The sequence below is a fragment of the Salvia miltiorrhiza genome, chromosome 8, assembly GCF_028751815.1.
Source record: "Salvia miltiorrhiza cultivar Shanhuang (shh) chromosome 8, IMPLAD_Smil_shh, whole genome shotgun sequence".
NCBI lineage: Eukaryota > Viridiplantae > Streptophyta > Magnoliopsida > Lamiales > Lamiaceae > Salvia > Salvia miltiorrhiza.
This window is the reverse complement of record NC_080394.1, coordinates 39,484,362-39,539,729: the sequence shown is the minus strand read 5'-3', so window position 1 is coordinate 39,539,729 and position 55,368 is coordinate 39,484,362. Positions and strand designations below refer to the sequence as shown.

The window sequence follows — 55,368 nt, the reverse complement described above, 5'->3', positions numbered from 1 at the left end:
TAAATCAGTATATAATGTTGTATAAGTAGCTTATAATTACAGCATAGCGGAATTCAATTAATTGATAAAATTTTTGCTTCCTCCAAGATTCGAACCCATATAAAAAATCCGCCCTCTCTAAATAAATATCAACCATAAGATTTGAAAATATAATATTATGGATTCATTCCCATTTTTCATCACATTGATCCATTCTCATTTGATCTTCTCCCTATAAATATATGGAAGGGCTACCGTGAGAGCACCTCTTAAAATAAGAAATACGAACTAGGAAAAATGTATGAATTTTATGTAGAACACGTATGAATTCGCTGTATAAATATATGAATTGCAAAAAATAATTTTTGTTACATTTGAGGTTCGAACTCAGGACCATGAATTCATCCAAGAGGATGATGAATCAACCGTAGATCTTGATGATCTAAGGGTTGAAAATGATTCTTATTTTATATCTTAAGGAGTGTACATATATATATACATATTAGGGTTGGGTTCCGATAATAACTTCTCTTTAGGTAGTATGTATATCAAATCTGAACCACACATTTTGCACATGTGGCGCATTAAGAAAGTCACGCGTGGCGCATTAAGAAGGTGATGCGTGGCAGAGGGCTTCCAAGGCCTTACAAGGCAAAATCTGCGTATGGTTAAAATCGGAAATAAAAATTTTAAATATTAAAAAAAAAATTGTTATGTTATTTTCTTGATTTTTTTAATTTTTGAAGCTGGTGCATAATTTTGCACACAAAAAAGTATAAGATAGCACATAAAAATGGATAACATTGTGTACAAAATACATTGCATTTTAGAATCTATGCATGTATTTTTTTATTATTTTTTAAAGCTGACATGTTTTTCATATATAAGTTTAATTGCACACAAAAATGCATGCATGTTTTGCATAGTTTAGACCAGGGGTGTGAGGTCTTTTTTTTTTTTTTTAACATAACTTTCACACAAAAAATCATATGTATAAACACAAATATGCATAACATAATAGCACACAAAAATACAAGCATTTTATACATAGTTCATATAGAGGGTGGAGGGTTACCGATGAAAGGTACATGATTGGTCGCATAATGCAATGCATTTTTGTGTGAAATATTATGCATTTTTGTGTGAAAAGTTATGCATAAAAATGTCAAGTTTAAAAATAATACATAAAAAACAATCAAAGAAAAAATAAAATTCGACCAGGTGTGGGTGGTGGAGGGATGGTGGGGTCAACAGCGAGAAATACATGATCGGTTCCAAAATACAATACATTTTTTTGTATAATACTATGCATTTTTGTGTGAAAAATATATTTAAAAAAAAAACAAAAACAAAAAAATGTGATTTTATGAACACTTTTAATATAAAAAAATTATTTCGATTTTACCTATGCGCGTATTTTGTCTTGGAAGACCTTGAAAAGACCTCTATCATGTGTCACGTTCTTAGTGCGCCACATGGATAAAATGTATGGTCTAAAATTGGTACTACATTGTCACGACCGGTCTTAACTAAGGATAGGTAAGCCGGGAAACCGTGACTAGGGAAGGGAAATTAGGAGAGGGGACAGAAAAGGGGTGATAAATAATAATAAAGGAATTGAACTAAGATTGAGACATCATATGAGAAAAAAAAAACACACATAAATAGATAAGAGCGAGTAATCGGTCAAGAGTATCCGATTTAAGTGTTTATACAATAACTTGATTTGACAATCCAACATAATAGGATAATATGCATCATAACTGAGTGTTCGCAGCGGAAATAGAACGTGATACATGTATGAAGACATGTATCGCCAAGAGTTTATTTAGTAAATATGACAAAGCTCCGCACGACACCCCATCATCACTCATCACTGCTCAACCTGCACATTTAGAAATACATGCAGGGCTGAGTACAAAGTACTCAGTAGACATATGCCGAAAATCATATACATACATAATAAATGTAAATTGTCATGCCATTTCAATAGTATAACCAAGGGTTTTTACTTAAAAAGGCCCTAAGCATACTAAATTCATTTGTGATTCTAAAGTTCGTCTGATCAGACTAAGTTCTTTTGTAATCTATCATATCTGAATCTGTGTGCCGGAGAGGTGGCCACCTCTCACGGTCACTTGACCGGCCAACCCGCTAGATGACTCACGGTCACTGGTGTACACTAGCCAAGGCAGGATAGCTATCAACTGCTCAAGACCCGAATTCGATTACATGATAACTGGCAAAGCCATATCAGATAGATATCATACTGAAATTAAAACATTTTATGGCAAGACAATACTTGAATTAACTTCAATTCAAAGATTTTGTCATGAAATAACTTGCTTGAACGTAACAGTTAAATTCATTTGATATATATGAAAGTAATGCCTACCTGATTGCAGTGTTTTGCTACTTAAGACAATGATTCTCTTTCCTTAGCGTGATAGGTTACTCAGGCGCTTTTGTTTATTTGAACCTTTGATAACACGAAACATGTGTTCGAGTGAATAATAGAAAAGATAACAACAAATGCAGTGAATCACTATTCACTCATTTCTCTAACTACCCATATTTCCTTAAACGACTGTATCTAACTCATATACAATCGTTCTTCTTTTATCGAAATACTTCATGTACCTTTGAGGATGTAGGAAAGCCCATTTTATATTATTCCTTTATTTATCCATTATAAATAAAGAATAATTTATAAAATATTTTCCTTTTCCCCATTTAATAATGCCAATCAATATATATATATTGCTACTATTAAAAGAACTAATAAGTCATTAATAAATTCTAAATATTAATTCCTGATGAAAATTTCATTGTGAGATTTTAGGAACATTTGTAAAAATATTTTAAAATAATAAAAGGAGTTAACTATAAAAGAAATTTTCGAGAAGATCTAATAATTTTAATATTTTAACCATTTAATTAATAAATCTTTAATATTTCATTTATCAACTATTCCATCTAATATAATTTTACCAACAAGTTCTCATGAAATCTTTCTCAGAATATTTATATATCTCAATAGCTCATTTATAAACTAAAAGTGATATTTTATCAACAATAAAACTTTAAAATCCTTAATAAGAATTATTTAGAAACATTTCAATCTCAACAAAACTGTATAGATTCAACTTCAACTAATAAACTGCTTTTACTCCGAACTCGTATGGAGTCGAATTTTATATCAATAGAAACCTCTTTGAGTCTAGTTTAATTGAAAAAAAAGTATGTTGAAAAACTCCAAGTAGTTTAAGAGATATAGCGATTTTCCCATCGCCTACCAGATTCGGCAGTTTCTGCCAACTGAAAGTCCAGATTTTTGAAAAATAGCAAACGTTACCTGAATGAGTTCAAATTTTATATGTAGATAGCTAACACATATATCTTCATAGAATAAAAATTTGAGAGCTAAATATCAACATATGGTTACTGAAATAATTAACTTAATCATCTGCCTCACGACAGTTTTAGCAGATACGGGCAGTAGACTTCTCGAATTTTAAAAGGGTAGTAAACGAAGTTCAAATGATATGAAACTTTGTACGAATATTTACCACACTCCCATCTATACCCCAGAAATTTCTCATAATATAATAGAAACGGGAATGCATCGAAATAAGGGCGTCAACTTACCCTTGTCCAAGTGAGCACTAATGGAAGTTGTTCGCCGGGGTTTTTTTCTGGTCGTCGTTCCGCGATGGGGTTTAGCCGCGAAGGTCTACGACTTAGTTTTCCTCGTGCGAGATAGATCAGGCTACACAACGGTGGTTTCTCGATCCTTTTTCGTCGTAAGGATAGTGAGAAACGAAGGCCGTAAGTTGGCCGGTGGCTAAGTCGGGAATTCGACGTTGGCCTCCGAAGGATATTGTGGCCTTTGGTCGGGAAAATATAGAGAAGGTTTCGGCCTTTCGATTGTTGGGTTTGGTAGCCTAAAGATGGAGGAACGAGTACACGTTCTCGGTTCAGAGCCTAGTGGCCGGTCGACGAAGAAATGGCCCGGCGAAGGGAGCTCACTTGAGCTCTTGCAAGTAAAAAAAACAAATCTCCTAAACTCACTCTTGCTCGCTGCACTTCTTCCTTCTGCAGAACTCTCCTCAATTTATAGAGGAGTTTCTGCAGACAACAGAATCAAAATGGTGGAAATTTTGGTACCTGGAGTTGCAACTTTTGAAGATTTGATCGTTGAAATTTACATCCTTTGACAATTGTGATCTTACCGTGAAATTTCTTTCTCGGCGTGCTGAAGCTTTTGAAAATTGTGGATATTGGCGTGATTTTCTTCTCCTACAGGAGACTTTGGGGTGTGATGGAGTTCAGATATACTACAGGAAGAAATCTGCAATCTTTACAATCTCTTTCTGCAGTAATGGTGTATTGGAGGGGAAGGTGAATAGTATAGGGAATAGTGTAGGGAATAGTGTAGGAAATAGTGTAGGAATTGATGTGTTGGATGAAAAATCGAGACATACGTGTAGTGCCGTGATCTAGTTTCTCCTAGTTCCTGTAATAATTCTCCAATTCTCGTTTAATAAATACTCGTCGTATTTATATAAATTAAATCCTCAATCTTGAGATTTAATACGTGAAAGTCGGAATTAATTCGCGACTTAATACCTTAACTCATATAATGCGAAATAATAAAATTATTATGCATATGATCTCAAATTATAATTCTAGCAATTTGATTTAAATAACACGATTTATAAAATCGGTTATAAATCTAAATTTTCTAATAATATTGATTAAATCAATAAACTGGTAAAACAAAGTCTCAAACGTATAGTTAAACCAATAAATTTAATTATTGGTTTCATTCATGACTGAATATTAAATCGCAGCTCTGTATCTCTTATACAGACTTTTGCTGAAATAATATTATCTGAACAAAATAATCACCATAAATAATTAAAAGAATTTTATAACTAAAGCACATATTTAATCTAATATGTATTTAAAAGAGCGGGGCATCACATACATACTACTTAAAGTTTGGCACTCACAATCTTTTATATATTATGTATGAATTAAGAGAGAAAGGGAAATAGAACATAGTCACCTAAAGACATTTAGGACACCGCACCCCGTCCCTTTCTTCTTACTATTCCCAACTTTGTTTGCACTGCACCACACAAAAGCTAGTCAACCTAGCTTTGACATAAGTCTTTTTACAGAATTAGGAGCTCATTGTTGGTTCAGTATATCCTAAGTCGAGTGCCTTAAAAGCACTACTGCTGAGATGTTGACACATGGCTCTTTTAATTTCCATAATCAAGAAATATCAATTTGACCCCTCCAAAAATTATAAACACCATAATCCCCTCACAAATTCCGATAAAACAGAAAAACCCCATCATCTTTTCAATGCAAAAACAGATATTGGCCCAACATGCTTCCGTACAACTTCAAAATAATTCTTCAAATAAAATCAACAGTATACCTTTGTCGACTGGTCTTCTTCAGGAGTCAGTTTTGTTGCATTTTACGGCTCGTCTGCCCACCCGGCACGCACCAACCACACACTCGCAAGAGATGGTTGCAACCCTCCTCCTTCACTAAGTGCCGACTCAGTACTTTGTTAAAAAAATAGAAGAAAAATTTTTACTAAACCGGAATAGTTGGATAAAACAAAGCGTTTATAGAGGAATTATATAATAATTAATTTATTTTATAGAATACTCCCCAAGGGAGGAGACTACTTGTTTAGCTACACATAGTAGCTAATACTTGTGTACATAAAAATAAAAAGGAACTAAAACTAAAATGAAAAACTTTGAAAACAGAAAAATTACAAAGATAATTTCTAGAGAGAGGAAGTGGTGTGTGAAAATGTTGTGAATTTTCGGATGATCCTCTTCTCTCCAGCACTTGGGTTTATATAGAGGTTTGAACCCCTCTATAATTGCTTGGTTGTTGGCCTCGGATTCCATCTTCGTGGCCAGCTGCTTTGAATGTGACATCCACCTTCTTTTGTTGGCCATTATTGCCGACACTTGTTAGTGGCATCACATGGTGCTGGACCCTTGCTTTATCGTCTTGTGATAATGTTGGTAGGGGCCAGCTGCTTTTCCTTCCACTCACTTTTGTCCTAGAGCGTTTGGTGAGTGGACCTCCTGTTCTTCCACCCACTTTTGTCGTTTCTTTTGTGGGTGCGATCCCTGCTGTGAATCACATGATTCACTAAACTTTGTCGGCTACCTTACTTTTTTGGTGCCCTAGGTATCCTTCCCTTTGGAGTCTGATGCTTATCATGTTCATCAGACCGGAATCTTCTTTTATCCGGCTTTGGAAAGAATCCTTTGCCGAATTCTGGCTCCTTCTGCGATGAGCATTGATCGCAGACTTTCTCGATCCAATGGCCCAGATGAGCCATATTGCAAAACTTGCGACGAGTCTCCTGGCTCCCCGCAATCTTGTTCTCCCACAACATTAGCCGTTTCTTCTCGAAAGATTGTTCGGCAAAAGGAGTTGTTGTTCCTGTCATGGTATTAACTAGGAACGTTCCCAGATCCGAGCTTTGGTAGAACTTGAATCTAGACTTCATTTTGTCCATCTCTGTGAGACAGACCCATAGACCCCATGCTCGTCTAGTGGAGATTTGATCCTCCGTGAATGTTGAGACGATTGCGGCCTGGAAGTCGGGAACTTTGATCCTGTTAAGGGCTCCCGTATCAGGTCTCCGAAGCTTAATGAAGTGAAAAGCTTCGCGGATTCCTTTTCCGACTGGCTCTGGTGCTGCACTGAAACAGTATAATTCCAGAACATCTCCCCTTTTGAGGGACTCGTTGTTCTCCCATGTGTCGAACACCGTTTTCTGGATCCATTTTGGTAGGCCCTTGATTTCGGTGAAGGCTGGGGCGGTGGTATAAACTGAGGCCAAAGCCCCAAACTCATACCATTCCTTGACATCATTTGGATTGGCTCCTGGAGTCGTCCAAACCCTTGGATATTTTCCGGCAACATCAACCCGGCAATTTCCCGGATTAATGCCTTTCCTTGTGAGAAGTTTCTCCCACCTGTCCTGGTACATCTGCCAAGAAGGAGAAATTTCAAAAAAGTCAGTATGAACCTTAACTTGGCCTGTCATGGGCCTAAGATTGATCTCTCCCTCTTTTACCCCAGAGGTGGAGGGTTGACATGTTGATTCAGGGTGTGACCCCTTAACAACATCTTTTCCTCGAGAGTCTGGCTGTGAAACCATTGTCTCAGGACTTGTGCTAGGGGTACTTGAATCCCCTGCTACAGGTAATCCGCCCTGTACGGAAAGCATTGCTTTAGCCCGATTTTCACGGACAGCGCGCAAGAGCGGCTTGTTGGTTGCTTCCTGAAGATTGAAAATCTTCATGAAACATACATCGATTTGGTTAGATACTTGAGCTTCATCAGCCGCTTGTATCTTTCCTGCTTGTTTGGTATGTAGCACACACTTGTGCCACTCTTGTTGTAGCAGCTCTAGACTTTCAAAGAGCTGCCCCTGTATTGCCTCGATGGCCTCCACTTCAGGGAGCTCCATCCCTTGTAAGGAAATCTGCAAGAACATTCTGATCAGATTTCAAAATGACAATATCATAATCATAATATTGGCATTCTGCTTGCCATCTAATCAATCTAGCCTTTTCAGGTTTAGATTCAATCTTTTTAGTTAAGAAAGCTTTAACGTTAGTGTTATCCACTTTCAAAACAAATTTTTTAGCAAGTAAGAATAGCGGCCATTTTTTGAACGCCTTTCTGACTGCAAAAAATTCTTTCTCGTTTATGTGCCATCGCACAGCCTCGTTGTCGGAGAAAAGACCGCTACAGTATCTGCAAGGTTCTTCTCCATAAGGGGTGATCTTTGTGAGCACTGCTGCCCACCAGAAATCACTTGCGTCGGTGTAGAGGACCAAATCATCTTCGTCTTGTGGTATTGAAAGTTTTGGGAGATTTTTGCAGATCTCTTTCAACTTCTTCATACCCTCTCGATGTTCCTCCTTCCAAATGAATGGAACATCTTTCTTCAGTAGTGGACTGAAGACCTTTCTGTGTTCTGCAAGGTTTTTGATAAACATCCCTGCAAAATTGACAACCCCGAGAAAACTTTGGAGCTGCTTCTTCTCTTTGAGATCCTCCGGGAAACCCTGGACTTTTTCCACAATATGATCTTGTAGAATAATCCCGGATTCATCGATCTCGATCCCCAGAAACTCCATCTTCTGGGTGGCTATTACTGCCTTCTTTTCCGAAAGCACTAGTCCTTCTTGTTGACAAACATCCGCAAAGATCTCCAGATGCCTAACATGTTCATGAATGTTTTTTGATGCAATAAGGATGTCATCAATATAAACAAACATGAACGAAGAATAATCTTTAAAGAGATTATCCATCTTTCTTTGGAATATCTGAGGCGCGTTGGCTAACCCCATTGGCATGACATTCCAGACATAATGTCCTTGTGGAGTTGAGAAGGCTGTGAACTTCTTACTCCCTTCCTCCATGCGAATCTGGTAGAAACCTGATTTGCAATCGAACTTTGAGAATACCCTTGCACTTCTGATGCAGTTGATAAGGTGTTCTCTGCTTGGGATAAAATATCCATCGAACTCAAGAATGTCATTAATCCCTTTATAATTAATGACCAATCTTGGTTTTCCTCGCTTGATCTCCCCATGATTTCTCACCAGAAATCCAGGACTACTGTAGGGTGATCTCCCTTCTTCGATCAGTTTTAAATCAAGATGTTCCTTGATTATACTCATCATATCCTGTTGATCTTGAGGGTTCATCAGGATAGGTCTGAATCTTACGAACTCATGCTCCTTTACAGTTTTAACTTTCAAGGTTGCTCTGAGCTGGTTCTTGTCCCACCATGCCAAAGGATTCTCATGGTAACACTTCTGAATCCTTCTTTTGACGTCGGCAATGGACACCTGTTCTTCTTCCTTGATATCTTTGTGTGATATCAGAGATACTTTGAGGATTTGAGTTTCTTCCTCGGAGAGATCTGGGAATCCCTCAGTTCTGCATTTGAGCAGAACTTCTCCGAATCTCCTTTGATCCTTCATTTGGGGTCTCCGGAGTCTGCCATCATCACCACGCTTGCTGCGGAATTTGATTGGCATCGATCGATGAAAAGCTCCATTGAGCCTTTGCACAATGATTTTGTGGTCACAATTTGTTGTGAACACTAGCCTCCTGGCTTCATTGTCCTGTATGTATCTCTTGAAGCTTTGCAGAAAATTATTTCCGAATAATATATCTGCTCCGGTATCATGGAAATAAATTGGTGGAGTCTTGACTTTGTACCAAGATGTCTGTCCTGCTCCGCCGATCAATATTTTCGTTTGTTTTACTCCCTTTGAAAGAAGCAAAATCTTTTTGGAGAAATCCCTTCCTGCAATTCGAGGTAGCTCTTCTTCCACTTCGGTTGGAAAGACTCCTCGTTTTGCTGTACAGATTCCTGCTCCCGAATCCACATAAGCAGCAAAATATTCTGCTTTGTATTTCTCATATAACATCCCTATAGAGATGTATATCGAGAATGGGCTGGTCATTGGATCATCACTCTTTGGCGTCCAATAGTGATCTCCATTCCTCCTGATTTCCATGACCATGGTTTATATTTGTCAAGGAAATCTCATCCTAAAATCAGGACGTCCGCTTCTTGTCCGGCTTGGCCTTCGGTCTGTATTTCAAAACCTCCAACCTCCAGAGTTCCGATGTATCGGTTGTCACCTGGATTTGCCAAATAATACAACGAACTACAAGGAAACTGATTTTCCCTGCTTGTTGTATCAAATCTTGTGGAAACTTGTCTCCATCCTTCGGGACATTTGAGCTTGATTCTCATGTCCGGAACTGGTGTTTCCTGGATCGCCCTTCTCTCATATGATTGAGAGAAACTCCTTGTTATAGGCCCTGAAGTTAGCCTATTTCCTTGGAATGATAGCCTTGGTGCTCCAAGTCTGAGACTCTGGGTATGGTTGAGCACCTGCTTGTCTCCAATGTCGATGTCGATTTCTCCGATCTGAGGAATCTCCACTCGGTTTGGATTGACTGCCTTGGCTACCTCCTTGAATATTTCTGGAATTTCAATAAATTCTTTTCCCAGAAATAACTCCGTATGATGGGAATTTGATAAGGCATACGAGACTTGATAAGTCAGTGAGTATGGCCTATTCCCTCCCGTCATAAGCTTCTTCATTTTGTAGTCCTGATAGAGGGTCAGGGCTCGGCTGAAGGATGAGTCTTGTAGATTATAAGCGATCTGTGGGTAGAACTCGGTTATAATCCTCTTGGCATAGAGATTGCCCGAAAATGCTCCAAGAACTGAAGCTCTAGCATCTCTGATTCTTTTGTCACAAAGTGCGACATCAATCGGTTGGTCTGTCCCTGGGGAGAGGGATGATTTGATTACCAACTGAATTGCTCCAATATGAATCCATTTCATCGTGCTTGCGACTTCTGGCTTCATTTTCTTAAGATCCTGCATAATATCTTCGGCAGGAACTAGCTGGATCTCCACCTGATTACTTGTAATCTCAATTGGAAGCGCCATTTCTTGGTTTGTGACCCCAAAATAGACATGATGCTTCCTCTTGGCTGGAATCAAGCTATTTAAAACTCGATTTAATCTCCCATTGGAAAACCCTTGGTACGTCTGTACCTCTCCAGTTTCCCTGTTGAGTTTCTTCACGAGCTTCTTCACCACTTCTTCCTGTGGAATCAGAAAATGGCTAGTGAATCCATTCTGATCTTCCTTCTGGATGTGGTGGACCTCGTGTTCTTCTTTAGTCTGACTCGTCTCCGGTTGATCCATCGGTCATCTCCGAATCTTCAGAATTAAAGACTTCTTCCTGCTCATATATACTCTCATCAGAGGATATATCTTCGAACTGATATACGGGTATCAATTCCTGATGATAGATGGTGTCTTCGATATCCGGTGTGGATTCGAATCTCCTTATCATCTTTTTCTCGTTGTCTGGGCAATTGGTGGATATATGCCCTTTTGCACCGCATGTCCAGCAGTTGCAATCCTTGAAACTTTCATTTGTTTTGGCTTGGGTACGCCTGAAAGTTTTTCTCGCCGGGATTCTCTTTTGATTTGAGAATCGGTTTCTTGATGGTCCGCTCCGCTGGCCTGACTTGTAGGAGCGCGCCTTCTGTCTGGTCCACATAGTTCTTGGCTTCCAAGAACTTCTTCTGGACTTTCTTTCATAGGGTTGGTACCTATGTTTCTTTCGTCTTTTCCTTTGATACAGCAACTCAGCACCAATCTCTGTTGGAAGATCAATGTTGTCGCACATCAATGGAGATTTCTTGTTGAGTCTCGTCAATCTCTTGAGATTCCTTTGGTCCGCTGCCTTCTGGCACCATTCGGACAGCTTCTTGTGAACATAAGACATCCTCCTCGAAGCACTGTCAAGTGGATATCCTCCTGGTGAAACATACTCATTGATGAGCATTTCCCTCCATGGACTTGGAAACTTTGGAAAGAAAAGGTCCATGGCCTTCTGATCTTCCACCTCCCCCATATGGACATATAGGGTGTACAGACGCAGAAATTCATTGAGAGCTTTTGGCTCTAGCACCATCAACCTGAGATTGTAAAGTGCCTGTTGATATTTCTTGCGTTTTTCCTCTGCGGATCCTTCGAAAAAACCCATTCCCAAGAAATGGATTTTAACCTGTTTAGTAGTTTCTTTAATGGCGTCATATAAGGACGTGCTACTAAACATTTCTTCCCTTGCTGGAATCTCAATTTTGTCCCAGTACTGTTTTGCCATGCCTGCCAAACTGGCTTCGAAGACTCTGGCAAATTCCTTTTTGTCGTAATCAATTGTGGCAATCACGACTTTTAATGATGAAGCCCATTCGTCGATGAGACCCTCCCATTCTTTGAAACTGGCTTCGTCAAGGTTGAGAATCAATCCGTATGGATGGATTGGTTCTAGTGTGACCTTTCCTACAGGAGTATCCTGCATCTGAGGCCTCCGCCGCCTGGTTCTTTGGAACTGGCTTGCATCGTCTTGAGCTGACCCCTTCTTTGACGATTCTTCATCTTGAGGCTCAGTTTTGGGAACCTCATCTCCTTGGTTCATCTTTAGATCAACCATGTTGAGGTTAGCAAAAGATTCTGCTAACTCTTGTAGATCCTCTAATCCGATTCTGTCAAGGCTATTCATGATATTTGCCTCTCATGATTCGGATTATGTCCTTCGGCTGCAACTCTTTGGGTGTTGCATCGAATAGAGATGTAGACGTCGGGTCTTTGGACCATTGATTCCGAATTTTTCCGGAACATGGTTTTCGCCTTTCGATCTCCTCCATTCTTTTCTGGATATCACGCAAGAGGGTTAATATTTCCTCTTGTTTGAGTGATATTCTGCTTAGCTCCATCGGTAGATCGTACAGCTTGACGCCATAATATTCCACCGTCTTTTGGATCTCCCGCAAGTTGACGTTGTCGGAAGAACTTGGCTCGATCTTTTGGTAGTTTGGAAAAACTACTCCCGCCTTGTCTTTTGGTTCCATCAATCGTGCGACCAATGGGCCTCGTCTCTGTTTTGTTCAATGGCCGTTCTGGCTGCGGCCATTCTCATGAGATTCTCATGATAGAATTGGATACTCGCGATAATATCGCGAATAAGCTCGATATCTCCTCCTCGTCGTAGGTTGGTCACGAGGGCTCGATTGTTCCATTTGAGATCGCCTATCAGGCGACTGGTTTCTATCTCCAAATTTTGGAGAGAGTTCCTGTAGTGTACACATCTCGGACACTCGTCCGGATCCATAAACTCTAATTGGAGTCTCCTCCCACATGGGTTAATAATAAAATAAACTAAAAATTATATAATTCCCCTATAAAAACCCGCTCTGATACCATTTTCAACAAGGATCTTTTAACAGTTTTTGCTGCTTAATAGTACGTGGCATTGTCTCACAGTCCAGACCCAGATTACAAAGTAATCTATCGGGCACGAGGAAAGTTTCCAGCCGATATACCATTTAAGCTTAGAAATTAGGATATTCTGTGTCTTATAAAAAATTAAGGGGTTTAAAATGTAAATAAAGATTTTTGAGTGGGTCGAAATTAATATGGCTTAAAAATGGAAAAAAAATAAACTCCAAGTGTCACTATCCTAACGATAGTGCCTAGAAGGCACTCTGCCTAGGATAGTCAAAACCCTCATTGTTGCAGTAAGTCTGATAAGTCTGAGGAACCCATTTTGAATGTGGTAATTTTTGAAAAAAAATATTCAACAATTGATAATGAGAAGATCTTGTAATATTTTAAATCGATGAGTACATATTAAAATTAATTGTCATTGTTTTCTCAAATAGAAATAACTAACTCGCCAAATATTCATTTTAAATTATTTCTAATTTATTGGAATTGTTTAATCTATGTGAATATTGTCCATCATCATTACTATTATGATTTTTTTGATCAAATTGTACGAATTGCCTAATTTTTTTTTTACTTGTAGACTATCAACCTCGAACCCCGTATAAGTTCAGCCTCTAAGGGCACCCACTATAGTGTGATAGTAGATGATGTGTCATTGGTAGAACCATAGTTGGTGTCAAATTCACGAGTTATTAAGAATATATAATTGGGTAGCAATCTTGGTACCCTGGTAGCAGTCAAAAAGGGGGTCCCACTCTCTTTCTTTTTCATGCGCGTCCATACCAGTGCGAGCACGTGTATTGGACGTGTTTGTTGTGTACCCTAAGCTTTGTTTTCACTTGATCCCAACAGCTTTTAATTAAATATTTTGTTTTTGTTTTTTTGTGGAATTTATTGTTTAAATTATTACCTTTATCTTTTAATTTTTAGCTGGTTTTACGTTTTCTTTCCTTTGTTCTTACTTTATTTTGTTTCAATTTTTGTTGTAAACGGACAAAATTTTTAGGATCAAATTATTTTCCTATATATTTCCAACCAACTTCATATTCTCTTACAAAAAAATCGCTCTTTTACATAAATACATTCCATTTATTATATTCTGCTTCTCATATTACTTCATATTCTCCTATAAAAAAAATCAATTAATAGATCAAATTCTGCTTCTCAAAATTCTAGTTACATACCCTTTTTAAAATTATGACGATTCTTATCAAAATTGTTGAATTTAGTTATGTCTCCAATTTAAATTTAAGTACAGTGTTCTCTTGTATTTTAGAATTTGTTTTAGTTGTAACTGTTTGTGTGTTGTATAAATTTACCTTTCAACAAATATGTACTTGTTTCCAAATCAATTTATTTTTATCTTCTAACCGTTGCATTCTCGAATGGTCATTTTTCAAATATAATCGTTGCATTCTTCAACGGTCATATTCAATAAAAATGTAACTGTTGCATTTTCCAACGGTTATATTCAATAAAATGTAACTGTTGCATTCTCCAACCGTCAACTTTTAGTGATTATAAATACATCAATCATGATACTCATTTTCATCATCTACAAAATAAATTTCTCATTATCCAATATTTCAACTTTCATTTTAGTTGTGTGTTGTACCAACTTTTTTTAATATGCAAGTTTGATTTTATTTAGCATAATTATATTAATTTTTAAATTATATTTATTATTTTATATAAAAATTATTATTCGTGTAATTATATTAATTTTATTGAAGTGATATATTATATATGCTCTCTCCTTCCACAAAAACTAATCTCTTTTTAGCCATTTTTGGATGTTCACAAAAATTAGTGCATTTATTGTTGGCAAATTAATGAAATATATAACTAAGGGATGATACCGAATCCCTTAGATTTTCCTTCACTAGACTAGTGTTGGGTCCCGGAGGGTCACTGAACAGGTGTATGGGGGGGGAGGGGGGAGAAGAGGGGGAATACACCTGTAGGCTATTTTTCGAAAACCTTTTGTAAATAACTGAAGTAGTATCGACTGATACTTAAAAGGTTTGACTGAAAAAGCCAGTCAAAGAAATCTTCAGTTAAAAGGTGGTTGTAGACTGATACTGAAGTAACTTCAGTATTTTTATTTCAGTTAGGCGCAAGGCTTTAAATGATATCCACGTAAGGCTTCAGTCTAGGTTTTGTAAACAGAGGAGTGTTATGAATCTTACTGATTATCCGCAGATTTATCAGTTAGACTAATAACACCATCAGCGGAAATTTAAACTTAAGAAATAGCCTGTGATATTAACACATTGTAAAAATAGATTTTCACTTTGCAATTAATCAGTTTCAGTTAAAATAAGCATTTGTGCACAGATAAGAAAGTAAAACTGAAAACGATAAACAACACAAGAGATTTTTACTTGGTTCGGAACAAGGTCCTACGTCCACTTTAACTCAATACGTTGAAAAAGCTGGATCAAAAGTTACATTCGGAGATAACTCTTTGGGAGAAACAAAAGGATATGATGTGCTCAACATGGGTAACACTAGTATTAGTAATGTTAGCTATGTTTCTAGACTAAAACATAATTTGCTGTCTGTGAGTCAATTTTGTGGCAACGGATTCTCAGTGAAGATCAAAAGAGATGAATTCACTGTGAAGAACAACAACAAGAAGGTGGTGCTGAGAGGAATCAGGCAAGGAAACCTTTATGTTGTGTCATGGGAAGACAGTCCACCTGAAACCTGCCTCGTCAGCAAGAGCAACACTGAGCTCAACTGGTTGTGGCATCGGAGACTCAACCACCTCAACTTCAAGAAGATCAACAAGCTTGCCAAATATCAACTAGTAGAAGGATTACCTTCTATAGTCTTCCAGAAAAGGCAAGAATGTGAACGGATACTACAACTGCTTCACATGGATCTATTCGGTCCAATATCTCCTCGAAGTTATAATGGTAGAAAATACACACTAGTAGTTGTAGATGATTTCTCATGATATACTTGGGTTGTTTTCCTATATAGAAAAAGTGAGAGAATGAAGGAACTGCCGAAGCTGATGAAGAGACTGAACGTCGAAAATTAAATGGACATCATCAGTATCAGATCAGACAGAGGGACTGAATTTCTCAATTCAGTGATTAGAGACTACTACGAAGAACGAAGAATCAACCACCAGACCTCTGCAGCAAGAACTCCTCAGAAAAATGGAGTAGCTGAAAGGAGAAAAAGATCGTTGAAGGAAGCAACCAGAACAATGCAAGCTGAATCAAAACTCCCACTGAAGTTTTGGGCTGAAGCAATCAACAACAATTGCTACACACAAAACCACTCATTACTGACACAAAGAAATGGAAAAACTCCTTACGAGTTATGAAAGAATATGAAACCAACTGTTTCATATTTTTACGCTTTCGATTCTAGGTGTTTCATTCATAACAATGATAAAAGAAAGTTAAACACTTTTGATAGAAAGGCTGATCCAGAAAATTTCCTTGGATATTCTGGAACTGAAGAATCCAGCAAAGCCTATCAAGTGTTTAACTCTCAAACGATAGTTGTGGAATAAACACCTCAAGTTATATTTGATGAGTCACTTGATGATTTCAAGAAACAAGAAACTGAAGAAAATGCCAAATTCAATGGAGTTTTCAATACTGAAAAGAAGAGCACCAAACCAAAGGAGGTGTTAGTGTGAGGACCAGGAAGAGACGAAGATACTGAATAGCTTCAGTATCAGATGATCAATAAAGTAACTAAAGGTCCAATTGAAGCCCATACTCAAGGGGGAACTCCACCAACTGAGTGATCACTAAATTATTAGCAACAAATTACCGCAACTAACACGGTGCAATTGTAGCACAAATTGGTAACCAATTATCGTATCCACAGGGACTGACACAACGAAACTACTTTAGCTATCTCCTAAACAAACTTAAGCAGTAGACAGGCAACATAACGTAGAGATTGGTTGACTTAAACTAAAACGCAAATATAACACTAATTAAAATCACGTAAGAAATATCAAATATAAAAGACAACCGATCCTAGGGTAGTAAATTCATTAACTAAATCTATGCAATAAATCTATTAATCCTATGTACCAATTTAATCCAGTTATGATGAGAGATCACTTAATTAATCAATTACTCTCGCTAGAGCAGCAACGATCGTAGACTAGTAAATTCTCTATCTCCGTTAGGTCTCAAGGTTAAAATCATATCATACATCCCTGAATCCACTAAACAGTTATCTCCGCTAGGTCTCAAACCGAATAGCTAAACATGCAAACTATTGGCCAAATAATTCACAAGAAAATAAGCACCAGGAATTATGAATCATAAACTGGAAGGCACAAAGGTATTAACAAATAAATCACATAAATTCAATCAACTATTTACAAACCCTAGAATCAGCTAAAGGAAACTAGCTAGACATAGCAAAATAAAATATAAACATAATTAAAAAGAACGCGCAATTGTAAAAACGAATTATATAAAAACCGAATGAAAACTGAAGTAGCGGCTTGAATCTTCAATCTTGATCCAAGCCTTGAAAACTGGAAAACAATAAAATTCTAAAGCTAGAAAACTGAAAATATGAATGCTCGGGTTCTGGGTGGTTCTCTCAATAGGTCAAAAGAGGACCTATTTATAGATTTCAGATTTCCTTCGGATCACCATGAAAGTTGCCATGCAAAGTAGAATTCTAAAGGTAATAGAATCGTGTGAAATAAGGCAACTCTCCAGCTGGATGCGTGCTCCGGAAAATACTCCTACTCTCGCCGAATTCGCAGCTCTCGCCAGAGGAATGGATGTTACCCGGGGAACGGGTCACGCCAGAGGAATGGTATCGCCAGAGGAATGGGTTGCCAGTGGAATGGCGATTTCTCTGGTATCGCTAGAGGAACGGTGATTTCTCTGGCTTCTCGATTCCGCTGTAATGGCCTTTTGCTTGGCTGCTCTAACTATTGACTCCTCTGGTGATGACTTCGCTACACTGGCTTCTTGATTTCGCTGACTCCAGAGAAATGGTGATTTCTCTGGCGATTGATTCCGCTGCACTGGAGACTTGATTTCGCTGTACTGGCACTTCGCTTTTCTGACGCTGGCGCTTCTCTGCTCTGGACTTTGACTTCTCTGACTCCAGAAGAATGGTGATTTCTCTGACTTCAGAGGAACGGTGATTTCTCTGACTCCATAGACCATAACATCTAGAAAACGCCAAATTCATCCAAAATTCTCCAAAATTGCATTCTTCCATTTCGAAAGCCTAAATCTCCTGCAAAGCATATAATACACCATAAACGCACCAATTTCTAGAAGATTATCTTAAAACACGCACAAACAAACCCTTAAAAATAGAGTAAATTAAGCATAAATCATTGAGAAACTTAAAGAAGCTAAAACTAAAGTACAAGTGGAGCTAAATTCACCAATAACTCAGCAGTTCTCTGCTCAAGCAGAAATTGAACCTTTTATCAAACTTCAGTCGACAACTGATGGACCATGAACTATTCTCACTGAAGAGCCTCCACCTTCACCAGAAGCGATCAAGAAATACAGGAAGTGGTTCGAGCTGCACTCAAATAACAACATCATTGGAGAACCATCAGATGGCGTGAAGACTCGAAGATCTATGGGCAACCTCGTCTACGATATCAACCAAAATTAAATCGACGAAGATGAGCATTTCAGTTGTTTCTTATCACAAACTGAACCAAAAGATGTTGAAGAAGCTCTGAGATCTACCCAATGGATCACTGCGATGCAAGAAGAACTCAATGAATTCAACAGGAATTCAGTTTGGGAATTGGTGGATCGTCCAAATGATGCAAATGTAATGACTGAAGTGGATATTCAAGAATAAGAATGACGAGAAAGGCAATGTAGTCAGGAATAAGGCGAGACTAGTCGCAAATGGGTACAACCAAGAAGAAGGAATTGATTATGATGAAACCTTCGCCCCTGTTGCCAGACCGGAAACAATCAGATTATTCCTAGCCTACGCAGCATATAAAAGGTTCAAGGTACACCAGATGGATGTCAAGTGTGCATTTCTCAATGGAGTGCTCACTGATGAAGTATACGTGGAACAACCTCCAGGATTTGAGGTTGCTGGACCAGATAAGGTGTACAAATTGAAAAAGGCGCTCTATGGACTAAAGCAAGCACCAAAAGCCTGGCATGATACTCTATCAGAGTACCTGATTAAATAAGAATTCAAGAAAAGGATTAGTGGACAGGACGGTGTTTACACTGAAAGAAGGAGAAGACCTCCTACTGGTTCAAATTTATGTCGACGACATTATCTTCGGATCCAAATCCGAACGTCTGTGCAAGAAGTTTGCTGAAATCATGACGAACAAATTCCAGATGTCGATGATGGGAGAAATGAATTTCTTTTTGGGATTGCAAGTAAAGCAAACTGAAGATGGAATACTGATCAATCAGTTGAAGTACACTAAAGAGCTGATCAATAAGTTCGGAGTACAACACATGAAGACTGTGAAGATTTCCATGAACACCAACTGGAAGGTTGATCCAGGAATGGAAGGGAAATCAGTATCTTCTACAAAGTACAGAGAAATCATAGGATCTTTGCTATATCTTACAGCGAGTCGATCAGATATAGCTTTTGCAGTCAGAGTTTGTGCGAGATATCAGTCAGACCCAACGGAAGCTCACATGGATGCAACTAAGAGGATTCTAAGATATCTCAAAGGCACACAAAATGTAGGCCTATGGTATCCGACTGATGAAATCTTCAAGTTATTAGGTGTCGCAGCCCGATATAGCCAGTGATAGCGTATACCAAGTATCGTACGACTAATAAAAGAAATAGTGAAAGAAATAAAAATACATCTTGTTTTAGCGGAAGCAATTTCAAACTTTACTCATTTTAAAGAAGGATTTCAAGACTAAAATATAATTACTTACTTGGGTAAAACATAAATAAGCAATTGCAGACTTAGCAAGGGTTTGAGAAGTATTTTCCCTTATGGGATATTACAGGCATAAGCAAATTAAATAAGAGTTTCATCAGAGTTATGCAGCGAGATGCGTTACTATATGTGTGAAGAAGACATATAGCAGGGAGTTCAAATTCTTATAGAGTCAAAGCTTATAAAGATAAGTATGAGACATAGGAAAGACACAAGCCAACTGACAATTCCAACAGCCTTCACCCATCCTCGCGCCAAGCCAGACCTGCACATTTAGAAATACATGCAGGGCTGAGTACCAAAAAGCACTCAGTGGACTCATGCCGGAAATAATTGAAATGTTGCTCTTAGAGCTATATGTCAATCTTGCCCTTTTCAATGCATCAACAGGATTTAGCGGAGATTTAAAATACCTGTTCATGTTTTTCTGTCATAAACTCATTTGCATCATCATAATAATATCATTAGTCTGCAGACAATATATATTCACGGTATGTGCCAACTATGAGAACTCATATAACATATATATAAGGTGAAGAGAAGGAGGCCTCCTTCAAATCACCGTGACCGGCCGACTAGAGACGGTTCACGATCACCTCTGCGCACAAAACCTTTACTGTCATATAGATCAGTTAAAGGCCGATATCTTGCATCATGATCATAATCATGTCTTTCATAGAGGCAACATACCACATCTCATTCTCATCAATAATAAATATGGCAACTTGACAATTTTCATAATGCTCATCAATAATGCTTCAACATGCTTCATTTGAACTCATTATCATGGTAGCTAGCCATAATAGAGTTTGAATAAAGCCCACTTGTCTCAGGGATCAATGACGTAACGCTCAGAGTCGTACTAACGCCGGCCGTCACTCGAACCTTTGGTGGCGCACGTGGTTTAGATTGCCATGTGACAAAATAAACTCTAGTTAGAAATTAATCTAACTAATATCTAATACTTATACTTGCATCAATGCTTAATCTCATCTTATAACTTCTCTACTATTTACCCAATTGGACCTCCCAATTTAATTGGATATCTTATCCAATTAAAAGACTCTCAATCCTAGGTAAATAGCATTCATATAAATCACATAGTCATTCATGCTTCAAATTACTCAACTAATCCATAATATATATATGAATTATCTCAATACTCAAGTGACTTAAAAGTCACTCTATGAACTTGAAATCTTTTTCATTGTAAATAATTCTCAAATATTGGAAATAAATATATAAAATTTTCTAGTAGTATTTTCATGACATAACATGGTGTATTTATCCACCAAAACTTTGAAATCCTCAAAACAAATTCAAAGTAGAAATTTTCGGACTCCTACAGTTTTACCATTCTGCTCTGCCTCAACTTTAACGAATAAACTGTTTTAACTCAAAAATCTCCTGGATTCAAGACTTATACCAATGAAAACCTTTTTGAGTCTAGTTTTGTTTAAAAAAAAGTAGAGTAAAAAAATCCAAGTGGTTTAAGAGATATGGGTGTTTTCCCACAGTCTACCAGATTCGGTAGTTTTGCACGAATGGAAGTTAGGATTTTTGAAAAATAGTAAAAGTTGTCCAAAAGGTTTGAAATTTGATTTGCATTGGTATAATACATGTATCTTTCTGTCATAAAAATTTGGGAGGCTGAATGTGTTTGAAAGTCACTGAAAAGTGTGACTCTAGGGACTGCCCTTCTGAATTTCCGGCGGAAATGCGCAGTAAAAGTTTTATATTTTAAAATGGTAATAAGCGAAGTCCAAATGACTTGAAATTTTACCAGCATTCTCAAGACACATATATCTACACACTGTAAGAAAATGTTTGGGCGAGGGAAACCTCGTCGACTCATCAGTCCAGAACGTAAGAAAATTTCTCAAAATGGTTGAAATAACAACATTTACACATATCATCATGGACAGTGACGTAGCCAGGATTTTGTTTCAGGGGGGCCCAATTTGTAATAATTTTAAAATAATATATATATATATATATATATATATAAATTAAAAATAAAATTATTGTTTTATCAATTTATTTTATGTACAATGCATCGTTTAAAATTAATAGCTAGCCATTGCTATATTATAACATATAGTATTTTTTTTACATTTAGTATTCTAAAATTATAATATAAAAACTTCATTGTAATATTTAAAATAAATGGAATCAAAAAAATCTCTTTCAATTTGAGGTACTAAGATTAATCAAAATATGTTCTAATAACTTACATAACAAAATTTAGGATTATTAATAATAATTAATAACTTGATATCTGAAAACAAAAGTAATAATTGGATTCATTCACTAACGCACTACTTCGCATAACTAAAGAAATACTAAATCCTCATTAATAATGTAAATACGAATAACATATATACAAAAAAGAAATGAAAACTAATTCACTAGCATATGGTTTGAGCTAATAACTGATATGAACTAAGATTAATTACATAAATATATTAACTATAATATCTAATATTAAATGGGAATTTTATTAAGGAAAACTATAATATGTAATACATAATAAAATCAAGTTATAATTAAAAAATATTATTAATAAAGAAACTAAAACAAACAATCTATAACATAATTTAAAAAGTAAAATAAACATGGAAAGTAAATTGCAAGGTGATTATAAAAAAAGTTACATTTAAAATTCAAAATTTACTGTTTTCTTTATGATCGTTCATTATAGATAATTGAAAATTCAAATTTACTCTTTCAATTAAAAATAATAACAAACAATATAAAATAACATCCACCTAAATTAAAAAATATTGTGAATTTATGATTGTTTTAAGGAAAAAAAAGAGATTTTTTTTAGAATTAAAAGTACATATATTTAACTAAAAATATAAATATTACTATATATATATTAGTAATTATTTTGAAATTTCCAGTGGGGCCCAGTGCCCCCACTGGACCCCCCTCCCTCCGTCACTGATCATGGATCTACAATTTCACCACCATTCTCATGCATTTTCACACTAAGAACTCATCATTCTTCAATTATCATAACATATAACCCTCTTAAGGGTTTTCAAGAATATCTTCCCTTCTCATGCATCTAACATGTAGAGGTGTATGAGCATATGAGGAGTAGTGGAAAGTTTGAAGGAGTTCATATGCTTTCTTTCACCAACATTTTCGAAAATCATAACAGTAGAGAGAAGGGATTATCATGCTTCAATATGCTTCAATATACATGCTTATACATCATGAAAATATATACATAACATAAGAGGAGGATTGAGGTTGCTACCAACAAGATCAATGGAGGTGGAGTAGAAGATGATGCGTAGTATGCTTGGAGCTTGTGCTTGAAGATTGGAGCACACTTGATGGCTTTAGTGTGAAGGTAGAACACTTTTGGCTTCCTTAACTCTTTCCAAAAATGGTGAAACAAGGAGAGAAGTGTGGTGGAGTGAGGAGTGGAGGGCTGCCGAAAATAAGGGGGGAGAAAGAGAAGAGGAGAGCTTGCTTTGATGAGGTGATGTGATGGTGTGATTTGCTTCATTAATGTGTATCTTGCAATAACTAGGATGATAAATGGTGAGGATGTCATCCTCTTAATGGTGCAGGAGAAGGAGAAGAGAGAACGAGAGAAGAGAGAAGAGAGAGAGCCGAGCATGAGGGAGGGGGGGGAGAGATTGTGCATGTGCATGTGTGATCTCAAAATAAGGGATTGTGTTGGCTAAAACTAGGTTGGCTACTTAGGGGAGTTGTTAATGTGGGCATGTGGGTTTCATTTATGGGAGGAGAAATGAGTAATGAGGGAGAGAAGAGAGAAGAGAGAAGAGAGAGAGCCGAGAGAGGGAGTGAGAGAGGTCGAGAGAGAAAGAGAGAGATCGAGAGAGAGTGAGAGAGAAAGGGAGAGGTATATATATATATATATATATATATGCTTGAATAATTATAACACTTATTTAGTGTGTGGGAATATATACCTCATGAGAATATATATATTCATGTGAGGAAAATTTCTCTCAATTATGATATTACTAATATCATAATAACAATGCGTCAATAAATCATATGTGAATATTCTACCACGTAAAATATTAATATCACATAGACATTTCAACTAAAAATATAGGGCGAAGATAGGTTTCTCGAAAATAAATTTAGAAGACCCGAGAAAATAATATCGCCTCCTAATAAACTCTCAAAATAATTCTTATCTCATTTATTCGCCTACGTGCATAATTCCTCTAGCTACTATTTAAACTCAACTTAAATCGAGCTAGGGCACAAATAGTTTCTCAAAATACGAGGTGTTACATCCTTACCTCCTCAAAAAAATTTCGTCCCGAAATTTGAAATCTCACCTTCGGGAAACAAGTCTGGATATTTTTCCTTTATTTTATCCTCCAATTCCCAAGTTGCTTCCTCTTGCCCGTGATGTCGCCATTGTATTTTGACTAAGGCAATTGACTTATTTCTCAATTGTTGGATCTTTCTATCCAACACAGCTTCGGGTCTTTCTTCATATTTCAGGTCCGGTTCAAGAGATATATCCTCTCGATGAATAACATGCTTCAGGTCAAACACGTATTTTCTCAACTGCGACACGTGAAAGACATTGTGAATATTCGCGAAATTTGGAGGTAACGCGAGTCTATAGGCAACAGGGCCTACTTTTTCCAATATGTCGTATGGGCCTATAAATCTAGCCTTGAGTTTTCCTTTTATACCGAATCGGTGAATCCCTCGAGAAGGGGAAACTCTCAAAAAGACCTTACTTCCCACTTCGAATTGAATCTCTGTGCGTCTAGTGTCGGCATAAGATTTTTGGCGATCTTGAGCTTCTTTAATTCGTTGCCGAATTTGTCTATAAGTTGTGATAATTTCTTCCACTGCGTCAGGGCCTAACACTTTTCTTTCTCCTACTTCATCCCAATAAAGCGGAGATCTACATTTTCTTCCATAGAGGGCTTCACATGGTGCCATGTTAATAGTCGTTTGGAAACTATTATTGTAGGCAAATTCAATCAGGGGTAACACTTGTTCCCATTGAGCTCTTCTATCTAACACTACAGTCCGAATCATATCTTCCAAAACTTGTATAGTTCTTTCGGACTGCTCATCCGTCTGTGGATGAAAAGCTGTGCTAAAATTCAACTTAGTACCCAATTCCCTGTGTAAGCTCATCCAAAAACGTGAGGTGAACTTTGTATCTCTATAGGAGGTAATCGTCATTGGAACTCCGTGCAAACGTACTATCTCACGAATGTATATTTGAGCTAACTTTTCAGATCCATGCGTGATAGGAATCGGTATGAAGTGAGCACTTTTCGTCAATCTATCTATGATCACCCAAACGGCGGTATTCCCTTTATTCGACTTTGGCAAAGCAGTGACAAAGTCCATGGCAATGTGGTCCCATTTCCATTCGGGGATTTCCAACGGCTGTAATTTGCCATAAGGTCGTTGGTGCAACGCCTTCACTTGCTGACAAGCTAAACATCGTTCTACAAATGAAGCTATGTCTCGCTTCATGCCTTCCCACCAAAATCTTGCTTTTAAGTCTTGGTACATCTTCGTACCTCCCGGATGTTCTGCGTAAGGCGTGTTATGAGCCTCGCTCATGATTTCATTTCTTAATTTCTCATCATTGGGTACACAGATTCTTCCCTCAAACATCAATGCATTATCTGCGGCTTCTTGGTATGAATCAAGCTTCTCAGTACGGATTTTCACTCGCAATCTTCCCAATTTCTCATCCTCCCTTTGCATACTAACAATCCTTGATCTTAGATCGGGGATAACACTGAGTGTCGCCATGATCAATGTCGCGGCCGCGGCCGCGCCCGCTAGGGATAGCGAACTCGGGGAAATCGCGACGAGGGGAGGGGATTTAGGAGCGGGATTAGAAAGGGGCATATCTAACCTCTTGATGACTCGACGTTTGTATAAGAAAAGCAAATTAAAATAACAGATATTGACGGAGGTCAAAAGGAGACATACATAATATTAACCCAAACGGGTACTTAAGGAGTTTGAGGACATTGTTAAACCATACATATTGTTTTGATAAATGACATGATATCTGGCAAAATCAGTGTTCGCAGCGGAAAAACAACAACTCGAGTATATGTATGAAGACATATACTCAGCTCTGAAACTCTCGGCCTAGATTGACAAAAGCTCCGCTTGCACACCACATCCCCGATCACAGCTCAACCTGCACATTTAGAAATACATGCAGGGCTAAGTACGGGAGTACTTAGTGGACACTTGCCGAAAAATACATACATGCATAATATTTTATTGTCAAGCCTTTCATCGGTAGTAAGATACGAGGGTTTTCCTTTAAAGACTCGTATTTACTACAAAAATACCATTTCTTTCATAAATAACCCGCGCAGGCATTTTAACATCATTAATCACCATATCAGTAACTCGTGCCGAGAGGTAGGCCTCCCTCTACGGACACTATGATCGGCCAACCCGCTAGATGACTCACGATCACAAGGGTGTACACTAGCCCTGGCAAGATAGCTATCAACTGCTCAGGACCCGAATTCGATTAACATCAGATAGGCAATTAATAACAAAACATAAAGCATTTAGGCGTTGACAATCATTTCAAAACTCATAAGCATAAAGTCTTAACAATTCTAAGATATGGTTTTAGTTTATACGTAAGAAAGCCTCACCTGGTAGTGGTGACTTACGACTAAGCCTTAACTCTTGCGTTCAACCTTGATTGAAAAGAATAACGCAAGGTCTTAGACCGTGGAAAAATCTAACATAAATGAGGATGCGTAATGCAATTATGCATGGCTCATATTCTTTTTGTTAGACTGAGATGATACTAAGGGAAATTCTATCTCCAGTCCTTGCTATTAAGGCAAGTAGACCAACTAGGTTTCGTCTCGTGAGATCTAGTGATTACTATATTGATTCGTTTTCATTAGGGTGTTCTAAACGGCCATTTTAAGAAAAAGAAACTCCCTTTGTGTAAGCAAGGGGAAAAGAAGTATAACGATTCAAACACCCAAAGTTCTTCTCTCTTTCTCTCTCTCTGCGATCTGCTCTGCTCTGGAAGCCAGCTCTGGCTTCTAGGTCAGCTCTGGCTTCTAAAAACAGCTCTGTTCGGACATTTTAGCTCTGCTCGGACATTTCAGCTCTACTCGGCATTTCAGCTCTGCTCGGCATTTCAGCTCTGCTCGGCATTTAAGCTCTGCTCGGCCTTTCAGCTCTGCTCGACCTTTCAGCTCTGCTCAGCATTTCAGCTCTGCTCGGCATCTCAGCTCTGCTCGGCATCTCAGCTCTGCTCGGCATTTCAGCTCTGCTCGGCATCTCAGCTCTGCTCGGCATCTCAGCTCTGCTCGGCATTTAAGCTCTGCTCGGCATTTCAGCTCTGCTCGGCCTTTCAGCTCTGCTCGTGTAATGCCCCGACTTTTTATTAAGGATTATAGACTTTTAATTATTGATTTAAGGATTTCTTATGGTAATTAGGGTTCATCATCCATTAATAAAATACGGACTTATGTGAATTTGATGATTACAAACGTGATAATTTATTTTTATTTTTATTTCAACGGATGATGCACTCAAAATATATTTTGAGTCCATTAAGAGAATGATGGAGCTCAAAGATTTATTTTGAGTTTTCAAATCGAAAAAAAAAATTTTATGTATTTATTTATTTTTACCGAGAAATTTAGGAATGATGAGTTATAAAAATTTTCCATCAATATTTTTCTCAAATTATTTTCCTATGATGTATTTATAAATTGAGAGAGTGCACTAATGTTAGTGCTATTTATTCTAATTTTGATCACAAGAGTTTTATGCTCTAGCATTTTATTAATTGATGATTAGTCTTACATATATTTTTTTTCTTACACATGGGTTATTACTACACCACATTTTTATATTTACTTAATGTAACACCCCATTATCCTCCACTAATATTTTCTTTTCCCTACCATTAATCTTTTTCCCTACCATCACTAATATTTTCTTTTCCCTACCACTAATCTTTTTCCCTACCACTACTCCTACCTCTCCACCACACTACTCCTTTTCCCCCACCACTACATTCTTTCTCCCACTCTCACAACTTTTCTCCCACCATTATCACACTCCATAGAAGCCTTTGAAGCCCCAAGAGAAGTAGCAAAGCAAGGGAGAGTGTGGGAAAACTATAGAGTGAAGGTTGTGCTTCGAGGGTGAGTTTTTCTTTGTTTTTTCTCAACTGAAAATGCTTTATGGCCATGGATTTTTACATATTTGTGTGCTATATAATGTGAGGATATGTTTTATGATTTTGGATGATTATTTTGGTAGAGTTTATTGGGTGAAAAAACCGTGCATGAGGTAAGGCAGCGAATCTGCCATAAGCACACTGCTCGGCAGTGTTTTGCAAGGCGATTCCAGCCATCCAAACGGTTCCCAAATATTCCCAAATTAATTGTGTATCATCTTTCATATGTTTTCTATACTTTGGTAACATTTCAGAAGGTTTGGAGCTCTTATGATTTATTTATGAATTTGTAAACATCACTGCCTATCTGGAATACATTTTTGGTAAACAATCTTTGGGAGGCCATAAGTAAAGTTTCAATCGGTGAAAACCTTTGAAACTTGAATATGTCACGCTAGACTCCCGTATCTTTCTTTTGACATCGGTCTCACCATTGTTGAGTAAGGGAAACAGCCGGTATAAATTCTTGAAATCTAGTTCTTATTCCTTGTACCATCCAGTAGATTTTACAAACCTACGACTTTGAGGTGGCAAAGGCCGACTTAAATCTTTGATTCTCAAGCCTATCTTTCTACTGAATATTCACTGACATGTTGGGAACTTACTTGTTCAGTTTTAGAATTTTTGGTGAAGCCTAAAGTGGTTTTTCCGATTTATGTTCTAAATCTGCCAAACTTGAACTCTTTTTGTGCACTGAACTTTAGACAGTCATATCTTCTAAACTATGAATGTTCTTGGAGTAAATCCAACTGTAGAGTGTTATGATCTCTCCCTAGTTTCCAGATTGACCCTTGGGGTTCCCAGTGGAGTTTTGTAAAGGGAGATATGAATTTTTAAAGAAAGCCCACTGACTTGGTTGTAATCTGGAAATCTGAAATTTTCAGATTTTTGCTTGTTAAATACCCATCTTTGAGAGGGCATATCTTGCTCGTTTGAATTTTTTTTCATTCGATTCAAATTGGAGAATGATCCTTGAAATGTCTAGTTTCCAGAATGTCTTTTGGAGCCTCATTTGGAGATCCGAAGCAGATTTGATGTCTGTTGCAAAGCAACCTCTTAAGAGCTCAAGTTGTTGAATTATTTTCTATGTATCAAAGTTTATTTTAAAGGATGTTTCATGAAAGATTTAGTATATGTGCGTAACGAGTTTGGGACTATTTATTTTAAATGAGGTCCGTTCTTTTATTTAAATTATGATGGACTTTTAATGAATATTTTTGGGATTAAACTCTTATTTCTTGATTTATATAAATTATTTTTTTAAGGACTTATAAATATGAATTTCGTAGGCCTACTGACCTACAGTGATCGACGGTTTGTCGATGTCTAATAGCTTTGAAAATTTTATAGCAAGTCCCTACATGAGTCTTGAGTACCCTGGTAAAATTTCAAGCCATTCCAACTTCGTTTGATACTTCTTTAAAATGCAAAACCTAAACTGCACATTACTACCGAGAATTTCAGAGAACAGAGGAAAGAGTCATTCATTTCAGTAGCTTCCTGTGTGATCTAGATTTCCAAATTTTTATGGTATTAACCTTATTGTGTTAGCTAGATATCCACCAAAGTTGAGCCCAGTTTGACAACGTTTACTATTTTTCAAAAATCCAAGTTTTCGATTGTTCAAGACTGCCGAACATGGTAGATCGTGGTAAAAACGTCATATCTCTCAAACCACTAGGAGTTTTCGACTCTACGTTTTTTTTATATGAAACTAGACTCGAAGATCTTTCTTTCGATATGAGTCTCGAGTCCAGGAGATGTCGGAGTCAGAACAGATTAAATTTTGAAGTTGAGTCAGTGTAAAAACAGAGCATGTTTTGATGATGTTTGATTGTGATTCTTATGTGCCTTATGTGTTTGTGTTGCCTATGTGTTTGAATGAGATTAGACGAGGTATGATTGATTTTTGACTGTCTTTAATGTAACGAATTATGGATGCTAGAACCCTAAAACATTAAAAGATACCCTAGGCACGTAGAATTAGACTTTGTCTTATGACAATTTCTTCACGAACTTATCGACTCTTCATCAATGAAGGTCCGGGCGACAGAAAGTGAAGCCGAAGAAGAAACGACTCCACGCCAGCTTTAAGAACAATTGAGGTGGGCATTACTTTTACTATACGTATATAGAGATCCCCTGCGTGTCGTAGGCCTCTTATACGAATATATGCATGAGATGATTTTAACTGTTAATTTCAGTTTATTATTATGCCCAAATGATAAATGACTCTTATGAAATGAAAATAAAATGTTCATGAAATGAAATGAAATGAAATGTTTATGAAATGATTGACTGCCAAAAATGTTTATGTTTTTTTATATGTATTCTATCTGTGTTGGTTCGCCAACTTTAAAGGAAATCCAATTGGGATCCTATGCTAGACAAAGGTCGCTAGCTAGGGTTAACGTGTACACTCATGGAGACCGCGAGTCGCTTGCGACCGGTCTTGGCGTCCGTGGTAAGGAGGCCTCCTTCCCGGCGCGTGACAGAAAGGACAGATATGGATCATATAGACTGAAAATGGGATGCGCATCCACCTTTATGAAAATGAATGAAATGTTTTAGTAAGCGCAGGTCATTCAAGAAAACCCCTGTGTGTTACTGTTGGCAGTTCAATTTATATATGTATGCATGTTGTATTTTCGGCTTATGTCACTGAGTATTTTTATACTCAGCCCTGCATGTATTTCTAAATGTGCAGGTTGAGCAGGCGATGGAATGGATCGGTGTTGAGCGGATTTCCCTTTTGATGTTTATGTAATGAAACCTTGAGTATGCATCTCCATATGCATAACTCACACGTTTTTTCGCTGCAAACACTCTGACTTATTTATCATTTCTACTTGAACTTATTACTACTTCATTTTAATTAACTTTCAGTTGGGGTCTAGTCGTTATGGCAGACTCATTTGTGAATTACCCAAGTGGTTATATATATATACCACTAGTTTGTTATTAATGTTGGTTACTTAGTAAATCCCCTTTAATTTCCGTTTCTTATTGTTCACCCCAAGTCATAACCCCGGTTAACCCGTCATTGGGATAGTGGGCTGTGACAGAGTGGTATCAGAGCAGTTCGTTTGCTCTGGCACTAGAAACCTTATTCTAAAAAGCCAAGTCTAGTTTGATTCACTAGACATACGTGGGTTAATACGACACCGCTCAACACTCCATTGCATCGTGCTCAATCAAGGAAAAAGGTAACTGCAGTTACAACGTTTTAAAGATGTTATTGTTCTAAACTGTTTCATGAAGATGTTTATGTAAAGAGCATGCTATGATGAAATGTTGAATGTTTTGCCTTTCATGGCATATCATTGCAGTTATGATGATATAATAAGAAGAATGATAGAGAATTGACACATGCTTTCCCCAGAAAACATAGATTGCTATAAGTTGCATGATCACGATTCTAAAAGAACATAGACTGCTGGATTAGTAGGATATCTCTACAATCTAGATTCTTGAAGTGATGATTTAGAAGAATGATAGAGAACTTAGAGCATTTCAGCTTCCACAAGAAAACAATGGTTCTTTTGAATTACAAAGAGGAATGAAAAGACATGTACGCGTTGAAGGAAAAGCACGGAATGATGATACAAGATGAATTCAAGGCAAACATTGCATCAAGGGTTTAAGCATAAGTCTCTACGTTCGAATGTTTACACACGATGGAACATCGAATCGACTTATGTTACACGATAGATTATAAAAAGGGCGTGATTTGATTGTCTGCGGGTTATATATATATATATATTTGTGACATACATGGGAAATGGGATCCGAGTCCACTAGAATAGAAGACCTTAAAATAAGTTTAGTTGTCTTAATGAAACTTATGTTTTGTTATGCATAGTATGTTCATAACCTTGTACATTTAAGAGTTTTACGTCTACTTACGTATAAGAAGACTCACACTTTCCCTTATCTATTAAAGAGGGTTACGTCCAGGCATATTCCGATAGTTAGGAAAGCTCCGCGTTTGACCCAGCAGAGACTACCCGGGCATATCGGGATTTTAGTATAGCTTTTGACGACGACATAAGAATTGTTATAGCTCAGTATACACGCCTTTGGACTGTTGCCCATGTCTTTGGGTCTACAAGTTATATAAGAAAATATGGTTCGACTGTCTGTATGTAGACCTTGGGGAATAAGAGTCTAGTTCAATAGGACTAGAACCTTAAGTTTGAGCTTTAAGCTGCCACTACGAACTCAAGTTTCGTTATGTATAGTATGTCCACGACTTCTCAAGTTCGGGACAATGTTTCCCGTGTGACTGGGAAGTGATGATGTTGGACCTGGCCAGTCCACATGATCCAAATCTCAGTAGACGTCTTTTGGGTTGAAAACTTATATGTTTCAACTTTCGGTTGAAAAGCCAGACGGGTTCTTACTCGAGGTCATTTTGTTCGACCTTGTAGTTAATCATTTCATACCCTCTGGTCATTCTTTTGAATCTCTTGAACAATTTCTACAACACCTTGCTTTGATGTTGTGTTGATTTTGAGCCTTGCAACTCGTGAGTTGTCATAGTAGATTCCCTTTATCGATAAGACTAAGAAGTATTAGTCTACTGACCTAGTATACCACCCAAACTATGGCTTTGTATAGTTGTCTCTCATTGTGTTTAAATTAGTTGAGATTAGTCTTTGTCCTATGAATATTATCGACTACTCATTATGATAGAAATTCAGAATCCAAATTGAGACCGTAATATAGAGTTTGCGTACATGAACGACTTTCTGTGTTGCATTCCAATTGACTGAATTTGCAGATTTTGGTTGAAGGCCAAAAGAAAAGCGATGACTCAAGAAGAGCTGTCAGACTTGTCTTAGAAGATTTTCAGACGGGGGTATATGACAATTATATTTCTAATAGCCGTTATAAGAGGAAAGGAAAAGAAGTGTTTAATCCAAAGCAAAACAAGATGGGATATGACCAAGTATGACCATATTTTCTGCAGCATGTCCGTTAGGCCCCACAGTAGGTGGACATAGAAGAAAAGATGATAGACAAGTTTCACTCCGGCCTAAGGTACTCGACAATTATACTGAGTTTATGAACTCTGAATTGTTCAGCCAAGCTCTGGACGCCGAGGTAGTAGGCCCGAGATTTGCTCGACCCAAACTCAACTCAGGAAGCAAATGATCAAGGACGAAGGCAAGACTACTATGATAGTCGAAATGGCAAGAGGCCTTGGTAGGAAACATAGTGCCCAAAGGCAAGGACAAGGACATCAAACAAACATAGGACCTGCTAAGGATAAGTAGGGCCAGCCTGGGGTACCTCCATGGCCGAAGTTTTCCAAGTCATATTATGATATATGTTTGGATGATAGTAATACATGTTTTAAATATGGTCAGAAGGGCCATTTTGCTAAAGATTTCCAAGAGAGGCCACAAGGAGGGATGTGAAGATCGAATCAACCGGGTCAAGCACAACCATTTAGGGTCATTCTAGGCCAACAACTACTATATCCACCACAACCCCCTTAAGTTAGAACCTATGCCCCGCACAAGAATAAATAAGGAAGCAAACAAGGAAACCTAATAAGTATGGGCACGCTACTCAACACACCTGTTATACTTCTGTTCGATACGGGTGCCTCGCATTCTTTCTCTGCAAGTGCATGTGCAAATACCCTAAAACTCATACCTGAAAAGGGCTAATCTGGACATGAGAAATTCTTTACCCATAGGAGGGGCGACGATAGAAACACATGCTTACTCAAACCAAGAGGTAAACATAGGATCATTTAAGGTCATAGTAAACAACTTGCAGTTTATACAATATAGGACATTGATGTAATCCTAGGGATTGACTGGTTAGCTAAGAACTACGCCATAGTTTTATGCAAGGAGCGGAAGATTGCTTTTAACTTTTCGGGGATGGATGCTTTGAGATAAACCTGGGGAACAGGATACCAATTATTTCAGCCTTACAAGCGAGGAAGATGATGAACAAGATAGACTGCCAAGCTTTCCTGGTATACCTGATCGGAGGAGTTGAGACCAAAGGGATAATTGAAGACGTAGAGATTGTACGGGAATTCTGAGATATTTTTCAGAAAATTTACCAGGGCTGCCACTCGATAGACAAGTAGAATTTACCATCGATTTTGAACCAGGATCAGCACCGGTATCCAAGGCACCTTATAGGATGGCTCCAAGGGAATTGGAGGAGCTAAAGATCCAATTACAGGAATTATTGGACCTAGGTTTTATCAAACCTAGTGTATCCCATGGAAAGCGCCTGTGTTATTTGTCAAGAAGAAGGAAGGCACCTTGAGGATTATTTATTCGACCAACTCAAAGGCGTGAGTGTAATCTTTAAGATCGATTTGAAGTTTGGGTATCATCAGTTAAAAGTTAGACATGAAGATATACCCAAAACGGCTTTCCGAATAAGATATGATCACTACGAATTCGTAGTTGTGCCGTTCGGATTAATAAACGCGCCAGTGGTGTTCATGGACCTCATGAACAGAGCATTCTATCCTTACTTGGATAAGTCCATCTTGGTATTCAAAGACGATATCCTTATCTACTCCAAGATTAAGAATAATATAAGAAACATTGAGAATCGCGTTGCAAACACTAAGGGGTGAATGTCTTTATATCAAATTCACTAAATGTGAGATTTGGCTTAAGGTCAGAAGGTATCAAGGTTGAAGCAGTACAAGGATGGAGGTCACCAACAACTCCAAATGAGATAAGAAGTTTCTTAGGATTAGCTGGCTACTATCGAAGATTCATTGAAGGATTTTCAAAAATAGCAAGACCAATGACGCAGTTACTTGGGAAAGGAATCAAGAATACTTGGACTGATGAGTGCGAGAGAAGTTTTCAGCAGCTCAAGGACATGTTAACTACTGCACCAGTGCTAGCAGTTCCAGAACCAGACAGGGAATATGTGATCTACACGGATGCGTCGAAAAATGGACTAGGTTGTGTGTTAATGCAAGAGGGAAAGGTGATAGCATATGCATCGCGACAACTTAGACCACATGAACTGAATTATCCAACCCATGATTTAGAATTAGCTGCAGTGGTGCATGCACTGAAAATATGGAGACATCACCTATACGGAGTTAGGTGTGAGATATTCACCGATCATAAAAGCTTGAAATATTTTTTTTCAAGCAAAGGGATCTGAACATGAGACAAAGAATATGGCTCGAACTAGTAAAGGATTATGATTGTGGTATTAACTACCACCCAGGCAAGGCCAATGTAGTAGCCGATGCATTGAGTCCTAAAGTCTCGTCTAAGTTAGGATACTTTCTCACGAGGGAAGATGAACTCATTAAAAACTTTGACAAGATGAGGATAGAAGTGATTAAACCACCTAATACAATAGCGAGTGTTATTGCGACAATACCCAGTTTGAGAAAAATGGTGGTAGAAGCAAAAAGGAAGGACGAAAAGATGGAGAAGCTACGAGGAAGAATAAGGATAAGAAGTTTCAAGAATTACAACGACGAATCAGATAATACTATCTTCTTTGAAGGGAAGATATGCATGTCCATGACAATGAACTTAAGAATAAGATAAAGCCATGGCACCCATATACTGTCACCAGGAAGTACTAAGATGTATTAAGATCTAGAAAAATTCTAGTTAGGAGGAATGAAACGAGATGTAACCTAATTTGTTGAAATATGTCTTGCGTGCTAGCAAGTGAAGGTTTTACAACATATCACATTGTTACATTGAGTCTTCGAGCTCATAAAGTCAAGCTTAATGTCGTGTTTGGGACAAACTGAGCCCTTAACGAACCAATGAATTTCGTTGTCGAGATGGATTTTTTTCGAATCCATCATACTTAAGCAAAGGTTGTCACGAAAGGGGGCAGTCAATGCCCACATGACTCGAGATTCCTTCGATGAATGAATAAAAGTTTATAACGGCGTTTTAGGCTGACTGCCTACATGCTCGAAATGGTTGGTCTCCTTACAAACTGTTTAAGTTGCCTTAAGAATGCTCTAGAGATATTAGTCATTATAGTTCCGCTTAAACGACATAGAAATTATTAATAAGGTATGTTGAGGACGACCGAGCTAAACCGGGGTGAAAGCTGAGAACATGTTTTTGCCACTCATTGTGAGACATATAATACCAGTTATCAATCGACTATCGATAGATTGGCAAATGAGGCGTTATACCTGAGGAAATATAGATCACCACTTTGTTGGGATGAAATGGCGAGATGATTGAGATCGTCCGTCAAATCAGAAAAAGGAATCAAGGAGGCCCAGGATAGACAGAAGTCATATGCTGACAAGCGCCGAAAGGACCTATAGTTTGAGGATGTAAAGAAAATTTTTCTGAAGGTTTCTCCATCAAGAGGAATCGTTAGATTCGGTGTAAAGGGTAAACCTAAACCCCGTTTTATAGGCTCATACGAGATTGTAGAAAGGATAGACCCAATAACTTACTGGTTGGCGTTAGCGCTAAGCTTTGAGAATGTGCGTAATATATCCCATGTGTCGCAAATAGAGAAGTATGTTTATGATTCAAAGCATATGATCCATAAGAACAACATTATTATTAGTCAATATTTGAGTTACGAAGGAAGATCCAAATCTATCTTAGATCGGGAAGTTCAGGTACTAAGGACTAAGTCAATACCGATAGTAAGGGACCTATGAATATATCATGGTCAATAATAGACTACCGTCTAACAGGAAAGTGAAGTACTCAGAGTTATTTTCTGAGGTACAAATTTCGGGACGAAATTTATGTTAAGGGGGATAGTATGTAATGCCCCGACTTTTTATTAAGGATTATAGACTTTTAATTATTGATTTAAGGATTTCTTATGGTAATTAGGGTTCATCATCCATTAATAAAATACGGACTTATGTGAATTTGATGATTACAAACGTGATAATTTATTTTTATTTTTATTTCAACGGATGATGCACTCAAAATATATTTTGAGTCCATTAAGAGAATGATGGAGCTCAAAGATTTATTTTGAGTTTTCAAATCGAAAAAAAAATTTTTATGTATTTATTTATTTTTACCGAGAAATTTAGGAATGATGAGTTATAAAAATTTTCCATCAATATTTTTCTCAAATTATTTTCCTATGATGTATTTATAAATTGAGAGAGTGCACTAATGTTAGTGCTATTTATTCTAATTTTGATCACAAGAGTTTTATGCTCTAGCATTTTATTAATTGATGATTAGTCTTACATATATTTTTTTTCTTACACATGGGTTATTACTACACCACATTTTTATATTTACTTAATGTAACACCCCATTATCCTCCACTAATATTTTCTTTTCCCTACCATTAATCTTTTTCCCTACCATCACTAATATTTTCTTTTCCCTACCACTAATCTTTTTCCCTACCACTACTCCTACCTCTCCACCACACTACTCCTTTTCCCCCACCACTACATTCTTTCTCCCACTCTCACAACTTTTCTCCCACCATTATCACACTCCATAGAAGCCTTTGAAGCCCCAAGAGAAGTAGCAAAGCAAGGGAGAGTGTGGGAAAACTATAGAGTGAAGGTTGTGCTTCGAGGGTGAGTTTTTCTTTGTTTTTTCTCAACTGAAAATGCTTTATGGCCATGGATTTTTACATATTTGTGTGCTATATAATGTGAGGATATGTTTTATGATTTTGGATGATTATTTTGGTAGAGTTTATTGGGTGAAAAACCGTGCATGAGGTAAGGCAGCGAATCTGCCATAAGCACACTGCTCGGCAGTGTTTTGCAAGGCGATTCCAGCCATCCAAACGGTTCCCAAATATTCCCAAATTAATTGTGTATCATCTTTCATATGTTTTCTATACTTTGGTAACATTTCAGAAGGTTTGGAGCTCTTATGATTTATTTATGAATTTGTAAACATCACTGCCTATCTGGAATACATTTTTGGTAAACAATCTTTGGGAGGCCATAAGTAAAGTTTCAATCGGTGAAAACCTTTGAAACTTGAATATGTCACGCTAGACTCCCGTATCTTTCTTTTGACATCGGTCTCACCATTGTTGAGTAAGGGAAACAACCGGTATAAATTCTTGAAATCTAGTTCTTATTCCTTGTACCATCCAGTAGATTTTACAAACCTACGACTTTGAGGTGGCAAAGGCCGACTTAAATCTTTGATTCTCAAGCCTATCTTTCTACTGAATATTCACTGACATGTTGGGAACTTACTTGTTCAGTTTTAGAATTTTTGGTGAAGCCTAAAGTGGTTTTTCCGATTTATGTTCTAAATCTGCCAAACTTGAACTCTTTTTGTGCACTGAACTTTAGACAGTCATATCTTCTAAACTATGAATGTTCTTGGAGTAAATCCAACTGTAGAGTGTTATGATCTCTCCCTAGTTTCCAGATTGACCCTTGGGGTTCCCAGTGGAGTTTTGTAAAGGGAGATATGAATTTTTAAAGAAAGCCCACTGACTTGGTTGTAATCTGGAAATCTGAAATTTTCAGATTTTTGCTTGTTAAATACCCATCTTTGAGAGGGCATATCTTGCTCGTTTGAATTTTTTTTCATTCGATTCAAATTGGAGAATGATCCTTGAAATGTCTAGTTTCCAGAATGTCTTTTGGAGCCTCATTTGGAGATCCGAAGCAGATTTGATGTCTGTTGCAAAGCAACCTCTTAAGAGCTCAAGTTGTTGAATTATTTTCTATGTATCAAAGTTTATTTTAAAGGATGTTTCATGAAAGATTTAGTATATGTGCGTAACGAGTTTGGGACTATTTATTTTAAATGAGGTCCGTTCTTTTATTTAAATTATGATGGACTTTTAATGAATATTTTTGGGATTAAACTCTTATTTCTTGATTTATATAAATTATTTTTTTAAGGACTTATAAATATGAATTTCGTAGGCCTACTGACCTACAGTGATCGACGGTTTGTCGATGTCTAATAGCTTTGAAAATTTTATAGCAAGTCCCTACATGAGTCTTGAGTACCCTGGTAAAATTTCAAGCCATTCCAACTTCGTTTGATACTTCTTTAAAATGCAAAACCTAAACTGCACATTACTACCGAGAATTTCAGAGAACAGAGGAAAGAGTCATTCATTTCAGTAGCTTCCTGTGTGATCTAGATTTCCAAATTTTTATGGTATTAACCTTATTGTGTTAGCTAGATATCCACCAAAGTTGAGCCCAGTTTGACAACGTTTACTATTTTTCAAAAATCCAAGTTTTCGATTGTTCAAGACTGCCGAACATGGTAGATCGTGGTAAAAACGTCATATCTCTCAAACCACTAGGAGTTTTCGACTCTACGTTTTTTTTATATGAAACTAGACTCGAAGATCTTTCTTTCGATATGAGTCTCGAGTCCAGGAGATGTCGGAGTCAGAACAGATTAAATTTTGAAGTTGAGTCAGTGTAAAAACAGAGCATGTTTTGATGATGTTTGATTGTGATTCTTATGTGCCTTATGTGTTTGTGTTGCCTATGTGTTTGAATGAGATTAGACGAGGTATGATTGATTTTTGACTGTCTTTAATGTAACGAATTATGGATGCTAGAACCCTAAAACATTAAAAGATACCCTAGGCACGTAGAATTAGACTTTGTCTTATGACAATTTCTTCACGAACTTATCGACTCTTCATCAATGAAGGTCCGGGCGACAGAAAGTGAAGCCGAAGAAGAAACGACTCCACGCCAGCTTTAAGAACAATTGAGGTGGGCATTACTTTTACTATACGTATATAGAGATCCCCTGCGTGTCGTAGGCCTCTTATACGAATATATGCATGAGATGATTTTAACTGTTAATTTCAGTTTATTATTATGCCCAAATGATAAATGACTCTTATGAAATGAAAATAAAATGTTCATGAAATGAAATGAAATGAAATGTTTATGAAATGATTGACTGCCAAAAATGTTTATGTTTTTTTATATGTATTCTATCTGTGTTGGTTCGCCAACTTTAAAGGAAATCCAATTGGGATCCTATGCTAGACAAAGGTCGCTAGCTAGGGTTAACGTGTACACTCATGGAGACCGCGAGTCGCTTGCGACCGGTCTTGGCGTCCGTGGTAAGGAGGCCTCCTTCCCGGCGCGTGACAGAAAGGACAGATATGGATCATATAGACTGAAAATGGGATGCGCATCCACCTTTATGAAAATGAATGAAATGTTTTAGTAAGCGCAGGTCATTCAAGAAAACCCCTGTGTGTTACTGTTGGCAGTTCAATTTATATATGTATGCATGTTGTATTTTCGGCTTATGTCACTGAGTATTTTTATACTCAGCCCTGCATGTATTTCTAAATGTGCAGGTTGAGCAGGCGATGGAATGGATCGGTGTTGAGCGGATTTCCCTTTTGATGTTTATGTAATGAAACCTTGAGTATGCATCTCCATATGCATAACTCACACGTTTTTTCGCTGCAAACACTCTGACTTATTTATCATTTCTACTTGAACTTATTACTACTTCATTTTAATTAACTTTCAGTTGGGGTCTAGTCGTTATGGCAGACTCATTTGTGAATTACCCAAGTGGTTATATATATATACCACTAGTTTGTTATTAATGTTGGTTACTTAGTAAATCCCCTTTAATTTCCGTTTCTTATTGTTCACCCCAAGTCATAACCCCGGTTAACCCGTCATTGGGATAGTGGGCTGTGACAGCTCGGCCTTTCAGCTCTGCTCGGCCTTTCAGCTCTGCTCGGCTATTCAGCTCTGCTCGGCCTTTCAGCTCTGCTCAGCCTTTCAGCTCTGCTCGGCCTTTCAGCTCAGCTCGGCCTTTCAGCTCTGCTCGGCCCTTCAGCTCAGCTCGGCCTTTCAGCTCTGCTCGGCCGTTTAGCTCAGCTCGGCCGTTCAGCTCAGCTCGGCCTTTCAGCTCTGCTCGGTCCTTCAGCTCAGCTCGGCCTTTTAGCTCTGCTCGGCCTTTCAGCTCAGCTCGGCCTTTCAGCTCAGCTCGGCCTTTCAGCTCTGCTCGGTCTTTCAGCTCTGCTCGGCCCTTCAGCTCTGCTCTAGAATTTCCAGCTCTGCTCTGGAATTTCCATCTCTGCTCTGGCAATTCCAGCTCTGCTCTGGAATTTCCAGCTCTGCTCTGGCAATTCCAGCTCTGCTCTGGCCATTCCAGCTCTGTTCTGGCATTTCTGGGCAGAACGATGGGGATTTCCAGTTTCCAAAACTAGTGTTCTTCGTCCTTTCTTCCCTCGATTCTCACTCGTACGTCGGCCCTAATCTATTCCTATGTGAGCATGCTGTGCTTGTTCAAGTTCATCGACGTTTAAAGCCTAAAGTTCTCGTCGTTTAACCAAGGTTTCAAGCCGTGGGTTCTACCGGAAAAGTGACTTAACATGCTTCTATGAGCGTGTGTTTCATGCTGAAAAGAGTAGTAACAGAGGTCGAGAGTTACCTGTTGTCGCGCGTTTTGGTCAGACAAGCACGATGGTTCCTCGCTTCTTCGATCGTCGAGGTTCAAACTTGTATGTGGGCAGCGCTGACCTTCGCTCTACTCGTCTCCGTGCACGGCGTCGTGAGGGATGAATTTCTTGCTGTTGCTGCTGAAAGCTTGAGTGCTGAAATGAGGAAGGGTGCTCAAGGGTCGAAGGGGGGTTTAAATAGGAGCTCGGTTGATGCACTTGAGTGCCTAGGGGAGAGCTTCGGCTGTAGCTCTGCACAGCGTGGAAGAGGGGTGCAGCAGGCGTGCTGAGCTCTGCTGTGGTGTTGCGTGGGGAGGGCTGCTGCTGCTCTGCCGGCGTGGAGATGGAGTGTGGCCTTTCGGCTGCTCGTCCAATGGAGGCTGCTGCCGTGGCTGCTCTGGTCTGGCGTGGAGTGTGGCGTGGCGTGGGAGAGGGGTGCAGCAGGCGGCCCTTCGGCTGCCCAGCTAATGGGCAGGGCTGCCGCTGCCTTGGCCATAGAGAAGGGGTTGCTTTCGCAGCACTCCTTGCTCACTCCTTTATCCTTCTTTTGATAAAGTAGTAGGTAGATTGAAAAAGGTGATAGGGTAGCTAGGCGTGTGATGTGATCTAATAAAAGATCTAAATAAAATCCTTCAGTGTCGGTCACTCTCAGTATTAAAAATACTGGTTTCGTGCTTGCTAACATCGATAAAGCTAAATTAAATCTGTAGATTCTATCCGTTCGTCATTCTAATACTTAAATTAAATCCGTGGATTTAATTATCCTCAAAGTCGGAATTAATTCACGACTTGATAAATCATGCGAAGATAAACTTCATCTTGATAAATAACACAACTTAGCTAAGTTGGTTATAACCTTGAATAATAAAAAAAATTCATCGACTCAAGAATTCTCATCGCGGTCTTAAACACGCAAAGATAAATAAAGCTTACTGTTAGCTAAGTGACTTTGTCACCAAGATTCAAAAATTCAGAAACATAATAGAAAATATAAAACTTTAATTACTGGCAGATAGGTAAATAAACACACAATACTGTAATTAAAATACTGATAAAAGAGCGGGTTACTACAATCAAATCTGTGGTTTGCGGCGGAAATACCACTTCCAACCTTAACCTTTCGAATTCCCTGACCAAGTCATTTTCCTTAGTTAGGATACACCCTAACTGGGCTCGTTCCATTTTGCTCAAGGCATCTGCCACTACGTTGGCTTTGCCTGGATGATAATTGATTCCACAATCGTAGTCCTTGACCAATTCTAGCCATCTTCTTTGTCTCATATTCAGATCCTTCTGTTCAAAGAAATATTTGAGACTCTTATGGTCGGTGTAAATTTCACACCTTACTCCATAAAGGTGGTGTCTCCAGATTTTCAATGCGTGTACTACTGCTGCTAGCTCTAGGTCATGTGTCGGGTAATTTGCTTCGTGTGGCCTAAGCTGTCGCGAGGCGTAAGCTATTACCTTTCCCTCTTGCATCAGTACACAACCTAGTCCTTTCTTTGATGCGTCCGTATAGATAGTGTATTCCTTGTTTGCTTCTGGAACGGCTAGTACTGGGGCAGTGGTCAACCTCTTCTTCAATTCTTGAAAGTTTTGTTCGCATTCGTCTGTCCACAAGAATTTGACTTCTTTCTTGAGCAGATGAGTTATAGGCTTGGCTATTTTGGAGAAATCTTGTATAAAACGACGATAGTAGCCTGCTAATCCTAGGAAGCTACGAATCTCGTGAGGTGTCGTTGGTGATCTCCATTCTTGCACTGCTTGAACCTTGGCAGGGTCCACTTTGATTCCTGCAGCTGAAATGACATGGCCTAAGAAATTGACTTCTCGTAGCCAAAACTCACATTTGCTATACTTAGCATAAAGCTTTTCAGCTCTTAGCTTCTCTAGCACCGTTCTAAGGTGCTCTTCATGATCCTTCTAATTCTTCGAGTAAATCAAGATGTCGTCTATGAATACCAACACGAATTGATCCAAATATTCGTGAAACACTCAATTTATGAGATCCATGAATACGGCGGGGGCATTTGTTAATCCAAAAGGCATCTCTATGAACTCATAGTGTCCGTATCTCGTGCGGAATGTTGTCTTTGGAATATCCTCAGGTCGTATCCTCAATTGGTGATACCCTGTCCTTAAATCTATCTTTGAGAAAGCGCGTGCTCCTCGAAGTTGATCAAACAAATCGTCTATACGTGGCAAAGGATACTTGTTCTTTAGGGTCACCTTGTTCAATTCCCGATAATCGATGCATAATCTTAAACTTCCATCTTTCTTTTTGACAAACAGGACCGGTGCTCCCCAAGGCGAAGCACTGGGTCGAATGAATCCCATATCCAACAACTCTTGTAGTTGCAACTTCAGTTCTTGCAATTCTGATGGTGCCATCCTATATGGTGCTTTGGATATTGGTGCTGCTCCAGGTTCCAAATCGATTGTGAATTTCAATTGTCTGTTCGGGGGTAGACCTAGTAGAACATCAGGGAAAACGTCTTGATACTCCCGCACTATAAGGATGATAGGTGCTTTTAGTATCTTGTTCGCTTGCACTGCAGAGATGATAGGTGTTTTCTTCCATTTTCTATTGATGGCATAAAAACATGTAGGTTCCTCGCCTGGTGGCTGGAATGATATCCGTCTCTGCTCGCATTGTATCACCGCATGGTGTTCTGCTAACCAGTCCATTCCCAAAATGATGTCTGTGGTCCACATGCGCATCAGTCTCAACGTCTTAGCCTTAAGCTTAAGAGGTCCTAATTCGAATTCCAAGTTAGGACATACATGTGTAACGGTGGTGATCTTCCCTAAGGGAGTGGCTACCCTTAAGTGTAGCTGGGCTGGTTCTACATTCAGCTCTAACGTATCCACACAGGTATATGAGATGAAAGAATGCGATGCTCCCGTATCAAAGAGAATGACAATGGGTACACCTTTCAGTTCCCCAATACCTGTCAAGTTTCCTTGGTTCTTATCCTGATTCTTCTGATTGATAGCATACATCCTTTGATGTTGTGGTGGTCTACCTGCTTGCGGTGCAGGTAGCTGCTTATGAGGCTGATTTGGGCGGCGAAAAGGTTGTTGCTGTAGTGGTTGAGGTAGAGGAAGAATTCCTTCCATTGCCCTGAGCTGTGAGGTTGGAAACTGATTGGGTCTTCCTCCACTCATCCCTTGCTGTCGGTTGGGGCACTGGCTCGAGTAATGCCCTGGTTTTCCACAAGTGAAACAATTTGGGTTTCCAGCTCTGCACACTCCTGTGTGTAACTTGTTGCACTTAGGACAAGGGGGTATCCCTTGGTGTCCGGGGTGTGATGTCGCTGGTCCACCATAAAATGATTTATCACTTTTCACGAATGGAGGCTGGACATTCTGACCTTGCCATGGCTTTTTACCCTCATTTCCACGATTTTCTCATTTGCGTTTTCCTTTCTGTCCTTGGTTAGAGTAGGGAGTGTTTGATACTTGCATATATTGGGTTGATGGAGGCACTGGTACATGTGCCGCTTTCTCTGGCTGCATTGCTAGCTCCATATCTAGAGCTCTGTTCAAGGCCTCGGCGTAGGAAAGTGTCGTTTGACTAGCCAATACAACTCTTATCTCTTGTCACAGTCCGGCGCAAAACAACTCGGACATCTTCTCATCCGTTTCCACTCTATACGGTGTATAGCGGGCCAGATCGCAGAATAGTCGATCGTACTCCACTACAATTCTATTTCCTTGCTTTAAGGTGGTAAACTCCATTTCCTTCTTTTTCCTATAGCTTCTGGGTATGAACTTCTCACACAGAGCAGTCTTAAAAAGATCCCAAGTGATTTCATCTAACTGCTCCGGGGCCATAGTTTTCTGCTTTGCTTCCCACCAATAGTCGGCGGTTCCTTTCAGCTGGTAAGACACGCACATAAGACGTTCTGCGTCGTTGCATCTCAAAAATCGAAAGATTCGTTCCATAGCACGAATCTATTCTTCCGTTTCAGCAGGGTCTCCCGTGCCTGCGAAAGTCGGTGGGTTCTGTCTTAAGAAAAGTTCTTCCACTCTCCTATCTTGAGGTGGAGGCGGCGGCGTAGGTTCTCTGGGTTCTTCCTCATTCTCGGGTATATTTCTGTTCACTCTTCGTGGAGGCATTATGACAATCTACAAGTTTGGGTCAAAAGATAAGTTCCTCTATGTGACAAGGCTTCTCATACTCTAGTCTCATAGCCGAGTAATTCACAACATATCATGCATCATATATATATGTATATATGTATATATATACTCACATTATCACATAGAGTATACTCAATGCATCAAAGTACTCTGTTTTCAATCAATGTATACAACTTGACAATTACTACATAACAATGCATCAAAACAAGTAATCACTTTTCTTATTTAGTCAAAAATGGCCACTTTGGCCCATCATGTATATACCGTGAAAATTGCCTCAACGAGGTCTTCTTTTGTACAAAATGTATACTATGATCTATAAACTGCTATAGGTCAGTACAAAGTACTACTCTGCTAAAGACCTAGCTACTGCATCAATACTGCGTCTATGTACAAGCAGCCCTACAACTGGGTACAGATACTATCCGTTACCCGTGTACTATAGGGGCCTAACAAAATAAGTACAAGCCCTGGTCTGGGATGGAACTATCCATTACCAGCCAAATCTATGGGCTATCTAAACAAAGCTACTATATATATACATCTCTACTCAATACCATCATATCAAAACCATATCCACCCATGACCTCTGCCATCATCCCGGCTACCATCGTCACTCCCATCCTCCGTAGCATCATCACCGTCATCCGCTCGAGCGTCGCCCAATCGAGGCACATACGGCACACCGTCCTCACTGTCAGAGTCGGCACGGTGGAACGGGTCAAAGGCGGCTCTCTCTCGAATCGGATCTCCTCGAGGGACGTCCGTCTCGAAGGCCAGGCCCATGCTAGGAAGATCTAAGGGCTGTGAGGTGAGAGTCCCAACAACCGGGACTGATCCTGTGTCGTCCTCCGTGTCTCTAGCTATCCCCTGGGGTCGTGAAGGCCCTGGTGCGAATGGATCAACATCAGCCATAACAATCTCACCCTCTCCAATAGTAGGGAGGGGAGGAACAGGGAGGGTCTCACGGATGGGGCTCATCAGCTGGTCGGTAGTATCGATGGCCTCAGTGGTGTCGATGGTCATGGGGGTAACAAAGGATAAATATCCAAAAGTCGGGGAGTACATCCCGGGAGAATACATGGGGTAGTGGGGATCCAAGATATCAATAGGAGAAATCTCCTCCTCGGGCAGAGTGCCCTGAGGAAGTGAAGGAAGAGGGTCGTCAAAACTTTGAAATCCTCAAAACAAATTCAAAGTAGAAATTTTCGGAATCCTACAGTTTTACCATTCTGCTCTGCCTCAACTTTAACGAATAAACTGTTTTAACTCAGAAATCTCCTGGATTCAAGACTTATACCGATGAAAATCGTTTTGAGTCTAGTTTTGTTTAAAAAAAAGTAGAGTGAAAAACTCCAAGTGGTTTAAGAGATATGGGTGTTTTCCCACAGTCTACCAGATTCGGCAGTTCTGCACGAATGGAAGTTAGGATTTTTAAAAAATAGTAAACGTTGTCCAAATGGTTTGAAATTTAGGTTGCATCGGTATAATACATGTATCTTTTTGTCATAAAACTTTGGGAGGCTGAATGGTTTTGAAAGTCACTGAAAAGTGTGACTCTAGGGACTGCCCTTCTGAATTTCCGGCGGAAATGCACAGTAAAAGTTTTATATTTTAAAATGGTAGTAAGAGAAGTCCAAATGACTTGAAATTTTACCAGAATTCGCAAGACACATATATCTACACACTGTAAAATTGTGAATATTTTTGGGCGAGGGAAACCTCGTCGACTCATCAGTCCAGAACGTAAGAAAATTTCTCAAAATGGTTGAAATAACAATATTTACACATATCATCATGGATCTACAATTTCACTAGGGCTGAGCATAGAACCGACCGAACCGAAAAAATCTACCGAACCGATCATTTCCGGTTCGGTTCGGTTTTAGAATTTCTGGTTGTCGGTTCGGTTCAGTTTTTATACTTAAAAACCGATGGGTATCGGTTCGGTTGTCGGTTTTTTAGTTTTGGTTCGGTTATGAACCGAATCGAACCGATGATATATATATATATATATATAATATTATTTATTTTATATTTTATATTACAAGTGGTAAAAGTAAACCCTAGTCTCAATTTCTCATCCCATTTTGAAACCAGTCGCGGCGCCTCTCTTCTCGACTTCTCCTGTTCAGAAACCCTAGTTTCCTCCCTCCCTCCCAGCCGCGCAGCCGGCGCCTCCCTAACCGGCGGCCACCCACAGTGCCTCCATTCTCCTTCTCCACACTGCCCAGCCAGCCGCCGCCCCTCTAACCGGCGACCACGCCCAGCGCCTCCATTCTCCTCTAGGACGAGCAGACCAGGACGGCAGCACGAGCCAGACCCGTCGTCGGCCGCTCCCCACTTCTGACGTCTCCAGCACGAGCCAGACGCCGTCCAGACCAGCTTCTCCTCCACCGGACCGCTGCTGAAGCCTCCCCCCGCCACCTTTCTCCCCTCCTTCGAAAGGTAAACCAATATCTTATGCTTTCTATTTTCCAGATAACTTAATGTTTAGATTTGTGTTTAATATCAATCGAGTGCTGTGTAATTGAATCGATCTACATTCATGTGTTTAGATTTAGGGCGATGGAATGTGTTTAGACCTGTAGGGTTAGATTTATATTTTTTGTTGTTTGATAAATTGAATGAATGGACAAATTTGTCTTTAGGTATATGAATTTTAAGGTCAGATTTGGTTTTGATTTGGTTTTGTTTTGGTTTTGTTTCAGTTTAATGGCTGAAAAATAGAAAAGAGGGGGAAATGGCACCGCCAAGCGCACCTAGCGGAAAAGAAGGATCGGAAAAGCAAGGTGAAGTAACGTCAAAAAAAGGAGGGAAGCCGAAATCAAATGCGTGGGATCATTTCACGAAGTTTGTGGATGAAAATGGGAGGAATAAAGCAAAGTGCAACTACTGTGGTACCCCCTACTTCTGCGACTCAAAAAAAATGGTACGACTGCACTAAATAACCACATGTCTAAATGCAAGAGTCATCCTTGTAGTTCGGATTTAAGACAATCTCAATTGTCTTTAAAACCGATACTCGAGGAAGGAGGTGCTGAGTCTGCTGTGTCGGGTACTTTGCATAGTTGGAGGTTTGATCAAGATTATTGTAGGATTAAATTGGTTGAAATGATTATTAAGGATGAGCAGCCATTTAGAATTGTTGAGGGTGAAGGCTTTAGGGAATTTGTTTATGCTTTACAGCCTAAGTCTAAAATTCCTTCAAGATGGACTATATCACGTGATGTCTATAAGATGTATGTGGATGAAAGGGCTAAGTTGATGGATTTTTTCCAAAAAGGTGATCAAAGTGTATGTATTACTACAGACACTGGGACATCTTTGCAAAATATCAATTATATGTGCATTACTGCTCATTGGATTGATGTTGATTGGAAATTGAACAAAAAAATCATCAATTTTAGCACTATTGAGAGTCATAAGGGTGAAAATATTGGTAGGCAAATTGATGGTTATTTGCGTGAGTGGGAAATCAAGAAAGTCTTTTCTGTGACTGTTGATAATGCTTCATCGAATGATACAGCTATTGTTGCATTGAGAAATAGATTGATTGCTTGTAATTGTTGTTTGGTTGGTGGTATATTTGTGCATATGAGGTGTGTTGCTCATATTGTGAATTTGGTTGTGAAAGATGGGTTGAAAAAATTGGATAAATCCATTCAAAGGATTAGGGATGCTGTTAAATTTGTTAAGCAATCACATGCTAGAATTGCAAGATTCATTGCATGTTGCAAAGAGGAAAATATTGAGTGCAAAAGTCTTTTAGTGTTGGATGTGCCTACTAGATGGAATTCAACATACTTGATGTTGCATGTTGCTTGCAAATTTGAAAAAGCTTTTGACATCTTTGAATTGAAAGATCCCTCTTATAAGATTGAACTTGAGAAGAGTGAGGGTGTACCTGAATTTGTTGATTGGGAAAATGCAAAAAAGATGAGCAATGTGTTGAAAACTTTTTATGAGTTGACTGTTAGGATTTCTGGGTAATTGTATGTCACTTCAAATGCATTTTTGCATGAGATCACCAATATGTATTGCTTGTTGAAAGAATGGGTGGCTAATTCGACCATAGATGTGAGGGACATGGGGGTGCAAATGAAGGAGAAATTTGATAAGTATTGGGGTGATCCAAGAAAAATGAACAAGCTCATCTTTTTTAGTGTTGTTGTTGACCCTAGATACAAGTTTGAAGTTCTTGAATTCATACTTATTGAGGTATATGGAGTTGATGTTGGGGAATCTATTGCCAAAAGTGTGAAGGAGGAATTTTATGAATTGTATGAAGCTTACAAATCTTTGCATCAAGCTCATTCTCAAGCTTCAAGTCATGGAACAAATCAAGAAGTTGAGTCTTCACAAGACTCAACTTCTTCAACTCCTTATCTTTTGATTGACAAGTTCAAAAAACAAAGGCGAGGTGTAGGAGATAGTGTTTCTAATGATTTGGATGTCTATTTAAGTGAGAAAGAAAGGGGAGTTGATGATTCAAAGAATTTTGACATAACATCTTGGTGGAAGGTTAACCAACCTAGATTGCCTATTCTTGCTCATCTTGCTCGGTATGTACTATTGGTGCCTATTTCTACGGTGGCATCCGAGTCCGCTTTTAGCACGGGGGGGGGGGGGGGGGGGAGGATTCTTGATCCTTTTAGGAGTTCATTGTCTCCTAAACTTGTGGAGAGTCACATTTGTTGCCAAGATTGGTTAAGGAAGTCGAAGGAAGCAATAACAATCGAAGAGGATATAGAGGCCATTCAAAAGCATGAAGAAGGTCTTTTTACTTGTGAATTATTTCTTTATATCTCCTTATTTAACTTACATTGTTTAATTATTTGATTGTTTTCTTTTTGTAGCTTTGGCAAGTCTTGGCATTGTTTGTGAAGAAGGGAATGGAGATATGATGGAGTCTTGATTCTTGAAGCCAAATGCCGAAGAAGCAATTGAAGTTGAAACTTGTGTTGTTTACTTAAAACTTTTAAATTCTAATTTTTATGTTGATGTTGGATTATTGAACATTTGTATTAAGGACTTGAATTGATGTTTGGTTGATTTGGGACTTGTTCAGGATTTATTTGTCAAGGACTTGGAATTGATGTTGTTTGCTTGTTTAGTATTTTAATTTAGGCTATTTTAGTGACTTCTTTAGTGAATTTGAGCAGCTTTTTTATGTTTTTTTTTTTTGAATTTTATATGTTGTTATTTACAGAATTCTGCACATTTTCGGTTTTTTTGAAAAAAAAAAAAAAATCGGTCGGTTCGGGAACCGACCGAAACCGATCGGTTTTGGCCGGTTCAGTTGTGGTCGGTTTTCAACCCTCAGTCGGTTCGGTTCGGTCCGTCTACATCCAAGGTCGGTTCGGTTTCGGTTTATCCAAATTGGTTCGGTTCGGTTCGGTTTTGAACCGATGCTCAGCCCTAAATTTCACCACCATTCTCATGCTTTTTTACACTAAGAACTCATCATTCTTCAATTATCATAACATATAACCCTCTTAAGGGTTTTCAAGAATATCTTCCCTTCTCATGCATCTAACATGTAGAGGTGTATGAGCATATGAGGAGTAGTGGAAAGTTTGAAGGAGTTCATATGCTTTCTTTCACCAACATTTTCGAAAATCATAAGAGTAGAGAAAAGGGATTATCATGCTTCAATATGCTTCAATATACATGCTTATACATCATGAAAATATATACATAACATAAGAGGAGGATTGAGGTTGCTACCAACAAGATCAATGGAGATGGAGTAGAAGATGATGCGTAGTATGCTTGGAGCTTGTGCTTGAAGATTGGAGCACACTTGATGGCTTTAGTGTGAAGGTAGAACACTTTTGGCTTCCTTAACTCTTTCCAAAAATGGTGAAACAAGGAGAGAAGTGTGGTGGAGTGAGGAGTGGAGGGCTGCCGAAAATAAGGGGGGAGAAAGAGAAGAGGAGAGCTTGCATTGCTTTGATGAGGTGATGTGATGGTGTGATTTGCTTCATTAATGTGTATCTTGCAATATCTAGGATGATAAATGGTGAGGATGTCATCCTCTTAATGGTGCAGGAGAATGAGAAGAGAGAAGGAGAGAAGAGAGAAGAGAGAGAGCCGAGCATGAGGGGGGGGGGAGAGATTGTGCATGTGCATGTGTGATCTCAAAATAAGGGATTGTGTTGGCTAAAACTAGGTTGGCTACTTAGGGGAGTTGTTAATGTGGACATGTGGGTTTCATTTATGGGAGGAGAAATGAGTAATGAGGGAGAGAAGAGAGAAGAGAGAGAGCCGAGAGAGGGAGTGAGAGAGGTCGAGAGAGAAAGAGAGAGATCGAGAGAGAGTGAGAGAGAAAGGGAGAGGTATATATATATATATCTCTATATATATATATATGCGTGAATAATTATAACACTTATTTAGTGTGTGGGAATATATACCTCATGAGAATATATATATTCATGTGAGGAAAATTTCTCTCAATTATGATATTACTAATATCATAATAACAATGCGTCAATAAATCATATGTGAATATTCTACCACGTAAAATATTAATATCACATAGACATTTATATAGGGCGAAGATAGGTTTCTCGAAAATAAATTTATAAGACCCGAGAAAATAATATCGCCTCCTAATAAACTCTCAAAATAATTCTTATCTCATTTATTCGCCCACGTGCATAATTCCTCTAGCTACTATTTAAACTCAATTTAAATCGAGCTAGGGCACAAATAGTTTCTCAAAATACGGGGTGTTACATTAGGATACTCAGATTCAAATTTTGTAGGATGCAAAATAGATCGCAAGTCAACTTCCGGCACATGTCTTTAAGTCACATATGATTTAACTAATATTGTTAGGAAACTGAAACCGAAATATCCTTGTTAAACAAGTTGATTTGTCGAATTTAAAAGGTCTTTAATGAACTCACTGACTCTACATAAACACCTCTAGATTGACTTACAATAGGACAAGGACACTCTAGAAATGGTAAGTTGACCCAAAGTCATCTCTCAAGGAAGATCTTAAAGGGTTTCTAATTGTATCACACGAAAGCAGTAAAGATTGGATTGAAAGCAGTAAAATTAAACTAAAGCTTGGAATTAAACTTAACTAGAAACTTAAACTTAAGAATTATCTAGGCGAAAAAGAATTAAACTAATGCTTGTAAATTAAAACTCAACTTAAAACTTAAACTTAAAATTAACTAGGTGGAACTCAAATACTTAAGTAGAAATAAACTATTAAACCCTAGGCAGAATTAAACGATTAAAGTAAAGGCGAGTTGAATTTAAACACTATGAAACTAAGAATTTAAATACTTGTAAATAAAAGCTTCTAATCAAATTGACATAAAAGAAATAGCATAATTGAAAGCAAAAAATAATCTAATAACGATGCAAAGAAATTAAAGTAAATACGAAATACCATAAACGTCGTGAGGATGAAATTACTATCACTTGATTACAACTCGAAACGAAAACTAAATAAAACAAAACTTTAAATCTAACTACAAAAGAAATCTCAAAAACTTGAAGAACTAAGAAAACTTGAAAACCCTAAATGTTTGGCTGCTTGGCGGAAGATTAATTCTCAAATGCGGAAGCAAAAGATTAGGGCAAAAGATGATGATTATCGCATGAACATTAAGGCCCTATTTATAGACTACCAAACAACCCTAAAGGAAACATGAAGGCCCAACAAATCTCCGCCTAAAATAGAATCGTACGCGCACAGGAGATTGGATTGGATAACTTGCTCGGCAAGTCTTGGCAGCTCTGGCAAGTCATGGAAGCTTTGGCGAGTTATGGCAGAGCTGGAAGTAGTCAGCTCTGGAACAGTGTTGGCGTAGGTAGCTCTGGAGTTTGTCAGCTCTGGAGATGTATCAGCTCTGGACGAATAAATGCCAGCTCTGTAGATTTAGCTCTGCACACATGAATGCCAGCTCTGGCAAAGGAACTCTGGAAAGTCTGCTCTATCGGGATTGGTCGGTTCTGAAACTCAGCTCTGGCTTGGGATTGTTAGCTCTGGCTCTGGCACGGGAAATCCACTCTGACGAATGAACTTCAGCTCTGTCAGCTCTGGCACGGGAAATCCACTCTGACGAATGAACTTCAGCTCTATCAGCTCTGGACACCACTTTGAGCTCAAAATAGCCATTTCTGATCCAAAAACTCGAACAAAATATTCTTCCTCCTATTATAACAAAATCTCCTACAAAGCATTAAACAAACCCATAAATGCACCAACTTCCAGAATATTTAACTCATAATTAGCACAATCAAACCCCCAAATTAAGAACAATTAAGCATAAATCAACCCCCCCACACTTAGCCTTTTTCTTGTCCTCAAGCAAAATCAGTATGAATCCTAGGAAGAGAGCGTTTCACGATGATTATTTCCATCCAAACATTCAACAAGTCAATTCAAAATTTTCCAATCAACACATATTTCTCAGATCATGCAAGTAACTTAAAGTTTACGAAGCAACACAGCAGTAATGCAAGTAATTCGATCAGACCCAATTCTCCGCTAGAAGTGAATTCCCTAATGTGATCGCCTTTATAATCAGTATCTCCATTTTTCACACTTTGTATGCTTTAATCACTTAAATTTCGACAGTTAAGCCATAATTCGTGAAATAAAACCATTTGGATGTAATCCAAAGTCTTCTCACGTGGTTTCCCATGCTCATAGTTAAACTAACGGAGCAGAGACTCAGAGCTGGACCAGATTTTCAGAGCTGGCCAGATGTTCAGAGCTGGTGATTTTTTCAGCCATTTCACAGATAAGGATACGATCGTAGGCAATCACAATGACAACACTCTCTCTAGCATCTACCGGACAAATCACGTTTTACTTACTTACAACCGTGTTGCAACAAAACTCATAATTCTTTGCATAATCAAGAAACATATATCAAAAGCAAAACAAGAATAACCACCATTCAATAACTAACCCGAAATTCTCATCAAAAACATCTCTTCCACACATTCATAACAATTAGCAAGCATCCAAGAACAAGCTAAGAACAAAGGGACCAATCGCCCAATCAAAAGCAAAAGCACGCATCAAAACAAGTCACCCCCCCACACTTAAAGTATGCCATGTCCTCAGGGCAAAAGATAATTAGAGTTAGAAAAACGTCCCTGAATATCAGCACTGAAAAGCAGAAGCACGGTGAGAGGCGGCGAAAATTAGGGTTTGCGGCAGAGTGGAAATGTCAGCGCTGGCGGCAGAGTCAGCGCTGGCGGTTTAGTTAGAGAGAAAGTCCAGCGCTGGCATTTCAGAGGGGAAATTCAGTGCTAGAGAGTAAGTTCAGCGCTGGGAAAGGATTCTTCTGCCTAACATAAACAAGAACACCTAAAAAAAAATCGAAGCAACCGGGCAAGCACCAAAACAAGAAAAAAAAAACATAAACAGAAAGCAAAAGCACAAGCAAAGCGTAAATAAAACAAAACCAACTGTGGGTTGCCTCCCACAAAGCGCTCTGATTAATGTTTAGAGCTCGACATCAGCCTTAATTCATCAATCAGGATTGTGCAGAGCTTGAGACTCCACCACCATCGGAGTACTCAGGTGCTCATAATACGGCTTCACGCTATGACTGTTTACTCTGAAATTCTCCTTAGTATTCTCATTGTACAGCTCGACTGCACCAGGGTCAAACACATCCTTGTGATTTACAGGGAGTTTCTTCAGCTCTAACTCGGGTTTCTTGGACCCTACCGGTTCATCAATAGGCAGCGTAGCCTGTTCCTTCTCTTCGACTTCTCGAGCTAACTCCTCCATATAGGCAGATCCTGCAAAAATTTCCAAACACTCCTGCT

The 55,368-nt window shown here is 38.6% G+C and overlaps 1 protein-coding gene and 2 long non-coding RNA genes across 3 annotated transcripts; all 3 read left to right on the top strand.

Moving 5' to 3' along the window:
• Nucleotides 1–19,200: 19,200 nt before the first annotated feature.
• Nucleotides 19,201–19,647, top strand: LOC130998463 (uncharacterized mitochondrial protein AtMg00810-like). The gene has a single exon (XM_057923883.1). The coding sequence runs from the start codon at nt 19,201–19,203 to the stop codon at nt 19,645–19,647; it is 447 nt and encodes a 148-aa protein (XP_057779866.1).
• An 8,122-nt stretch (nt 19,648–27,769) lies between these two features.
• Nucleotides 27,770–30,973, top strand: LOC130996726 (uncharacterized). The gene is made up of 3 exons (XR_009092763.1): nt 27,770–27,973; nt 30,049–30,113; nt 30,716–30,973. It is a non-coding gene; the product is annotated as an uncharacterized LOC130996726 (long non-coding RNA).
• Nucleotides 30,974–37,368: 6,395 nt separating this feature from the next.
• On the top strand, nt 37,369–40,563 carry LOC130996725 (uncharacterized). Its single transcript, XR_009092762.1, has 3 exons — nt 37,369–37,564; nt 39,639–39,703; nt 40,306–40,563. It is a non-coding gene; the product is annotated as an uncharacterized LOC130996725 (long non-coding RNA).
• The last annotated feature ends 14,805 nt before the right edge of the window (nt 40,564–55,368 follow it).

Bases quoted from the DNA above. Each gene is read 5' to 3' on its own strand.
- LOC130998463 (XM_057923883.1), top strand. From the start codon at position 19,201: ATGACGAACAAATTCCAGATGTCGATGATGGGAGAAATGAATTTCTTT.